This window comes from Arvicola amphibius, chromosome 1, assembly GCF_903992535.2.
Source record: "Arvicola amphibius chromosome 1, mArvAmp1.2, whole genome shotgun sequence".
Lineage (NCBI taxonomy): Eukaryota > Metazoa > Chordata > Mammalia > Rodentia > Cricetidae > Arvicola > Arvicola amphibius.
This window is the reverse complement of record NC_052047.1, coordinates 24,193,682-24,265,770: the sequence shown is the minus strand read 5'-3', so window position 1 is coordinate 24,265,770 and position 72,089 is coordinate 24,193,682.

The window sequence follows — 72,089 nt, the reverse complement described above, 5'->3', positions numbered from 1 at the left end:
AAGATGGTGTCTCAATCATTTTGATTTGCAATTCCCTGATGGCTAAGAGTGTTGAAAAATTCTATAATTGCCTTTTGGTCATTTGAAATTTCTCTGTTCAGATCTCTATCCCATTTTTATTGAATTATTTGGTAGTTTGAAGTCTAGTTTCTTGAGTTCTTTGTATATTTTGAAGAATAGACCTCTGTCTGATGTGGGGTTGGTGAAGATATTTTCCCATTCTGTAGGCCACTGTTTTGTCTTGTTGAATATGTCCTTTGCCTTATAGAAGCTTCTCAGTTTCTGGAGGTCCCATTTGTTGCTCAGTCTCTGTTTTACTATGTTATTGTTAGTAAGAAGTCTCTTGTACTAATGCATTCAAGGCTACTTCTAATTTTTTCTTCAGAATCTCTGCAAGTACTGTTCCTCACCATTGATAGGCTCAATTACCTACAGCACTGAATATATTCAATCAAAACTGATTTATTTCAGTTAGAGCTTCTTCACCTATAGTATCAAAAATTCCATATTTACTCTTAGATATTTTGTGTTCTGTGTTCTGTAACATATCTCATATTTATGTCTTTACCACTGCATGATCAAGTTTTATTTACTATTTAACAATTTATTCCATCCTTAGAAAATAAAAATTATTGGGTTAATATTTTTGTTTAATTCATATGTAGTCTGTTGCTTGTCTATCATATTAATAGTATCTAGTACATGGTTAGATTCCAGTATGTGTTTTATATAAATCAATATATTTTATTTTCTGGTCCTAGTGGCATTTTAAATTTATCACAAATAAAGTCATGTTTCTCTTGAAACCATAACAAATGTCCTTCCCTAATAGCTGGTCACAGTGGAAACTTTTATTCAACATCTTTTTGACAGATGTACAAAAAATATAGGATTTTTCATTGGGCATAAAATCTAAAAATCCTGTCTTGACCCAGGCAGTGGTAGCACATGCCTTTAATTCCAGTACTTGGAGGCAGGGACAGGTGGACTTCTATGAGTTCAAGACGAGCCTGATCTACAAAGTGAGTTTCAGGACAGTCAAGGCTACTCAGAGAAACTCCATTTTGAAAAATTAAAAAAAAATCTAGTCTTGAATTTATCATTTCAATTAGAGTTGAATTATTTGATTGTATGTCTGGATAAAAGGTAAAATCAAACAAACAAATAACCCTCTAAATCCTCATCTACCCATTCCAAAACTGGTACTTGAATCAATACTTTGTAGAAATCTCTTTTTACTTCTGCATTTGTTTGAATTTAAAAGTGAAAGGTAAATTCTCAATGGAAATATACTGAGAAACAACCATCGATGTGTTTTCTTTAGCAATACTGTTTTGGGCATAATTAGCTTACACCTGTGAATTTTACTGATTTTGCAAATATTGCTTATATTATTACATCAATGATTTATAGCAATTTATATTGAGATTAGATTTTTCAATGCTATATATCAAATCTGTGGGCCTATGAACAATAGTATAGGTAAGCCCTCCTGCCTTAAATTGAATTTACCTATACATATAAAACTTTCACATAAGCAATTGTGGTTGAGGCAAAGATGAATTGCCATAGGTAGGTAGTATTTTTTTTTTTTTTTTGGTTTTTCGAGACAGGGTTTCTCTGCAGCTTTTTTTAGAGCCTGTCCTGGAACTAGCTCTTGTAGACCAGGCTGGCCTCGAACTCACAGAGATCCGCCTGCCTCTGCCTCCCGAGTGCTGGGATTAAAGGCGTGCGCCACCACCGCCCGGCGGTAGGTAATATTTTATTGCACTTTAAAATTGAAATCAATTCAAAGTATTAATGTATGTATATTGTGTACTTTTAAAGAAGTAATAGATTATTTTATATATTTATTTTAATTTATTTAATAGATTATTCCCTACAGACTAATCTTCAGATTTATATACAGTGTGAAATTTTAATAAATAAAGTTAGATACATTTCATGATGCTTAAGGACCATTCAGTTGCATATTTTATGACAGTCAATGAAGGAAGAGTACTTCAAAAGTAATTGTCAACTACGCATACTTTGGATGAAGTTATGTTGGTTGAAGAATTGCCTCCATCAAATTGTTTTGTGGGCCTACCTGTTGAACATTTTTTTATTTTGCAATTGATATATAATGGACTACTATGTATAGTTAGATACCTAGCTAGGTAAGACTGCAATGTATAAGAAGGGGAGTTGAATGTGACCTGGCAGAAGGTCAATAAACAGTGTTCCTTTATGCTCTCTGCTTCAGTGACTGCCTCCAGGTTCCAATGTGACTTTCTGCCTAGATTCCTTCAGTGATAGCCTATGACCTGAAAGCAGAAACTAGATAAAGCAACTCTTTACCAAATTACTTTTGTCTCTGGTATTTATTACAGAATAAAAGATGTTGATATTCCATCTTAGAATAAGTGAATGTTGTTGTTGTTGTTGTTGTTATTTTTATTTGTTCATTTAATTTCACAGGAATTATAATTTTGGGATCTAGAGATTTAAAAGAGGCCTTGGATATTTAATAGATTAGGGGAGTTTTAAAGCTCAATTATTTTAAATTGTGATATCCACATAAAATCTTGGAGACTAGAAATTTGTAGTTATGGTTTAGAAAAGTTGTAGCTTTGGTAAAGTATACAAGTAGTGTACCTGAGATGATCAATCTTGCTTGTCATCTGGGAAGAAGAAACTCAGCTGAAAAATGTCTTTATCAGATTATCCTGTCACATTTTCAAGATTTCTAGTTGATGTCATAGTGCCCAAAATACTATGGTACTCCTTTTCTGTGAAAAAGGGTCAGGGATATACAAGAAATGTAATTGAATGTGAGCTGAGCACAAGCTATTAAGTTATGATCTCTGGTCTCTTTTGTACCTACCTTCAGACTGCTGCTTGAGTCCATGCCCTGACTTTCCGCAATGATAGACTGTGACACAAGAATTATAAACCAAATAAACTCTTTCCTTACCCAAGTGACTTTAAACATTCAACACACCATAAAGCAAAATAGAACATCATAGAGTCTAATAGTAATGTAGAGTTTTCAGTCCTTTTTTGTTATTTCTACATATCATGACATGTCCTTAAGTTTTTTTTTTTTTCTACAGACTTGTACTATGTTATTCTAGGTATTGTCACCTACTTGATTTAGTATATTTAAATAAAAACCTACAATATACTTGCATTTCTTATTAGGACAGCTTAGGTAGTAGGGGGTGAGGCACCCATTTATATTATAGGACTACCCCGTTTATTGAGAATAAATTATGTGCTGAGGTACAACATTATACTGGGATGTCTGATGGTGGAATTTGCAAAATAATCTCCCACTAGTTCATATCTATGTATAATAAAGGGTTATTTATTTAGGAAAGACTAACAGATACCTGTCATAAATCAAAGACCTCTACATGAATGGGAACAGGAACTGAGTCTAGAAGTGAGAAGTGAGAGCTAGAAGCAAGAGAGAGAGAGAGAGAGAGAGAGAGAGAGAGAGAGAGAGAGAGAGAGAGAGAGAGCGAGCTTTATAGCTGCATTTATAGTATGAGACCACACCTAAGTGGGCTGGAATCTTAAGGCTATTGGCAAAAGGAGCTCCCACAACAGTTCTCTCTTTTGTTTAAATAAGATAGTTCCAAACACTAGTAACAGATATCAAGTATAAAGTTAGAATTACAAACAAATAAACAATATTGAGCAAGGATATAGACAAAATGGGCATGGAGAAATGTAAAATATTTCCTTAAAAATATATCTTCTTTCTATCCCATACCAGATGGCTCTTGACATGAGACAGAAATTCTGAATTTTTCTTTTAACAACATGCTTGGATTTAGAGAGTGATAGCCATTGTCCAACTCCAAAGCAAGCTCTTTTTTAAGTAGAGATATATACATGTCCAGATAATAAAATTTTACCATGCAGATAATACAGCAACATAAGTCATATTTCTCTTTGCTTATTGATTCTTTCTGGATAGCTGTCTTTTTATCTTTAGGAATCTAGATGTCCAAGGTATCTCAATACTTTGAAGATGAATATTTTCCTGCAAAGACAAGATCAGAACACTGCCCTAACCTTTATGAGGCTCTCTTACCACCTGTATAATTGTCACCTCTGTGGATGAGCCATCATTTCTCTTTATCAAGAGGTTTCTCTTTTCCAAAATGAATCTTTATTATTTTCTATCATATCCATATCTTTTCTTCTACTGTGAAAACAAGAGCAAAATCCCTTCCCCAATGTAGCACATATCCTGGTTTCCATTGTGAGGTCAAAACATCCTTGAAATACACAAGTTGATTTAATTCAGAAGTTCTATTATACAGTTTCTCTGTTGCTGTTGTTCCTTTCTCATTAGCATTAAGAAATTTCAAGGTTAATAAAGCATTATGCAATCTATTTCTAGGGGTATTTTTCATCCATTATTTTTGTTTACCATATCCTTTATAGTTTGATTTGAACTTTCTATAATTGCCTGGCCTGTTGGATTGTTTGATATACATATAATATGGTTTATATTTTAGTAAGCAAAAAACTGTTTGATTTTCTTAGATACATAAGATGGACCATTATGTCTTTATTTGTGCATGTGTACCCATGATGGCTATAATTTCTAATAAATGTGTGATTACTGAATCAGCCTTTTTTAGCTCAAAGAAGTTGCACATTGAAAACCTGAGTGTCAATGGCGTGGTGTCCATATTTTAATTTTTCAAATACTGCAAAGTGGAACACATCCATCTGCCAGATCTCATTCCCTTTAGTACCCTTTGTGTTACTCCCTGTAGGTAATGGTGTTTTGTTATATAAACAGCACATAGGACATCTCGTTGTAATATCCTTAGCTTGTTGCCATGTAATAGAAAACTCTTTCTTTAAACCTTTGCTATTGACATAATTTTCTTATGAAATTCTGAAGCCTTCATACATTTCCAATTAATAATCAATTTCTGTATTAGCTTGAGCTAGAGGACCTGACAGACCCATATTTGACTGGATGTGTGTTATGCATATGAGACAGAGCCTATTCCTGATTATATCGTGAACCTGTATAAATAATACAGTTAATTCCATACCATTTGGTATAAATTCATTTGTTTCAATATGCAAGACAACTCTTTCTGCATATTGTAAATCAGTAACTATATTGAGAGGTTTTATAAAATCCCTTAATACTATGAGATTAGCATATAATTCTATCTTTTAGAGAAAACTATAAGGGATTTTTTTTCTACCTTACTTAATTCTTCTGATTTTTAATCTGCCTTGCCTGATTTATTTGAATCAGTATAAAATGTATGGGCTCCAGTCATTGTTGCATAATGTATAATTCAGCAAAGAATCAAAGTAGTTATCTTTATAAGGTTAATTCTTTCAGTTTTGATTTAATTGTTATTATTTTCTCCCATGAAGTTAGCACAAGTTCTTTGTCATGGCTCATTGTCCTACTCTATATTTTAATTCTATCAGCAATTAAAGGAACTATAATCTCTGCTGGGTCTATACCTGCTAGTTGATGAAGTCCCAATTTTTCTTTTATAATTAATTCTCAGACTTTTTCCACATAAGTTTTTAATTTTTTGCTTTGTTTATGTGGTAAAAATATCTATTCTATCACTCGAAAGAGGGAGGGGGAATAGGAGAGAAATGGGAGGGGGGAGGAGATGGAAATTTTTAATAAACAAATAAAAAGATCTATTCTAAGATATTATCATCCCTCTGCATTAAAATTCTTATAAGGGAAATTCTGGAAAGCAATGTGACTAGAAAACAATTAAGATTTAGATTTGCTTTATCTTCATGTGCCTTCTATAATTTCTCTTCAATGACGATCAATTATTTTTCTGCCTCAGCTGTCAATTCCCAGGGACTATTTAAGTCTTTGACACTATCTAAAGTTTTGTTTAAATAAACTATTAGAGCAGGTGCTATCCCAACAGCCATTTGTAGACTGGAAATGTCTCCTAACAATCTTTAAATGTCATTAAGAGTCCACAGCCTTTTGTTTTCTAATTTTCTGCCAACCTATTTTATAACCTTCATAATTGACAAAATCTCCTCTCTGTATTTTTTCAGGAACAATTTGTTAGTGCAGGACAATTGTCTATATTTTGTCAATTATGTTTTAAATAAACACTGATTGGCCAGTAGTTAGGCAGGAAATGTTGGTGGTTCAATGAGAACAGAAGAATTCTGGGAAAAGCGAAGCTTTCTCTGCAGTTCTGCCCACACAGGAGAAGGAAGATGTGACCTACCCTGTCAATAAAAGGTACCGAGCCATGTGGCTAACATAGATAAGAATAATGGGTTAATATAAGTTATAAGAGTTAATAAGCAGCCTGAACTAATTGGCCAATCAGTTTATAACAAATATAGACCTCTGTGTGATTTCTTTGGGACTTAAGGAGTATGGAAATCAGGCAGGACAAAAACCTGGACAACAATTTGTTATCCCCATTTAGGCAAAACTTTCTTTACTTCTTCAAACATTATTTCTTAATTATCTGCATTTGAGTCAGATAGAAAAAATATCATCCAAGTAATGGTAAATTAGAAACTTAGGAAATTGCTTGCATATTATTTCCAATGGCTGATTTACAAAGTATTGGCATAGGGTGGGACTCTTGAGATATTCCATGTGGGAGGATGATCCACTGGTATATTCTTGTAAGCTGAGAAATATTATTAGTCCACACTGTGAAAGCAAATTTTTCTCTATCCTTTGTTGAGAAAGGTATAGTGAAGAAACAATCCTTTAAATCAATAACCATAAGACGTCATCCTTTTGGTAATAGAGAAGGCAGATAAATTCCAGATTGTAAAGGGTTTATAGGTTAAATAATATGTTGACAGCTCTTAGGTCTGTCACCATTCTCCATTGTCCAGATTTCTTTTTAACCATAAATACAGGAGAATTCCAAGGGCTGGTTGATTCTTCAATATATTGAGCATCTATTTACTCTTGTACCCACTGCTATAAAGCCTGTAGTTTATATTTTATTAGAGGCCATTACTTAACCCATATGAGTTTCTAAGTTAATCATTTTAAAGGCAAGGCCATCAGTACCTCTAAAGGTTTTCTAGCTGCTTTGTGTTCTTGTATAGCCTAAGTGGCTGGTGACTTTTGTTTATAACATCTTATAATATCATTCCTAGAAACATGAGCTCTTGGGACTCCAGGAATGTTGACTTGGATATTCCATTGCTGCAATAGGACAAGGCTCCATAAAGTCACTGCAATATTAGCTACATATGGCAACAGCCTTCCTTTCTGTCCTTCTGTCCCTATTCAACCCTCCTCATGATTTGTTTCACTTGAGATAGTGTTCCAATTCCTAGTAACTGAATATCTGCTTTTAGAAGAGGCCAATCTGTAGGTCAAGATTCTGGAGTAATTATAGTCATATCTATACCTAGTAATCTATTGTCTAGTAATCCCTCAATTACAATGTTATACTCTCCTATTTCTTGGGCCAGAAATAACACCATAGCACTTTTGTTATGTCCACATTTGTCTTTCCTGAAACATAATGGAAAAACCTAGCTTCCTTTTGAATTAACAAACCTTTTCTTTAAATTATATGTCTCAGCTAAAGGAAAATTATTGCAAATAGTCAAGAGAGACATGTCACATTACAGGGAGTTGTTAAGCATTAAAATACTTCCTATCTATGTTTAATGGATGTACCTATAGCTCATTTTTAGGATATATTCAAGCAGTATAAATCAGAAAGTAATATAGGAAGGTCTGAAGCCAATCCTTGATTTTGCTGTCTACATTTAATTACAGAAAATCTATGACTGTTTTTTAAATCATTTCTTTCCCTCATTAAAATATTATTATATTGGGGACAGATGATTATTCTATTTTGCTGATCAACTCTTCTTTTCTCAGTTAAGTCATTATTATTTGTCATCAACGCATGCAAAGATACATATTGACTTATATATGTATGATATACATCATGAGAACTAAGTATTGAATGGCCAAGACATGAAAGAAATTACTATAGTATAATTAAATAACTAAGAAAATATCTACCTAAAATTCATATGAGAGAAAATAAACTACTTGAAGTTCCTGGGGAAATAAAAAGAGTAAAATACACTGAATAGGTCTTCAAAATCTTGGACAACTAATCCATTGAGTTTATAATACTGTCAGAATTATTTTTAAATTAAGTAAACATTCAGATTCATATAAGGGGTACAAATTTATTACACAAGTGTCAAGTTATTTTATTTTTAAGGTCTTTAGGTGTAAAAATTTTAGGACCCTTGACACACTTTTCTTATAAATAATTCAGTATCATGTAAATTTAATCATTATTTTCTATTATGCAATCCATTAGAATAATTTATTTTATGTTAAATTTAACTTTTTGCATACTGAGAATTGAACTTAGATCTTTTCAATGTTAGGTGAGCAGTGCCCTGAAGAATCATTTGTGACTTCCTTTAACTTCATTATTTTTAGATAGATTCTTGTTAAAATTCCCAGGATGGCTTTGTCTTAATGTCTTCCTATCACAGCTTTCTTAGTGGCTGGATTAGTGACTCATAACTCCATGACTTAATCTGTTTCCTTTATAATGTCGTCTCTTGGTCTGGGAAGAATGGATTAATTGGTAAAGAAATGGATATGAAAGCATGAGAACCTGAGTTGACCCCAAAACTCTGGAAAAAAGCCAGAAACGATGGCAAGCACTTGTAATCATAGCACAAGAAGGAAGAAACAAGTTGATCCTTGGGTTACTCTGGCCTAACTTAATAGGTCCAAGTCCCATTGAGACACTCTATTTTAAAAACAAAGTACATGGTTCTTAAGGAACTAAACTTGAGGTTGTTTTCTGGCTTCCACACATGTGCACCCACATGTATGCATATTTATGCACACACACACACAAACACACACACAGAGGAGAGAGAAAGTACTTAAATGTTTTCTAAAAGTTTCAGTGTGTGTTTGAATAATCTACCATCCATTAAAATTTGCATATTGTGTGTGGTTCAAATTCACAAAGGGTCTAAAATGGCATAATTGAGTACTTGTCAGTGAAATAAAAGATGATTGACTTACATTTTATAATAATTTGTTTCCATTGAGCAGAATGACAACTAAAAGGGACAATATCAAAAATAAATGAAAAAATATTAGATCTGAATTGATGCCAGTGCCAATTTTTATTTGTTATCTCTTAATTTTATATAAAAGCAAATAATGCAATGTAAATAAATTTGTATCTTCAGTAAGTTTTCTCATTCCAAATGATATATTTCATTTGTAAATGATTGCTGGATGCCTTGCTTGTTAGTTCCTAATTATTTCATAGTTCTTATCATTGGTTTTAACCAAAGCATCAGGATGTACAATTTACATAATATTGTTTAAATAGCACAGATACAGTATTTTGAAATTTTGTATGTAGTATTCTGAAAAATGAAAATTCATCTTGTCTATTCTAGTACAGGAAAGACATTAGAATTTCTATTAAGCAAACTAAATAAATTTTTATAACAAAACAGATTTAAAAGGAACATTTAATAATTAAAGTACAAAGGTGGAATTGTGGCTTATCATAACTGTAGTTCAAATTTTAAATCTGAAGAAAAAAATATTTCTTAAGAAAATTTATTTCCTTCTCTAATAATTATGTGATAATTGTGATACAGATGAATATTATTACAACTTTAAAATAAATGTTATGATACATAAGGAATGAGATTTAACTTATTTTTATTGCTTATTTGTGTATTTATAATGGTAACAGATACACACATATGTGTATGTATGCACACACATATACATATATGCAAGGCATTTACATTTTTATTTGCTTCTGTTAGGGATGCTCATTTAAGGCCCTAAGTTAATTTTGTGCATTCTTCTTCATTTGTTAATTTTTAAAATAGGATATTTCCCTACACATAGAGCTCATTCTATAAGTTTACTAGCCAGAAAGTTTGATGATCATCTGTCTTACCCATCATGTTGGCTTTCATTTGGAGGTAATGTTTGCAAAGCAAGCTCTTAACCCACTGCTCTGTCTATGTAGCTCTGTCTATAATGATCTGCCTTTTCAGATGGTTATTGTACATTCATTTGTATTACTCAATTGAATAGAAGATTAAAGATGTCACATAGGAATAAATGAAATATATGAACATATCTTTGTCATTCAATAAGATTGATTCCTTTATATTTTGTAGCAATTGTACTTCATCAGATGATCATTGAAATTTCTCTAATTGCTTAGAAACATTTGGCACCTTTGGATAGAAATCTGTAGATTTTTAAAAGTTATCAAATCAGTGGCCACACTATTTTTAGAATGATGTTTTTTTAATTCATGTGAATCTCATAATTATATTTTACTTTCAAATGATCCAGTGAATTTTTAAGCTTAATTGGTAACTCATTATGGCAAAGATATTACTTAAAGTTGATTATTTCATTTCAGTAATGATTTAGATGTTTAATTAGTATAAGTATAAAAATAGATGACCGAGTAAATTTTTGAAGCATCTATATTATTTTACAATAGTTTGCAGCACAATAAAAAGTACTTTTTCTGAATAAACTTAATCTAATTTTAATAGAACTGACAAATCAAGAATGACAAAAAATATTTTGATACTTTCACAATAAATTTATTGGGGTAGGTGGTTTTTTCTATACACATGACTTACATTTTCAGTAGAACAATAAAATAAAATCCATGTTGTTGCAAGAAAAACTAAGCTAGTTGATGTTTAAAAAATAGGTAAAGAATATACAGTCCACGAAAGAACAGTCTCTCATAGGTTTTACCATGAGGAAGTTGACAGCAAAAAACAGTGTATTCATATCGTTGTGCCTATACTTTAAAGACATTACTTCAATTTTGTCTATGTTCAATTTATAAAATTACACACACACACACATATGTAATTTTTAAGACTACATTTGATTGTTAATTATAGATTTGTTGGTGTATCTTTGTGGGACTATATGCACATGATTTCTGTTGCCTGTGATGACCAGAAGGGGAGTTCTGATGCCCTAGGTCTGGATTTACAAGGATTATGAACTATCAGACATGGGTGTAGAGAAATAAACTCTTGTCTTTTTGTGTTTTACATGACCTGTTTTGAGACATCACTTCAGCCTGTCTCTAAGCACATTAACTATACTTAACATGTACTTTCCAAGCCACCTAGTGATTGTTTCACACCTGCGCTTTTGAGTCTTTCATTGGCTATAAAATACCAGGAAGGCTGTGATGTTATGGTAGGTTTGCCTGTAAATAGCATGAATGTTAATTCTGACTTTATAATGGAAATGGTTAGGTTAGTTTTAACAAATTATATAATAAAAAAATGAGTCACCGAGCCGGGCGGTGGTGGCGCATGCCTTTAATCCCAGCACTCGGGAGGCAGAGGCAGGCAGATCTCTGAGTTCGAGGCCAGCCTGGTCTGTAAGACCTAGTCCTAGGACAGGCTCTAGAAACTACAGGGAAACCCTGTCTCGAAAAACCAAAAAAAAAAAAAAAAAAGATTCACCTATACTCTAAAATCAGGGCTTAATTTTACTTTAATAATTGCATAGTCACAGCAAGCACTTTTTAATAAAATAATAGAATTTATGATATTGTCTGCATGATATGCAAATGTGCATCTATAAGTAGGTTCATAAGTTCTGGAAAAGTTTGATCAACACAGTCAAACTCTGCCTAATAACAGAAAAATGATTTTGGGTGCTGATAGGCCTAATTTAAAAACCTAGCTTTGCAGTTTAATTATTTAATCAGATCAGGGTCAGCATTTTTATTATGTGATATAAACATTGCAAAATAAAAAAAGCATAGCCAAGTAAGCAAGAGTATTTCATGAAGATATGACTAATGTCAGAGAGGGTTGGATAAAGTGTTGAATAATTTGTTAATTTGTTATGACTGCTTGTGTTTGTGTGTGTGTTGAAAATAAAACCAAAATTTTTAAATGAATTATTTATTTAATTAAAATAAGGCACAGTTACTCTTCCACTTTATCTTCAAGAATTTAGAACACATGTTACTGCATTTTACGAATAATCAACACTAGAAATAGAGAGCATCCTCTGTTGTTTTCTCATCCTAGCAAGTACTTTGATCTGTAGTGTATTCATTGGCCTCATTTAGATACAGGAGAGTTCTTTTCATTCCAAGCTTCTCAGAATATACTGGTAATGAAGACCAAGTTAAACAAAGATCAAAAGAAATCAAAGCCCTTCCAGAAGATTCCTCAACACTCTGTGAAAACATATACATACATGCATACACATAGTCTGATTTCATATACATATATATATATATATCATCAGCATATATACATATAAACATATAAGCACATATATATGCATATACATATGTTGTAAAATTCATGAAAAGTTCATCTTGTACTCAGGTACATATGGTAAATACTTTGTCTTTGGTGGCTATCCATTAAAAAGAAGGCATAAATTTGCAATGGAGTAAGTTTTGTGGATAGCAGGACAGTTGCAGAAAATCAAAATACATTCTATATATGTATAAAAATTTTAGAGATTAAATGAAAGTATTATTTAAAATTTAGTTTTAATGTGTTTTGTGATATGTCTACATATTTCAAGCCTACAGTTTAACAACATAATTTAAATATGCTTTTGTCTTAAATATATATACCTTTAGAGTTTTTCTTAGCATCTTACTGTAAAATGTGACTATTAAAATATAAAAACTCTACTCTCAATTGCAGAGCGGTAATTACCAAGAACAGGAAAAAAAGGAAAGATAAAATGTATAAATTATCTAAGATTATGGGTATTTTCCTAAAGATTGTACTGGATACTTAAAATCTACTTATTGCCACTGCTGTCTGCTTCCAGGCTACAAGGACACTGTGATCATATGCCTGGATATGTTCCTCACAACTGCTACACATTCTACATTTATGGTTATTCTTCTGTCATTAAAAAGATACCAAAAAACAAAAAAAAATTTCCAAAATGCATGCACAACACAAGTTAGTATTCTATTTCATATTCTTCAGTATTGATATTCATGCATATAATATATTCTCGGTTTCTATTTTGCTCATTCTAAAATTTGATTTTAAAACCTGTAATTTTGAACATTTTTTGTATATCAATTCCTTGTTAAGTTTATAAATTTCAGTGTTATGTTCATAATGCTTTTTGGTTAATTTATGTATTTATTTATGTATGTATGTATTTATTTATCTATCTATCTATCTATCTATCTATCTATTTATTTATTTATTTGTTTATTTATTGTTACAGGGTTTCTCTGTAGCTGTGGAGCCTATACTGAAAATTAGCTCTTATACACCAGGCTCACCTCGATCTCACAGAGATCCTCCTGCCTCTGCCGCCCAAGTGCTATGATTAAACACGTGCCCCAGCACTGATTACCACCACCTGGCTGATAATGATTTAATAAGTTCTAATACTGTTATATACAAGAAAGGCTATTAATTCCGAGCCTTTCTCTTACATGCAGTCACATTGCTAGATTAATAATAATTGATGTTATTTTTGGTTTTATAGCTGTGAAAATCAAATTCTCAGAACATTTACATCTTTTATTTTGTGAAGACATTGTTGAAAATTAACAGCAACTGAAATCCATTGAGTTTCCAATTTAAAGTAAATTAATATTTCTTATTTCACTACAAGATTTCTTATTGCTTTTATGAAGACTTCTTATTAGATGAAGGGAAAAATTACTTTTTGTTTGAACTTTTACCTGATTACAATTAGGAGTCTCTGTTCAACTTATCTATCAATTTTTATAATTCTAATATAATTGTCATTTTATTTACTAACTTCTATGTTTTGTTTTTCAGTTTTTGTTTTTGTTTGTGTGTGTGTGTATATATGTGTGTATGAGAGAGAGAGAGAAGTGGGGAAAGAGAGGGAGAGAGAGAGAGGTCTCACTACTGTAGCCCTGACAGTTCTGGTACTTGATGGTTATAATCTCAAGGGTTATAAATGTAGGTGTTCACTACTGACCTATATTATTCATTTTTTAATTTATAAAAGTACACTATCTATATGGTACAAATTGAACTGAATAAAACAATCCACAAATACAGAGAAACTACATCACAAGGAGGACTCTAAGAAGGACAAATGGATCACTCTGGGAAGGGGAAATAGATGCAATTTACTGGTTAAACTGGAGTCCAGGCAGGGGAGGGTAGTAGAGTGGAGGGAATGGGGAATAGGAACCTGAGGGAACTGGATGGCTCAGTCAGGGGAGGGACAAAGTGGTAGAGCAATAAAAAAGATATATTCATAGAGGGGCCATTATGGAGTAAGAGAGAAACCTGGTGCTAGGAAAATTCCCAGGAATCCACAAGGATGATCCCAACAAAGACTCATATTAATAGTGAAGAGAGTGCCTGAACTGGCCGTCCGCTGTTATCAGATTGGTGGATATGCTGTCATCATAGAACCTTTATCCAGTAAATGATGGAAGGAGTTGTAAAGATTTGCAGCTAACCAAGCTCTCTGAGCCCAGGCAAAGAGAGCGAGGAAGGATTACATAAACAAGGCAGATGGAGATCATGACAGGAAAATCCACAAAGCCAGTTGACCCAAGCACTTGGAACCTCAAGGACTCTAGGCCTACAGCTGGGGAGCCTGTATGGAACCGAACTAGGTCCTCTGTATGTGTTCTTTTTCTGCTTGAGGGGGTCCCTGACGGTGGGACCTGGACCTATCCCTGGTGCATGAACTGGCTTTTTGGATCCCACTTCCTATGGTGGGTGACAGGCCTTGTTCAGCTTTGATGCAGGAGGTAAATGCTTGGTTCTGCCTCAACTTAATGTGCCAGACTTTATTGACACCTCAAGGGAGGGCTTACCCTTTCTGAGGAGTAAATGCGGGAAAAGTCCAGGAGAAAGAGGAGGCTGGGGTGGGGGGGAGGGAATGTGGTTCGTATGTAAAATAAATGAAAAATTTTAAAAAATGGAGAATTTTTATGAACTTGATTATATTAACAAGCTTTTTCCTATATTATATGATACACACTCCCTACACACACATATATATGCATATTTGTGTAAAAATTTAGTTCTTTTATTTATTTTTTCTTTTTAAATCAGGGAATTAAAGTAAGGGGTTTCTTTATCAAATAATGTTTCCAAAACACTATTTTATGTTTCTTTTTGAAGAGCTAATTGTATATGCTTTGATTGAAATAATGTTTTATTTATTCTTTAAATCAATTTAAAAAATCAATTTAACACAATTTTAAATGTATTTTTAAGCTGTGAACGGTTTGTATTACAATAGCTTTTGGATTAGTGACTATGGTAAATGATTCAGTTGAATGATCACTGTGGTGGCAGATGAGCATTATGTTTCAAAGCATTCATTAAGTTATAGAAACGTTAATGAATAAGGCTGTAACCATGGACTGAAACTGAATTCAGGTACTTACTGATTTTTTATTTCTAGTAATGAATGGCAATGTAATAAATTGGAATGTAAGTACCTGTGTGGGCATGTGTTTGTTGTGGGTTATATTTTAATCTTTACTCTCTTGGGGCCCTGGCACCCAGTTTCTAAATAAATCACATAAAGTTTTTTTCTTTCTTATAAATGCCCAGCTTTAACTTGGCTTGTTTCTAGCCAAATTTTTTTAAATATTTATTTATTATGTATACAATGTTCCTACTGCCTATACACGTCCATGCCAGAGAGGGCACCAGATCTCATGAGAACCACCATGTGGTTGCTGAGAATTAAACTCAGGACTTCAGGAAGAGCAGTCAGTGCTCTTAACCTCTGAGCCATCTTTCCAGCCCTAGCCAAATTTTCTTAAATTATCCCATCTACCTTTTCTCTATTTTAGTATATCTTTCTTTACTTCTTACTATGTGTCTTGCTGTGTATCTGGGTGGCTGCCTCCTGATGTTCTCCTCTCCTCTTTTACTAACTTCTCTATCTTTCTTCCCAAATTGTTCCTCCTGTTTATTCTCTCTGCCTACCCTTGGAAGATGGACACACACACACACAAAAAAAAAATCCCACACTAGCTCAGCATTGAGTATAATAAAGGGTCATTTATTTAGAGGTAGACTCATAGGAAAGTATCTATGGCTATATAATCTTCAACCCCATGAAAGACCTGAGAAAGGAAATAATATTACTTGAATAAGCAGGAAGAGCAATGAAGGAACTTTCAAAATCTGCAACTAATGACAGAGATAATTGACTACCTGTGCAAACACCCAAAGTCTCATTTGCAATGTTGGAGCAGTCAACTTTGGCTAAGGCCTAGAGTAACTGACAGACCATTTTCAGGGGCAAGAAAATTTTCAAAACTGTCTTACCTTTTTTGGGCAAGATTTGTCAGTCTTTTTCTTTTTTCTTTCTGTATCCTGTTTATTCTGTCCAGACATCATGAATTTTGTCAGTGGTCAATGCAAGGGCAGTTCATTGCCCTAAGGCCAGTTTTGCCAAGACGAAAACAAGTTCCAAGTGGAGTGTCTTTAGTGTTCAACATTCGCTTGGGTATAGATAGGACCTGTCAAGAGCAATCGTGTCTCATGTCAACAGAACCCTAAATTATTTAAATGCCATATTCTACAGCTCTTTGAAATGGCTGAAGATTACCTTTCTATGCAGAATAAAATATCTAAGTATCTAAAGAAACTGATTAGTCTAATTATGACAAACATGGATGTCTATTGACCTATACTTTTTAATATCTATATAGTTTAAAGACTAAGACTTTATATCAGAATATTAAACAATCGCTGAAAAACTTTGACCAGCAAATGACCTCAAAATGTAAACAATGTATAAGTAACTTGATCAGAGGTAGAAATGTATATTGTAATTTTACATGATACATATATACATACATATATATATATATCTTAAGAATGTATCAATATGCAAAATATCTTAAGCAGAGGTAGAAGAATGCATGCATACAATAATTTTGCCTAGGTGTACAGATATTGTAAACAAAAATAAGAAAATATGTAACAATGAGGGGGCCAGGCCTGCTTATTTGGGTTTCTGTCCTACCCAGTACCCCACAGCCGGCAAGCCCCAAAGAAATAACACAGAGATCTCTATAAGTTATAAAGCTGATTGGCCCATTAGCTCTAACCTCTCATTGACAACTTCCACATCTTAATTAACCCATTTTTCTGATTTATGTTAGCCATGTGGCTCAGTACCTTTTTTCAGTGGGGCAGATCACATCCTGCTGCTTCGGTGGTCTGGGCAGGAGTGGGAGGAATCAACTTCCTTCTTCCCAGAGTTCTTCTGTTCTCATTACATCATTTCTATTTCCTGTCTGGTTTTCCCACCTTTACCTCCTGCCTGGCCAATCAGCATTTATTTAAAACATGATTGACAGAATACAGACAATTCTCCCACACCAAACATATTTTCCTTACAGCAATCCTGCCTATTCTTTCTTCTGTTTTGCTATTGACCATTCAGCTCTTTATTAAACCAATCAGTTGTTTTAGACAGGCAAAGTTATACAGCTTCAGAGAATTAAACAAATGCAACATAAAAGAATGTAACAAATATTCCATAGCATAAACACATCTTTAACTAATATTGTACAACATGTGTTCCTGGCAGATATAGTAGTGGGTGGACACTGACTGCTGTGAGAAGGTCAGAAGAAAACTTTCCACTGTCAATTCAGACCTTTTTATCTTCTTAGAGACAGTCCCTTCAGCGGTGGTCAAGGCAAGCAAGTTAACTGATCATGAGCTGTTTAAGATTCTCCTGCTTTTCTGTCCCTCCCATTCCTGGAGTGTGCTGAGATTTCAGGTATTTGGGACAGGCTACCAACTGCCTCTGGCCTTTCCATCATTTCTGAGGATCTGAACAGAGGACATAAAATTTGCATGGCAAACATTTTTACCTACTGAGCATTTATATTGAATGAGTCAAACAGCGTAAATGAATATCAGTTTTGAGAATAATTATTAGGAAACAGTGTGAATCAGGAAATAGTCTAGAAATGTTTGTAGTTTTTCCCAAAACAGATATTTAATTTTCTAAAATGAACTTAGATTGTTACTTCCATAATGGCTACTGTGAGAAATTACAGGTATGTTTTACTCACCAAATGGAAAAGTTTTCAATTATTCACATCCAATTATTTTGAGCCGATAAATATTTCCCACATTACTTTGGAATCTTGTTTTTTTTTAATCTGGCTATCATTTATTTGAAGTTAGTACCACATATCTGACATGCAGATTTATATTAAATTTAAGCAGTCTTATAGCTGTTTCTTTACATATTTCACTTTTAAGCCCTGAACCAATAGAGTTTTTATTTCTGATGTTGCTATGAAACAAAAGAATCATTAAGGAAAAACAATAATAATAATAATTTATAAATTAACTAAAATACATGAAAAATACTACCATGTTGAAAACATGATTAAAGAAAGAAGCAAAAAGACAAAACTGAAAAAGTAGGGTGAAATTTCTATTTTTCATGAGTGAAATGGTAGATTATGATGAATAATATAATGAATAAAATGGTGAACATTTAATGACTGAATGAATTCATTGATAGCATAATAACATGATGCAAAGGCCTGAGGAAAAAAGAAGGCTAATTGGGAATTGTTTAATTGTAAAAACATTACAACAACAAAAAAAAATTATGTAAAATTATGTGATATGGATATCTACTGGGTTGGTTTAGTGTCTGAATATGAAGACATGTAAAGAACATATTGACACTAGCTTACTTAATTATGAAAACTGGTAAATTACTTACCACTCTTCATTCATAATAATGGTGACAGCCACATAGCTCTTGACTCTTCTAGATTCATCCAGTTTAAACACAGCTTAACTCTGACATCCACCTTGTAAAAACCAATGATTATTACTAGCCTTAAAGGAAGAATGGATGCTATCTTTATAATCCTCTTCTTTATGGATGAAAACAGTGAAGTTGAAATTGAGCACTTGAACTCTCTCCAAACAATTTGTGAATTTGTTTTTCCTGAATAATCTCTGAACGACAAGATTCTGATTTTAACAGACTTAATGAAATCATAATTTATTTGTCTGAACCAAAGACAAAAAACAAACAAACAAAAACTACAGTATTATGCTTCATAGATGTCTTTGTGTAATATCTTTAGTTCTTATTGACATATAGGTCAGATAAAGCAATATATTGTACCTTTCCCTATTCAAGCCCAATTACACAGCACTAGTATCACAAAATTTGATGATGCTACCCTTTATGCTGGGTGACTTTCTAAATTATGAAGTTTGAAGGCTAATAAAATAAACAATTATTTAAATGATGAATTTGAGTAACTGTCTCCTATTCATAAAACAAAAATATATATATCAACCGTTTTACAAAACCTTAAGTTTCATTACACAATGTGTTTTATTTAAGAATTAAGGACACATACATGCATGCATATAGCAGCAAATATCCCATTATTATAAGACTGAAATATTTATATTATAGTTAGTTTTAAAACACACTGCTTCAAGTGGATTATACTGAATTGTTTTAACTGGATTGTTTCCTGTTTTGCTGCATAGGTTTGTATGAGATGTAAGTTGGCCCTGTTGTGCTTATCCAGTTTGTAAATTATTTGTCATCCTTTACTACTGTAAACAGTAAATATAGTTTGGTTAAAAAAAGATTATCTTGACAGAGCAAACTAATTAATTCTTTAAAAAAATGAAAACACAAAATTAAGTGGAGGGAAACGGGATAAATCTAGGAGCAACAGAAGAAAATATAAATATGAACAATATGAATTATTGAAAATTCTCAAAGAACTGATACAATAAGAAAATAAAAGATAGAGTAGAAATATATCACAGTGTCATCTTTCACTAGAATTTTATTGGGAAGAATATAGAAAATGCAGCTTGAAAATTGGAGAGCACATAATATAAAAAAAAGTCAAGAGCAGGTTTTTCATTTAGGATCGTAATCATATTTTAGAAAATATTTATTGAAACGAAATGTTAATTCATAAAGAGACTAAAGCTATCTCCACAATATTTGTTGTGATTTTTGTGCATGAAAGTAATCAAATGAAGAAAAAGAGAGCACCAGATGTGACTGACATTCTGTACAAGCATTTCTGATAATCAAGAATTCTGAAGACAAGTCTGAGCTTTATTGCTGGTTTATCTCTATTTCCATAAACAGCTCTAATGTGAAATGAGAATTTCTCGTGGAGGAGGCATAGAAATCTGAAAGCATGAGATTGAATTTCATCAATAAAACTGAGATAAATTGTCCCTACTCTATTTTTATTGCCCATGCTTCTTAATTCTCTATATTACAGGTCTTTGGAGGGCTGAGAGCATATAGGCAAACAACTGGACAATTCATAAAATTGTTTTGATAATTCATGCCAAATTTTTGTTACATGGAAAGAACTTCCCTTAGGTTCAAATATACTAATAGAACATATGCATGTTTGTAGGAGAGAATTTATAAGTAGAACCATGTATTCAGGGACTGCATAAGTTCACATTAGCAGTCTGCAAGGTGGGGAACTTGCAAGAAGAACCAGCAAGTGTTTATTCCAAGAAGATGGGCATCTCAAGAGAAGGGGAGCAGTGGTGCAGTCCCAGTAGACAAAAGAGGACACTCTATCTGCATTGCAGTTACCCACTATAATCTCACTTGTAACTGGAGGCTTCACCACAGTTTACCAGACACTCTGAATGACACAGAAGAAAGCAACTGATGATTTTTTGCCAAAATAGGCAGTACAACCCTTCAGATTTCCTGATTCACTGAGAAATCTGTGAGATATTCAAAGCATATAAGATAAAGATGGATGCTTCAACATTACAGAAGAACTTTGGATGTCTGTCCAGGCAGCCAGATATCTCTGTCATTTCTGGATTTTAGAAGTTGCTTACAAGCACTTCCTGATTATGTAGGTAATTTTATTTCCTTCAGGGGCCTTTGATGGAGTTGAACACTAGATAGTCACATTTACAATTCTCTCATATAGTAGCTAGGGCATTTTAGATACAAGACTTAAACTCTACAGTATAGGACAGCTATTGGAATTATCTGTTATTTGCCAATTAATTATGGCCTGGATATTAAGAATATGCTTCTTGCTTGATGTTGTTCTTGATAGTTGCAGTTTCATCTTTCCTTATGTTAATACCTTCCCTTTCTTTTTCACCATACTTAACAGTTGTTCATATTGTGTATAGTTTTATATCAGGTTTAGAACCCTCTTATTTAGAACATAAGGTGAAGTGTTAGGGAATATCGATCTCTTTAGCCAATGACTTTTGGGAATTATGAATCCTAGGGCATGGTCTTATCTGTGAATGGTAGTGATATTTTGCTTGTGTTTTAACATATCATATAGATCATGCCTGAAGATCAGAGTGCAGAGCTAAACCACTAAAGTCCAGGCAGTGGTGACACACATCTTGAATCTCAGGATTTGGGAGACAGAGGCAAGGGAATCTCTGTTAGTTTAAGGATACCTCGGGCTATATACAAGCTGAATCTGTCTAAAAGAGAAACATAGCTCAAACAAAGTTGATTCCAGCACTTGGGAGCCCACATCTTTAACCCCAGCACTAGGGAGGTGGAGGCATGAGTGATGTGGCTAGAAGATGAAATATAAGGCAGGAGGAGACAGGAGTGCATTGCAGTCTGAGGATGAAATCTGAGGGGCAGTTTGATGCAGTCAGTCTGAGGATGTAGACTAAGAAGGTTGTTTGGGAACAGGATCCCTCTTTTGGTCTGAGTGTTGGTAGAGTTAAGAATTCTTCAGTGGCTGGTCTCTCTGATGCTCTAATCTTCAGCATTCACTGCTGATATCTCCTTAATGTGTTTCACATAATAGAAACAAAAGAGTCAATGCCAAACTCTTTTTGAGAAGCTACAGTCACCTTGATTCCAAAACCACACAAAGACCCAACCAAGAAAGAGAATTACAGACCAATCTCATTCATGAACATCAGTGCAAAAATTCTCCATAAAATTCTGCCAAACACAATCCAAGAATACATTAAAAAATTATCCATTACGATCAAGTATGCTTTATCCCAGAGATGCAGGGCTGGTTCAACCTATGAAAATCCATCAATGTAATCCTTCATATAAATAAACTGAAAGAAAAAACATATGATTATTTCATTAGATGTAGAAAAAGCATTTGACAAAATACAACACCCCTTTATGATAAAGGTTTTGGAGAGTTTAGGGATACAAAGATCATATCTAAATATAATAAAAGCAATATATAGCAAGCCAACAGCTGTTATCAAATTAAATGGAGAGAAACTTATAGCCATTCTACTAAAATCAGGAACAAGACAAAGCTGTCCACTCTCACCATATCTCTTCAACATAGTTCTTGAAGTTCTAGCAATAGCAATAAGACAACACCAGGAGATCAAGGGAATTCGAATCAGAAAGGAAGAAGTCAAACTTTCGTTATTTGCAGATGATATGTTAGTGTACATTAGTGACCCCCAAACCTCTACCAAAAAACTCCTACAGCTGATAAATAACTTCAGTGAAGTGGCAGGTTACAAGATCAACTCAAAAAATCAGTAGCTTAGCTGGGTGATGGTGGCACACGCCTTTAATCCCAGCACTCAGGAGGCAGAGGCAGGTGGATCTCTGTGAGTTCAAGTCCAGTCTGGTCTACAAGAGCTAGTTCCAGGCTCCAAAGCCACAGAGAAACCTGTCTTGAAAAACCCAAAAAACAAAAAATCAGTAGCCCTCCTATACACAAAGGACAGAGAAGCAGAGAGGGAATTCAAAGAAACTTCACCTTTTACCATAGCCACAAATAGCATAAAGTATCTTGGGGTAACTCTAACCAAGGAAGTGAAAAATCTATTTGACAAGAATTTTAAGTCTTTGAAAAAAGAAATTGAAGAGGACACCAGAAAATGGAAAGACCTCCCATGCTCTTGGATGGGTAGGATCAACATAGTAAAAAAATGGCAATTCTGCCAAAGACAATCTATAAATTCATTGCAATCCTCATTAAAATCCCAACAAAATTCTTCACAGACCTTGAGAGAACAATAATCAATTTTATACTGATAACTGATTCCAATCATTAATACTAATAACAATTAGAATTTGTGCTACAGTTGACTTGCAAACTATAAACTTAGGGCAAGGGTCTGGTCCTCGCTTGCTCCTGTGTTCTCTTGAGTGTTTAGAATGGAGCAGTTGGCTTGCTATTCACCCCCGGACAGAAGGACAGAAAGCAAATGGATCAGCAGTAGCATCGAAACTGTTCTCTACCAGTGGACTGTTTACTCCTGTTTTATACCTAAATATATTCTTGAAAACCCATAAAAGACTCTCATGACTTCTTGCTACACTCTTTTGGAAGGACTATTTTGCTGTATTTAATAACATAAATCCATAGTAAGCGATTTTGATGAATGGCTGGAATGAATCCACATTTAAAAACGGAAGAAGATGGAGTCCCATGTCTACAGGAAATCACAACAGAAAAAGCCACCATCAGAAGGCATCAAGCTTGCCCATTCTGTAATCTTGCCCCACCTGTACTTTGCTCAGTCTGGAAGCAGACTTTATTGAATGGGTGAGACTTTTGTATTTGATTCACTGGTCCACATTCCCTTTGCTTCTCACAGAACTTAACATACTTGAAAGAAAATTCCTAGCTGGCTCTCAGTCCTATTTGCTTACTATCAAGTTTATCAATAATAACTGGAAACAAATTTTGTTTCCATCAACCAAACTTAAAAAACAAGTTTATAATTTCCAGGACATGATGAGAAGTTAGTGCGGAATTAGACTTTAATTATTTTTTTTACATACAACCCCAGTTCCCCCTCCCTTACTGTCTCCTCCTTTTCCACCTCCCCATCATGCCACCCTCCCATCCACTCCTCAGAGGGGTAAGGCCTCCCTTCTGGAGTCAACAAACTAATTGAAACAGATACAGCACACCTAAGTTGAGGCAGGGCCAAGACCCTCCTTCATGTACCAAGACTGAGCAGGTTTCCACCATAGGGAATGAGCTCCAAAAATCTAGTTCATGCACCTGGGGTAAGTCCTGGTCCCACAGCCAATCCTGCACCCCAAAAGGACAAGACACAATCACCCATATTCAAGGGGCCTAGTTTGGTTACATGCAGGTTCCCCAGATGTCAGCCCATTGTTCTTGAATGCCCACTAGCTCAGGTCAGTTGACTCTCTGGTTTTTGCAATCATGATCTTGTCCCTCCATCTTGCTCATACGATCCTTCTATTATGGGGTTTGGGTGAAACCTGGTGCTAGGGAAACTCCAGGAATCCACAAGGATGACACCAGCTAAGACTCCTAACAATAGTGGAGAGGGTGCTTGAACTGGATTTCCCCTATAGTCATATTAGTGACTATTCTAATTATCATAATAGAACTTACATCCAGTAATTGAAGGAAGCAGATACAGTGACTCACAGCACAAACCAGCACCGGGCTGAGCTCCTGGAGTTCAGTTAGTGAGGGATTTATCTCAATATAGAAGGGAAAAAACTACCAGTATAATCCATCAGAATAATTATAAATCTGCCACCTGAGGTCATTACCTGAGGGCCACGCTGTAGCTGGGACCATGAAGATCTGAATACCCTGTACTACTCCAAGTTATGGAGAATTCTGGGTGGAGTTGCTGCCTAGGGTCATGTCTGTGCTTGGGGTTCTACTGCAGTTGGGGTCTGTGCTGATCTCAGGCTCCTAAGATACCACAGGGAATCACAGGGACCATGCATGTTAAAATCCAAGGGCCATGGAGAGCCACCTAGGTCCTACCCTAGCCCTGTGAGAGTTGGTCCTGCTCCTCAGTGGATGCTGCAGCTGAAGAGCTGGCCCTGCACTTCACCTCCCAGGAGAGCTGGTCGAAACTGGGGAGAGATGGCTCCACCCCTCATCATTGCTGCTGAGCTGACCTGATGGCATGGGCATTGAAGAGTTGTTTCCGCCCCTCACCTGAGGTGGGCAGTCCAAGTTGCCTGGATGAATCAAATCAGCAACCACCATCCAGGGCTTGGAGTTGTCCCACCCCAGCATCTATCCCATTAATGACATGCCAGAGTGCTTGCATGAAGAGACTTTTCCTGCAGACCCATGGCAATGGGATTTCCATGACTTGGGGCAATAGTAGAATATCCAGAAAGAATTTGAGGGAGAGTCCAGTGTTGCAGGGAGACAGCTTGTTGCTTCCCGGCTGCTCAGCCCCAACATAATTACACAAAAATTATTTTAAACCACTGTTTGGCCCATTAGCTCTAGCTTCTTTTTGGCTAACTCTTACATAATAATTTGACCCATCTCCATTAATCTGTGCATCACCATGAGGTCATGGCCTACCAGCAAAGTTTCAGCATGTCTCTGGTAGCAGCTCCATGAATTTTCTCTGACTCTGCCTCCTTTCTCCCAGCATTCAGTTTGGTTTCCCTGCCTACTTAAGTTCTGCCCTATCGACAGGTCAAGGCAGCTCCTTTATTCATCAATGGTATTCACAGCACACAGAGGGGAATCCCATATCAGTCCAGTGTTGATGATTTGCTAAAAGTCAGGGGCCTTAGACCATAACAACAACTCATTACAAGGAAAATCAATACAATGAATTATGTTGAAAAAGCAAAAGACCTAGAAATTTTATTCAGCCTTGCACTCCTATCTGTAGCTTAAAGAGGAATTCAAAAACATTTTAACTAACAGAATGACAAACTTTTTGAGCCATGCTATATATCACATTAAATGAATAGGGATATAAATTTATAGATTGATCAACTAGGTATATTAAATATTCATACATGTACCATAAAAATCAGGAATAAATAATATGTTCATATATGTAAACATAACTATTTATTCCAGAAAGTTCTTAGTCTCAAAGAAGTTGGTGTAAATAAATTAATCCCACTTGCAGATAATTTCTGAAAACCATTGCATGCAAATTATGCATTCATATTACCAAGGAGCAGAACTCTATAGATTGCATTTTAACTATAATATTTAATTTTTAAGATTCAATTCATAATTATTTCTCTGCTGATTTCACCCAACTATTATCGAAGTGCAGTCTTATTTCATCACTTACAACAATACCCTTGAACATACTCAATATTTGAAGTAAAAACTTGACCCTTAGAATTCCCTTGACATAATAGATGATTTCTTGTTTATTGCCAAACAGCCCATAAACACACCTTTATCAAATTATCCTGTTATTCTATAAATGTTTTGGGAAGCTGGCCATGGACAATATATTTTATGCACATGTTGAAAATATAATATTTCCATCCCAATATCCTGTAGTTTGTAGAAGTAATGGTCTACAGAACTGTAAAGTTTCATATAATATTACTTATAGCATGGCCTTGATGTTTTGAAAATTTATATTTTTGTCAAATTGAACTGAGAGTAACATTTGTATTTTACTAATTTTAATGTCCAGTATTAATAACAAATACTATTCATTGCTGCCAGGCACTGGGATAGGGGCTTTTAGTTTTCTTCATTTTGTTAACTAAATATATACACAAAGCACATGCACTATGTGTTTCTGTCTATCACAGGTCTGAACGTTGGTTAACTTTAATAATACTGGATTCATTAATTTTTTCATTCATTTTCTTATCTCCTTTGAAAAATGATAGGTACCCCGCCCCACAAAAATAAAGGAAATCTAAGCTTAAAGAACAACCGCAAACTACATAAAAAGTAAAGAACAAAGATAATTTAAATCTAATACTCTATCATCTAAGCTGGGTGTGTTGGTGCGTGACTATAATCCCAACACTTGGGGAACAGAGGCACCCAGACCTATGAATTCAATGCTACACTGATCTACAGAGGGAGTTCCAGGACAGCCAGGGCTACACATAGAAACTCCTTCTTTCCTTCTTATGAACCTAAGACTAAAATCATCAAAGAAACATTATAATCATTGATGACTTGAATATAGGAATATTATAAATTACAACTTTATATACTATTCTAAAGCATTTATAATATAACATAAAATGATCTACTATATGAACTTACTTTTTTCTTTTGCTAAACTAATCTTGAAATACATATGATATATACTTAGAATGCATATGTATACACATATACATATACATAACCATACACATGTGCACAATATTTAATGCATATGTATATAATAATTTCTTTAAAATCAAATGTCAGGCCTGAATCACACTACTTCTGCAGCTTAGTCAATTGCATCCTTTTTTTGGCTCCATCTCTCTCTGTCTTTTCATATCTGCCTGTTGTTCACCCTTCTCTATGCTTTTCTGTTTCTGTCTCTCTCTGTCTTTCTCTATCTCTATCTCTCTCTGTCTCTTTCTCTTTCTCTCTCTCTCTCTCTCTCTCTCTCTCTCTCTCTCTCTCTCTCTCTCTCTCTCTCTCTCTCTCTCTCTGTGTGTGTGTGTTTACACAGAAAATGCACGAAGGTATAAATTTATATTTGCTATTGTCATTATGTGACTTGGGATTTTATACTTTACTTATTTTGTCTTCCAGGTGTGAATATTTTTAAAATTACTTATCAACAATCCTGCTAAACAACAAATACATGAGTCAATCATTTTCTTTCCAATGCTAATACATAAAACATAACTTCCTAGACAAATCCTTCAGGTCCATAATACTATTATAACAATACTAGAATGTACATTTGGAAAAGGTTACAAATCAGAGACTGGGAATGGTAAGCATTATGAAAGTAATACAATATTGTTAAAATATCATTAAAATAAAAGTATAGTTCCACGACTTATTTTGGAGTAACTTGTCTATAATTTGATTATATTCTTTTCCTTCCACAACTCTACCAGATCTTCTTCCATTTTCTCATACATACAACTTTATGTTCTTTCTCTCAAAACAAAACAAAGTCAAGACACACACACACACACATACACACACACACACACACACAAACTATCAAACAAACAGATAAAGAAAAACTGAAAGCTGATTTTTTTATTGCCCTGTTTCTCCAGCATTCGTGACCTGTGCTTGTTTGTGTTTCATATACTCAGTATCGTGCCCCTGAAGAAAATCATTCCCCCTCCCCCGACAGCTATCAATTACATAGTGCTTCTTGGTTGACATGGGACTTTGTGCCTACTCAGCCTTCTCAGTACTGATGTTCTGTCTGGCTTGAATTTCTGCACATCTTGTGCAAGACGCTATAGTCTCTGAGAGTTCATATGTTCTTCAGACCTGTTGTATCTGGAAAGTGCTATTCTACTGAACTCATTCATCACCACTAATCCTTAAAATCTGTTTATCTTCCCTTTTTCATTGAGCCTGAGCATGAGTCTGGTAAAGATATATCATATCGGGCTGAATTTATGACCTCTGCACTGAACTATGGGTATGACAACATATTCATAGGAGTCGTCTACTGCTTATGGAGCAGAAGAGTAGTGGTATTCTTTCCTCTAGGGCCAGTTCCCTACCTAGTCTCACGTTCATGTTCTTATTAGCAGTATCCAATATGGTGTCCATTTTGTGGACAGTCTAAAATCCAATCAAGATGTGATAGGTTTTTAGTATTCTTGAAAATTAATTTATATGTCAATTAATATGGTATATTCTTCTGCCTCTTTATCACCCCTGTGTATATTACTCTCTATAGGCAAAGAACTGAAGACATATAAAGATTCTTTCGTAATTTACAAGAGAAAGTTTTAGTAATCTTTATAAATATGCACTCATAAACTTAAAATATAAATGTTTGTAAAAAAACAGCAACTCCAATAAGGGAATCAATTATTCCATTAGTTTATTTTCATAAAAATATTTAACCAGTTTCTATATTATACTAAAAAATAGAAATTATCTGTTAGACAATTCAGTGTGTTGATCAAACACACTAACTGTTCATTCACTGTCAATTTATGTAAGGTAACACAAGATAAAATGTGCTTATATAAGACTTTTCCTAACTAGACACAATTAATACACACACACACACACAAACACACAGACACACACAACTTGCTCACCATAGATATGGAGTCCATGACAGACCATAGTTTAGATACCGCAAAAGCTCAACTTAGTGAACCAATATGCTTTGTTTAGGTTATTTACTGATATGTGAATGATGGGTTACTTACAGGAACAGAAATAATTCAACGACAGCTGTATCACCATGGCCAGTATGGGTGACAGACAGTTCACCAAATCTGAAAAACTGAAGCACACTGAACAACCTGCAGGCCCCACAACAAATTGGAGATTATCCTTCCCACGGACTCACTTGATCGATACCTTATCCAGGACACTCTTGTGTTTTCTACTTCTTTCGGTCTGCTTGCCTGTCTGGACTCAGTTTCTTTTTTTTTGTCAGATTCTTTTTTTCATCATTATTATTATTGTTATTATTATTATTATTATTATTATACATTTCCGCCTTCTCCCCACCTCCCATTTCCCTCTCCTTCCCTTAACTCCCCTCCTTCTCCCTTTCCAGTCCAAGGAGCAGTCAGGGTTCCCTGCCCTGCGGGAAGTCCAAGGTCCAACCCCCTTCACCCAGGTCTAGGAAGGTGTGGATCTAAACAGACTAGGCTCCCCCAAAGCCAGTACATGCGGTAGGATCAAAATCCAGTGTCATTATTCCTGGCTTCTCAGTCAGCCCTCAATGTCCGCCACGTTCAGAGAATCCATTTTGATCCCATGCTTTTTCAGTCCCAGTCGACCTGGCCTCAGTGAGCTCCCATTAGACCAGCCCCACCGTCTCAGTGGGTGGGTGCACTCCTCGTGGTCCTAACTTCCTTAATCATGTTCTCCCTCCTTCAGCTCCTCATTTGGACCTTGGGAGCTCAGTCCTGCACTCCAATGTGGGTCTCTGTCTCTATCTCCATCCATCGCCAGATGAAGGTTCTATGGTGATATGCAAGATATTCATCAGTATGGCTATAGGAAAGGGCCATTTCAGGCTCCCTCTCCTCAGCTGCCCAAGGAACTAGAGGGGACATCTCCATGGATACCTGAGAACCCCTCTAGAGTGAAGTCTCTTGCTAACCCTAAAATGGCTCCCATAATTAAAATATCTTCAGCTCATATTTTATGAGAGTGACTCTCAGCAATCTTTATTATTATGCTTGGGAGAGACGGGATTAGTGAATCTTATCAGTTTTAGGTACTTACTGAGCTATTTTGAATTATTTACTTTTTGTCTTTCTGCAGGAGCTTTCCTGTAAGCTGGAATGTTTCAGTCATAAAGAGAATTGCTGCACAACCCTAGCAACACCTTAAGAGTAAAAGAAAATTTAGTTACATTCAAAAATAAGAAAGATTTTAGATAGAAATTTTGACATGATGTACACTGAATTATTGAAAATGAATACAGTATCTCTGGTACTTATCAGTTTTTTGCCCAGGACATGTTACTCCACAAATATTTACTTCCCATTGAAGTGCTTAATTCATATTTATGTTAGGAGATTGATTGTTAAATGGAGCCATCACTCCCTTTTGAATCACTCCATTGGCAAAAGTTCACCAATAGCTTCTGCAGTAATTAATGTCTTCATTTTGTTTCAATGTATCCTTCAAAGTCACTCACTTCCTTAGACCAGAGTTGAAAATAATTAATTTTTCACATTAATTCAAACTGAGGACAACTAAGAGCTTGAAACAGAATAATGATTAATAGGTTATGTTATATTAAATAATTTATTCATTTATTTTGGATCCCAAATGCAGTTTCCCTTTCATCTTCCCATTCCCTCACCCAACTTCCCACCTGTCCTCGCCCTACCCTGATTCTACTCGGCCTCTCTTTCTGTTTAGAAAACAGAAGACCCCCCAAGGGTATCACCTAACCTGGCATTTCAAGTTTAGGTAGGACTAAGTTTCTTCTCTCATGTTAAGGCTTGGTAAGCCTACCCAGGATAGGTCACATTTTTTGTTTGTAATTTTACTTAAGGCAAATATGTATTAAATATTAAATATATAAAATATATTAAATATATAAAAAATAAATTAATTAAATAATAAATATTTTTCTAAAAGACAAAACCAAAAAATTTATATCATTATTTTTTTCCCACTTATATCATCCATATCTCCTCATTGGTGTCTAATATCACTCTTGCTTTATAACATAGTTTTTCACATTTAATGATAGTTTAATGATATCACATTCATGTTTAAACTGACTCAATAACTTTCTGTTGGTCTTGGAACAAAGTAAAAAAATCTTATTACAGTACTAAATTTCCGTTGAGTTGGTCCTTGTTATATCTTTACTATTCTTCATATAAATGCTGTTCTTACTACTTGCCATAGTCCTTTGCTACCATATTTTACATATATGTAGAAAATTTTGTTTCTTCCCTTCCAGCCTAAATCTTATACCAGATTCTCAGGCTTTACTCTAATCCATGATATTTACTTTTAAGTTATGGTGTGGTTTTCCAAAATATAAATGTCCTATAACCAGTTCAATATCCTTGGAGTACATATTAATAGTTAAAATAATACATACAATGAAAATACTGCCATGAAAATGTGTGTCGAAGTGGTCAAAGACACTAATTAAATACTGCATGGTACTCATATAACCCAAGTTTTATTCTGTTATGTTCATTCTTTGATGAAGGAGATTTTTCTTTGCAAAATGCTAGTAAAAGTAGTCATTTGAAGAAAATATCAACTGATAAAGTACTATATAAACTTACACACACACACACACACACACACACACACACACGGATGAAATAAAGGTAAGTTAAAATGAGTGAATTGTGGTGGTCCAAGCCTTTCATCCCAGCACTTCAGAGACAGAGGCAGGTGGATTTCTGTGAGTTTGAGGCCAGCCTGCTCTACAAAGAAAGTCCCAGGACAGCCAGGATTGTGACACAGAAAAAGCCTGTCTCAGAAAACCTAAACAAACTACAAACAAATAAATATAGAAATAAATAATTTGTAATCAAAGCTAAAGTTTTTGGAAAAACAATTTTTCATTAATCTGATGAAAAATATCCAACTATAGGGTATAAAACATTAAATATTTGAGTTAACAAATCTTCTAAAATTATTTATTAACATGATGATAAGAGATTTAAAGCTGAATATGAGGAATAAGAAAAATTGAAATGACTGTAAAATTCTGGATACCAGTAATACAGCCTACTTAACAGTCATTGCAGGTAGCTTATTTATCAAATGTCACCAGTTTCAATGAATTCACACAATGAAAGTTGATAGCCCAGTCCAATGTACCTTTACCTGATAGACAAACTGATTAACAATATGATTCCTGGGATACTCATCTTCTTGCTCTTCCTAATTCAGTTATATCCAGACTCTTTCTAGGGAAAAAACAGAGCATAAAACAGCATTAGTTTGATTTGCAGGTGATATACTCAACACATTTTGTAGCATTCTGTTGGTCAGACATTAATCAATTAGCTTATATAACACCAACAAATGTAGAAAAGTAAACAAGTGATTCACCTAGATTACATGAAATGGATCCATTGAGGCATAAGGTATGACATACCTTAAGAAGTATTTCAACAGCAAATTAAGAGTTAAGGATAACTATATAAGAACAATATTTATTAGGAACTAGATGTAAAGTTTGGAAAGCAGATATTTTAAAATAACTTTGCAGTTACATATTCAAATTTTTCATTGACATATTCATTGTAAAATTTTACTAAAATTCTTGCTTTCATTGATTTTTAATACTTAGTTGAGTTTGACTTCAATGGGTAAGGAAAATTATACTAATTTCATTTGATCTTAGCCACCCATTCATTATTTTAATGTCTCAGACTTGGTGTTTGCATTTGATGAGTTTCAGCTTATCTGTTAGCTACAGTCTAGACGAGTGTATAGACACACCCAGTTTGGTACTAGTTAGGCCTGGAAACCACACTTTAAATTTAGTCAAGTAAAGAAACATCATTCTTGAAATTGTAGTTAATTATAGATAAGTATCCTTATTGCTCTTCCAGAAAACCTAAGTTAGGTTTCCAGCCACAACACCGGATGGCAAATAACTACCTGCAACTACAGCTTCATGAGGCCTATTGCTTCATTCTGATGTCCACAGGCAGCAACATTTATATGCACACACACACACACACACACACACACAAATAAATCTTTACTAATGTCATTTTTATATTGTTCAGACTTGAAAAAATTTCCTCAGTATTAGAAACAAATTTCAGTGTAGGGAGATATAAGCTACATGTTCACTGATTATAAAACTGCAGGCCAAAAAATTGTGTGGGAATCTTCTTTCCTTACTCAAAATTGTGCAAACTTATTGTCAAAAGATAGTAAAAGAACACAGGAAAATATGATCACAGAACTTAAAGGTCACTGAATAAATAATTCAAAAATATGACATAAGAATGTATTTGAATTAAAAATAAGAGAATGTAAATGCATAAAAACAAACAATGCAATGGATCACTAAAGGAAAAGTGAATATTTTTCTGTTGTCAGTGCTCCAAAGGGTCATCTCTTCCTTTACTGCGACAAGCAAAACTGTCCCTGCTATTGAAAGACTATAATTTTTAATATTTTATTCATTTGTTTGTTTATTTTAGAATTTCATACAACTGTATTTCCATTTTCTACTTCACATTCCCTTAACAGCTCATTCCACATCCTCCTCCACTTTTTCTCAAGTTGATAAATTCTTCTTTATATAAACATATGTATATATTTCTGTTTATGTGTTTGTGTATGTACATATTAATTCAGCCTGATAAGTCTATATCATATTGTTCATATGTATATGAGCTTGAGCATGACCATTTGTACTAGATATGGGATTACCCCTTGTATGTTCTGATTACCATTGATTAATAAAATAGCTTCTTTGGAGAAAAGCCATGTATCCTCTGCTGAGGACAGACATGTACCAGGCCCTTGCTAGTAAGCCACAGCTTTATGACAATACACAGATTAACAGATATGTGTTAACCAATGATATAAGAGCTAGCTAGCAATATGCTTAGGTGATTGGCCAAGCAGTGATTTAAGTGTTATAAATTCTGTGTGATTATTTCAGTCTGAGCATCCAGGAACAAACTAACAGCCTTCCCCCTACAGATTGCCATGCAAATGTGGAGCTGACTAAATCCACAAAAATCTGAGAAATCTTGCAAAGAAATCTGAGACACAAAAGAACAGAGTTAAGCATGGATTTTTGGTAGCAGCATTTTCTTGGGTGGGCTCTATTTGCTAGAAGCGAGCAGAAGAATGATTCCTTTATGAGAGGTCTTCTTGACTATGAAACAAAAAACAAACAATACAAAACAAAACAAAACAAAACAAACCCACACAGTTTAAAAACGGTGGCTTCCTGGGCCATGCTGCCAGTGTAAACTCTGGCTCAAGAAGAGGCCGATCATTTAAATGGGGTTTGTGAGCATTGTATGTGTTATAAACTACTTAATGGCATACATAGACCCTCTGCATTTTGGGAACTGGACAGTGTGAAGGGTATGCAAAGACAGTGCTTGGCTCTACCATGTTGGGCTGGGCAGAGCAAGCAGGCAGGGCTGTGTTGGCAATAACCATGACTGCTTAATTTAGAAAAAAAATAAGTGCTTCTGGTCAGAAAATAATTATAGATACAACATAAAAACAGATTAAGATTTTTTAAAAGACCTCTAAATGGGTCACAGTATAAATTTAGAAAATGTACATTGGCTTTGGAGAGAGAAGAAAAAGAATATAGTTTAAAAAAGTAAATAGATTTAAAAAATAAAACAGTCTTTAAAGACACAGAGTACAAACAGTCATGGATTAAAAGGAGAAAAGAAAAGTAAGCCACATTAAAATGAAATTAACACAGAGAGTCTGTATTATTATACTATTGTGTTTTCTTTGATTTCTTTGGCTACAGAGAGATATTTGATTCTGAGGGCTGATAAGATAAACAAACATAAAAGTGTCTTGACTTAAAATTTTGAATTTAAGGATTTGTTGCTTTAGAAAAGAACGTGTAGAATCCTTCCAGACTAATGTGGTTTTATGGACCAAGACTCCCTGAAAGTTTGCAGTGAACACCCTTCAAAAAAATACATCACCCACCAAAAAAAAAAAAAGAAGCAGTATAGAGAGATCTATGCCCAAATTCTCTAAATGATTGTTTATAAATGTTTGTTTATATTTAAAGGGAAATATGATACAGATATGAATAATTTGCATTTGTTTGCATATTGGTCTATTGATACAAATTTAAGTCAATCTTGTTATATGTATATTTCTGCTCTTGATTAAGGTATTGTGTTTGTGCAGCTCATTTAATAATGTAATGTATAATTAAGAATTATAGGTTAATAGATAATCATCTATAATAGTTATACTTGTTGTCATGTTAGGTTTTCTAGATATATAGAGAAATATTTCAGTTATATAAGAATTATTAAATCGTTGAAGACCTTCAGAATATGGCATTTAAAATGTTTATGAACTTAGGACTTTTCAAGACCATGAGACACATCTGCTCCTAGCAGCACCAATGACTTCAAGAGGAATATGGGCATTGAAGCAACTTCTTATGGAGCTGGTTAGCCATTTGGACAAAAAAGTACTCTTGCCTGGACTGCTATTGTTATCCTGTATGAACTGGACATACAGGACCTACAGCAAAACAACTGCTGAACTTGCCTAAAGGTGAGATGGTCCCTTGGGGTTTCTGCTTCATGTAAGTGTCTGCTAGACATTCTGCAGGACACAGAAGAAAGTGACTGACAAACTGCCAATATAGGTGGAACTGTCTTTGACATTTCCTGCTTGGTGAAAGAGTCTGTTGGATATTATGGGCCTGTGGGCTGAAGATGGATGGTCCAACAGTACAGAAGAACTTTGGGTGACTGTCTAGGCAGCGAGATGTCTCTGTCAATCCTAGAGTTTTGGAAGTTGGTTTACAATGCACTCACTTCCTGTTTAACTTAGATAATATTTCTTTCTGGAGTAGTTGGTGGAATTGAAGAATAGAGAGTTATAATTATAGTTTACCTTAGTTATGACAAAAGGTAAAGTATATATAAATATTGAGGCAATAATTCTTGCTTTATATCTGTTTTGTTATATGTAACTTTACTATGTTAAAGTTAAAACTTTTTTTTTTATTTAAACAGAAAAGGGAAAGTGGTGTGGGAAGTCCTTCTGTCTAAGTGTTGCTTTTATTTGTTAATGAATAAAGAAGCCTGTGTGGCTTGTGGTAGGGCAGAATGGAAATAGGAGGGAAAACTAAATTGAATGCTAGGTGAAAGAAGTAGGATTCATTGAGAAGCCATGTAGCCCCACCAGAGACAGATACCTAATGGAATTTTACCTGGTATGCCTTAGCCATGTGGCAATACAAAGATTAATGGAGATTGGTTAAGGTATTGGCCAAAAGTATTTGTGGGACAATGGTCTTTTTATCCTGTCACTTGTTTTATTTTTAATAAGATGGTGATTTTCCAGTATCCCAGTAGGAAATATAGGTAGGGTGACTAGGCATAAAATAGGGGTGGGGCAACAAGAATGCTTGGAAGAGGGAAGTGAAATCTGCAGTCAGGTCCCAGCTGCAGAGGAAACAAGATTTGACTACCTTACTATAAAAGGTACCAAGCCATGTGGCTAACTCAGATAAGAATTATGGGTTAACGTAAGTAATAAGAATTAGTAAATAAGAAGCCTGAGCTAATGGGACAATCAGTTTATAACTAATGTATACCTCTATGTGATTCTGTGGGACTTAATGGCTGCAGAACTGGGTGGAACAGAACACCTCTGTCAACAAGTATTGAAAATAATTTCTTTCTGTGTGTATGTTTTCCACTTCCTCTCTATTTGATAAATTCTTTAAATAAATATGTATATACATTTCCATTTATGTGTAAACTTGTATACACACACACACACACACACACACACACACACACACACACATATATATATATATATATATATATATATATTCATTCTGATAAGTCTGTATCCTATTGTTCATGTGTGTATGAGCTTGGGCATGAGCATTTGTACAAGAATAATCTCTCAGTAGTCTTGTTCCTGAAGAAGATTAATTTTATTCTAATTACATATAGATATTTATCTATGAATGAGGCATTGTGAGTTTTTATCCATACTTTGTGGTAGGTCAACTCATCAGTTGGTATGGTAATTTTCCAAGTCTTGTCTAAGAAACCATACTACTGAGGTTTCATATATGGACTTTCTCTATCATATGTAGAGGACAGTATCATATAGAAGTCTAATGACTCTGGTTCCTTCAATTATTTCTGCCCCCTTCTCTTGTAACATTCCTGGCTTAGATTATCTTAAAATGTATTCTTTTACCATAATCTTTTCTTAGCACCAAATACCTAGGTAGTATAGTTTTTTAATTAACACAGTTATAGTTTAATGAATTCTATCACATAATTAACACTTATACTAAGCCATTGTTCTATGAAATAATGAAATCATTTCACATCATTCATTTAAAATGAATTCAATTTTGTTTCTATTATGCTTGATATGAATCTTAACTTTCAGAACCTGATGAATTTGACCTTATAATAAGATGTGCATCCAAATATCATCACCACATTTACCATCATAACCTAAAACTATTTTTCTCCCTCTCAGCCAAAGAATAATCATTCTGAAGAAAATTCCTTCAGCCTGTTTTCCATATTTCTTCTGATTTGATGCAAACACATATAATGGGCATTTGATTTGTTTTTAAATTTCTTTCTCATAGGACCATGTTACCAAGTATGGGAAAATTAAGAAAATTCAAGAACATGAAAAAGATTTTAGAAAGCAAGTAGAAAACTTTATTTTTGTGTCTTGCGATAGTGATACTTGTTCAGTTAGATTCTTGTCTCAGAAACTTTAGATGCATTATTCTCTGTGTGAAATAGTGCAGCTCTCTATCCATTTCTAGAAGATAACATTTAATGACATATTTTATATTTTATTTATAATAATATTTTATAAAATTTTCTTACGATACTTCCCCTTTTCTGAATCTAAGTATAAACTATATGTAAAGGATAATTCCTTATGGCATGACATCATAGTTCAGTTTCTAGCAGGGTAGGTAAAAGTGAAATGGCTATAGATCAGAGTTTAACAAGCACATAAATATCACTCCTCATATATCTTGATATATTTAAGCACACACACACACACACATACACACACACACACACACACATACACACACACACAAAGGTATATTTAGTATTAACACATTCTTGCCTTACAGTTCTGTGCCCTGATTTCAAAGCTTCCCAGGAGACAAAGGATGCTGAGGTAATTATGGCTTGTCTAATTTTTAGAGCTTGACATGCTATTTTAAGTCTTGTAGACCTTAGTTGAAAACTTACAAACTTAGAAATAAATTAACCTTACAAACTGAGTAAAAATTAGACAAATAAAAATTTCTAAATAATTTTGGGTTAGTAACATGAAATCTAAGTCCCGTTTTGAACTGAGCAGTTCATATTATTTTATTATCTCTTATTGATCACTTATGCATCTTTGTATTAAAAAATCTATTGTAAAAAGGTTTTCTATGAGGGTTGAAAGATGCACAAATCTATGAGCATAAAAATAATAGTCTGGGAGCAATTTAATACTGTGTTAACCTAGTAAAATAATTTAATTAGATTCTCTCTTAGGGTCTGAACCTAGTCAGCCATAAGATATTGATTCAGTCATATATTTCATCTTATGATATGAACTTTCAATTTGGTTACTATATGAACATACATGCCACTGTTGCAGCAGTGGAAGATTCTTGTCAGGACAGTCAATTTTGAAAATTTTATGATTCACACCAGGGTTACAGAGTTGAACACTTTTTCTCTTCTGGTAATATATTCAGATCCTGTTATCCCTATAAAAGTAAGAAGGGGCGAAGCTTTCAGGTCACCACCATCTTGATTTCTCCAAATTCTTGATTCAAGTAAGTGCTTTATTTCCCCCCTCTTAGCATATATTCATTTGTACATACCACCACACAATCACACTTATGAAGGTAATTTAAAAATAATGAAAATAAAACTTTAAAACTCTTGTTAACAAATAATGTGGGCTAAATTATGTCATTTTCTTGTTCTGTGGCATTTTCTTATATGTTCTTAAAATCTATGTTTTAGAATTGTTTATTTCCTGTTATCTGTAGATTGTGATTGTCCTTTTTGGAGTAAAGTATTACTTCCAGTGTCCTATGTTGAACTGTCATAATGGTAATGGATTATTTTATATGGCTTTTAATCATAAAATGCTTCTTTTAATTTCCTTTTTATCTAGAAAAATAGCTATTTTGGACATCATTACCTTGGTGCAAAATTTTACTCCTTTCAAACTTTGAAAACATATTTCTAGTCTCATTTAGCTTTCAATGTGTTACTCTGATGGCCTTGCCTTTGTAAGTGGATTAACACTTTTGTCTTTCAGTGTTTGATATCCTTCCTTTATTTTGTGTTCTTAAATATTTAACTAAAATATATAGTGTCCCTAATTGGTAGTTAGTTGTTGGAGAAGGGAGGCTGCTTTCTGGTTCCTGGCTAGCTTTGACATGAAATAATGACATAGAAATTGTATTAATTAAATCACTGCTTGGTCCATTAGATCTAGCTTCTTATTGGCTGACTCTTACATATTAATCTCACCAATTTGTATTAATCTGTATATCACCACAAGTTTGTGGCCTATCAACAAATTTTCAACATGTCTTCCTCTTGTGGCAGTTCCATGGAATCTTTCTGACTCCACCATTCTTTCTCCCAGCATTCAGTCTAGCTTTCCCTGCCTACCTCAGTTCTGCCTTGCTATAAGTCCAAAGCAGTTTCTTTATTCCTTAATGATAATCACAGCACACAGAGGGGATTCCCACATCTTTAACATAGTAAAATTACATATAAAAACAGGTATCAAACAAGAATTACAGTTATAATATATATATCTACTTTATCTCTTTTAATAACTAAGGAAAACTATAACTATAAATTCTTCAACTCCATCAAAGACTCCAGGAGGATATAATATTACCTAAGTAAACAGGAAGTACATTGTAAACAACTTATAAAACTCTACGATGATTGAGACATCTTGCTACCTGAACATTTATTTATTCTACATGTTTTAAATTTCTTTTACTTTTAAAATTTTTTCTTTTTATTGAAAATAGATTATTTTCTCAAACATTATGTCCTGGTTATGATTTTCCTTCTTTCATCTCTTCCCAACTCTCCCAACTCCTGCTCTCCTCAGGATCCATTCCATTTCTTTTTCTCTATGGAAAAGTTCAGGCTTATAGAAGATAACAAGCAAATATGACAAAATAAAATATAATGAGTTAAAGGCAAAAGTCGTCATGTGAAAGTTGAATAAATCAACCCAATGAGTGGAAAAAGAGTTGTAAGTACAGGCACAAGAGATTACACAAAAATTTACCCAGTTTCAGTTTTATTGTGTCTGTTGTTTGTATTGTATCTCTGTATCCATTCCAGCTATTAGGAATTAAAATATTAGTCATCATAAAAAAAAAGAATCAGAGACACTTATTCTCACACTTAGGAGGTCCATTAAAAATACCAAGTTGAGTTATACTATATGTGAAAAGGACCCAGTACAGACCCATGCAAGCCCTGTTCTTGCTGTTTTAGTCTTTATAAGTTTAGATGTGTCTTGCTTAGCTGTTTCAGAAGACCTTGTTTTACTGGTGTCCTCCAACCTCTCTAACATTAATTTCTCTCTGTCTCCTCATTTGAAAGACTCCCTGAGCTCTGAGGGAAGTGATTTGATAAAGACACCTCATTCAGACTCTCTCTCTCTCTGCTAATGTCTGGTTATGGGTTTCTGTGTCTGTTCTCATGTGCTATTGAGAGAAATATCTCTGAAAATGACTGGATAAGACACTTGTCTATAAGAATTATCAAACATCATTAGAAGTCCTTCAAATGATTTATCGTTTTAGACCATTAGTTTTTAATTTTACCCTAAGATTTTGGGCTATCTAGTCTCTGGTTCTAGGTCACTCAAGCAGCAACAATTACATGTTCTTTCTTTTGAAGAGTGCCTTAAGTCAAATCAGACATTGACTGGTTACTCTTAGAATTTCTGTGCCTCCATTGCCCTAGCATATCTTGCAGTCAGGACAAATTGTAAGTCAAAAATTGTGTGTCAGCATTAAAATATACATTTTTCTGGCAGAGTACCTTTCCCCAGCAACTAATGTTGCAATACCAGGAGAGACAAGATAGGAGTATGTCTCCCTTTACACTCACTGTTGATAGTGCATAATCTTCCTATATAGCTTGAACTGGAATAGTTTCACAAATTAAAGTTGATTCAGTTTAGAATGAGTCAATCTACTCCTCTTTGGAAATTCTTTCCTGCTGACCTACCTAAAAATAGTTCCAGAGACATCTAGAATTTACCCAGATTTATGATAACACAAATTCTAGTACAAATTATTTGCAGAAGCAGTTACTATGGGTGTGTCTTCAGGATATCATGCTTTGGAATAATACTTCTGTATACTGTGAATATGTATAATTGTGATTGGTTAATAAAGAAGTGGATTGGCCTATAGCAAGGTTGGATAGTGTTAGGTGGGACAATCAAGCAGGATACTGGGATGAAGAAGGGTAGGGTCAGTGGAGATGCCAGCTAAATTTTGAGGGAGCAGGATGTTTACAAAAACCATGAGTCACATGGCAAAACACAGAAAAGAAATATGGATTAATTTATGCATATGTGTAGGGTAGTAATAAGTCTAGGCTATTGGCTGAGCATTTATTGATAATATTAAGCCTTTGTGGCAGTGATTTGGGAACAGACAGTTGGGATGGAAAAATGACATCTACAATCTAGGATGGTCCATTGCAATCCTCATGTAGTTCTTAACAAGATCTCTGAAGATTGTTTGAAATACCAATATTGGCAAAGCTATAACTCAATTAGCTACTTGACTCAGAATCACTTTTCTCAAGAAACTGCAGCAAATGAGAGTTCATTAGCTGCCAATTGCCACTTTTCCAACATCTTTGTTTGTTTTTAAAAATATGGACATCAAAATGATTACTGCAGCACAAAAAATTATTATTAAAACTAATAGTGATTTTTAAGATTCCTTAACAGTGCTTAATAGCTTTCCAGTGCCTGGGGGGGAAATCTGATCATCCATGTGTTTCTCATTTTTATATGGGAAAGGACCACAGGGAGTTTGTGCTCCCTCTGGTTCAGGACTATGTTTATACCATCATGATTATAGATTGAAGTTATAACTGTTTCATTTTTGGCTAGTTACTGTAATTAGCGACACTGACACCTGGCAGCTCAACTCAGTCTTTACAGCTTAGATGAGCTTTTGGCACAGGTAGCTAACAGTGCTACCTCAAAGTATTCATTTGAGGCCTAAGATTGGAACAAATTAAACAACATGAATATTTCTTAGAGGCAAATAATTTGCTGATTTTATTCAACACACTAAATTGGTATTAATAAAGTAGCACAGTCATAGGACTCTCAGTAGAGCACAGGAAATAGGAATTCTGAATTTGAGTTTGTGATACTTTCATGGCAATCACAATAGAACAAACAAAATCCACTGGAAAGTTCCTCCGCACAATAGCCCTTTCCCATTACACCTCTAACTATATATCCCTCATCGCTCAGATTAGGCAGAAAGTAAACTAAACAGCTTAATGACAATGTTATTACTTTTAATACTAAGTTGAAAAAAGTTTTCTCTAGCTAATCATCCCTTTTAGTCCTTTTGAAAAAAATCAAATCTCTTTTTAATTAACATTGTGAAAGTAGATAATTTGCTGAAGAAAGCCAATTTGCGATTGTCATTTACAAAACATGGCAAACATAGCAACCCCCCTTATATTACATTTTCCATATTACACTTTTATAAACAAACACCTCTGTTGATCTCTGCTCTCCTCTCGATATTCAACAGTATTTACATTGAAATAAAATATAGATTGCTTTATAGATGAACACAGGCTTTTAAGCCATAAAGGTTCAGGTTAGTATTTAAGAATATACCTTCTCATGGGAGAAGGAAAGCAAGCATTTCACGTGGTTGGTCATTCACTTAACCATTCTTTGCAAGCATTCATGTGATTATATAGTGTTTCTAGTATAGTAACAGCTGGAGCTTTGTTGTGTTGGAAAACTGATTAATCATTAGTTAAGATATTGTATTTGTAGTTATCATTTATAAACCAAATCTGACTATTCAAGCTGAGATACAATGCAATTATTATAAAATATATGATTTTTATGCAGAATCTAAGCATTTTAATTCTAGAAGAAGACAAATATTTAAAAATACCCAATGGTGTAGGAAGAGGCTACTTGTTCATCCCAGCCTCTCAGACCAAAATAACCACAGAGAAACTGTACTAATTAAATCATTGCTTGGCACATTAGCTTTAACTTCTAATTGGCAAACTCTTATATCTTAATTTAATACATTTCTATTAATCTGTATATCACCACATTGGCTACCAGCAAATTTTCAGCATGTCTACTTCCAGCCGAGGATCCAAGGCCGAGGATCCCTCTGACCCCACCCTTCTTTCTTCTCACATTCAGTACAGTCCTTCCTGCCTACATAAGTTCTGCCCTATCAACAGGCCAAGGTAGTTTCTTTATTCATTAATAATAATCACAGCACACATTTCCACATCATAATGGTAACCTTGTAAATCATGTCGTTTTTACTGTAGATGATGAGGATACAAAATATCCTCTGTTCTATGTTAGCTTTCAGTATTTTAATTAAAATAATTATATGCCCTTCTTATTGCCTTTGCTAGTTTTTTATAGCTCTAATGTACAAATAAAATGAGACTTGCTAAGGTTTGAAAAAAAAGAATATGTTCTGATAAAAATTGTTCCTCAATTTATACTTGTTATAGAATAGTATCATTTACCAAGGAAAAATGAGTGGAAGTTCAACTAGGACATACTATATGATTTTATAGTATTATGTATAATGCCATGGTATCTTTTAATAGCTGTTTCCAAAGGCTGATATTGAAAACTCACGTTGAGCACAAATGAAAATTGTACAATTCCTATTAGAACACAATAAATAATTAGAATTCATGGCTGTATATGACATATTGAAAGATTGCTTACAAGATTGTACTTGGGTAAATTCATGTTTTATTTATATACTACTAATAGTGGGCCACATGTCTAGAAAGGAATGTTTATTTTATATAAGGATGGATTAAATACTATATTTTGTTGCTTCATTTACTACTTTTGTTTTTCTATAGTAGGCATATATATAAGCATCATTTTCCTTTGTGCTTCTTCCATTAACTAATTCTGTTTTAAATGATGTTAAAATATATGAGCTGAAACTCTAACTTTAGCACTGGACCTTAACTGATTAATATTCCTCTTTCTCTTCAATCAGAGCCAGGATGTTTTAAGTCTCTATCTAATTAAACAAATTTTTCTTCAGTAGAATCTTAAAATGGTTTTATATATTGTAAAGTTCTTCTGGGTTTTCCACATTTTTTGGAGGTTTCTTATGTAAACTATGATGTACAATCAGGTATTATCAGAACTGTTTTTTTTTTTTTTTTTGGTTTTTCGAGACAGGGTTTCTCTGTAGCTTTGGAGCCTGTCCTGGAACTAGCTCTTGTAGACCAGGCTGGTCTCGAACTCACAGAGATCCGCCTGCCTCTGCCTCCCGAGTGCTGGGATTAAAGGCGTGCGCCACCGCCGCCCGGCCAATCAGAACTGTTTTTTAAAGGAAGAATGCTTCCTATGTTTTCTGGCTGCAACCATTTGTATTTTGTAAGTCACCAATTCCATATGCTCTAATTATTAAATGTTATCATTTCATTTGCAGTTCTAAAATACTACCTGATCATTGCAATCTGCATTTTGATTCTTCTGATAACATACTAGCTTCTTGATTAAAGAGTAAAATTTCAATGAGTAGCTTGATGCTCAAGGCTCACTTCTTCGCAGTGTAGTTGAAATTTTCTCCCATCTTTTCTCCCATCTTTCACTTTTTTCTTTTTCTTTTTTTGTTTTTAGCACAGTTTTAATTTTAATTTTCCATTTTATTTAAAATATTATTTTTTCATATAATATATTTTGATTACAGTTTCCCCTTCCTTTACTCCTTCCATTTACTCCTCACCTCCACTCACATTTGGATCCACCCACTTTCTTTCTTCAATTAGAAAACAACAGGATTATCACAAATAACAGCAAAACATAACAAAATAAAATATTCTAGATAAAGCAAAGACCTTCATACAGAAGCTGGACAATGCAAATCAACAAGAGGAAAAGAGCCTAAGAGAAAGCACAGGAATAAAATATCCATTTGTTCACATACTCTGGGATCTCACAAAAATACTGAATGAGGATGACATTTGTATGGCTGGAGCAGACTGTGGGGCCACTAGAGGTGGAACCAGAATTTATCCCTACTGCTTGTACTCGCTTTTTTGAAACCTATTCTCTTTGGATGGATACCTTGCTCACCTTGATATAGTAGGGAAGGCCCAAATCAATATGCTTTACCCTTCCTGAATGAATGGGGGTTAAGTGGAGGGAAGAGGAGGAGTGGAGGGAGTTGAAACTGGGATTGGTATGTAAAATTAAAATAGATTGCTTCTTTTCTTTTTAAAGTAAATAATTAAATAAATTTTAATACATAATAAACTGATAGCTATATTATATATGCAGAAGACATTGTATGACCCTTGTAGGCCCTGTGCTTGCTATGTCGGTCTCTATAAACTTATATATGCTTTGCATTCACGGGGCCTTTTTCTCTGGTGTCCTCCATCCCTCTGACTTTTACACCTTTTCTGCCTCTTCATCCACAGGTTTTCCTGAGCTTTGAGGGGAGCGATTTGAAAGAGATTTTGCATTTAGAGCTAAGCATTCCCTTGCCCATTCCACCACTCTTTGTGATTAATATCAGCTGTGGTTCTCTGTATTTTTCCCCATATGCTGCAGAAGGAAGCTTCTCTGAAGACAACAGAGTAAGTCACTGATCTATGGGTGCAATAGACTGCCATGAAGAGTCAGAGTCATGGGGTAATTTTATCAATAGTTTTTAAGACCAGCCAAGGACTATCTCTACTGAGCTGCTCAGCTCTGCTGTTTGCCTCAGTATTGTTTTTGGTCATAAGAATATTTTACTAAGTATTGTGGTTTTTTTTTTTCACTCACTTGATTTGCATGAAAATCAAAAGTCTTTTCGTGCCCAATATTTCTATTGTGCAATGAAGTGTAGTTAATTTATTGTATAATTAATGGTGTAATTATTCACCCTTCTTATTCTTTTTCCATTACATGATCTCTTTCAAGACAGGTCTTTGTTTATGTATTTTCCTTTTTATACAATGCCTTACATGGAGATAGTAATAAACACATACTATTTTCTTTCTACATTTTGAAATGCTCTTATTCAAATATGTTTGTCAGACTCACAGTTATAAATTTTGTATCATTTATGTCTACTATCCTCATGGATTAATAGTAGCTTCTCTTAAGAACAAATTGAAAGATGTCTGCTAAAAATAATAAAATTTATTTTGGAATCCAGTATAGTATATTTTATGAAATGATGAGTTTATTTTGGCTTATAGGTTCAAAAGTAGGGTCCATATTTCAGGGGAGTATTTTCTGAAACTATGAAAATATATAAACTTTGTATGTAGTACTGTTTTCTATATTGCTAATCTCTTGCTTTCAATGCTTCAAATTATGACCTTTTAATTTCATAATTATCAGTGCATTCAGTCTGTTTTTAGCATGTTTTCTTATAAATGTAATCTTATCATTATCTGTCTGCATATGTATATCTACAATGTCCAACATAAAAATTAATTATAAGGTACAAGGCTTATTTAAATTTCAAAACAAATTAAATATAGAAATTTCTCTCTAAGATTTTGGAATGTATTTGATATTCAATAAGTGAACTTTAAATAAACCAGTAATAGTAAATAAAATGATAAAATACAAACTATGTTATAATTTCAGTGATCACTTGTCACTCCTGACAGGATAGACTATATTATAATCAGTATACTTGAGTTATTTAAATCGCTTTCACTGTTTCAATTTTAGCAATAATGTATCAAGAGTTATAATCATACATAGATCTTTATCACAGTACTAGCAACACCATAAATGATTTCTTGTTAATTTTAGAGGTCTACAAAATGAAGGGAGACATGGTGTTATGATTATCATGCTAACATAAAAATGAAGTTTTGGATACTTTACTAATATCTTCTTTATGGTAAAGCACTTCTTCACAATTTTGATGTTTTCTAATCCACTCCAAGTAAATATTACTGCAAATTGAATAAGCAAACCAATGATACCTCTCTAGTTCTCTATAGTTACAGTTAAATCTTACACCTATCATTTGACCCTCCCATATTCAAACCTATATTATTAGTAAATATCATAGTATCAACTAGCAAATGTATATCTTTAGTACACACACACACACACACACACACACACACATATATATACAACATATACGATATATAATAAATATGATGTGCTGCTTTGATTATTACTACATACTTGCACATTTTAAAACTTGTAAATTTGAGTCCTTCCCTTTGCAGGTTGACTTTACCTTTGCAGGTTCCTTCAGCATGGAAGTTGTAGTATGGCCCAGGGAGTCCCATAGTAGAACCTTTAGCCCATAATTCTTTACTTTCAAGTGTTCATTGTAAAGAGTCGTTGGTCTGGTTCAAGGCCTCTGGTTCCTGCTACCCTAAACCTTTTGGACCTTCACTGGAACTACTTTTAGTTATCCTGTTGTTCTATGTCCTAGAGAGCCTGTTACTTTGGATCTATTACTCCAGTCCTTTCCCATACTTCACAGTTCACAGATGAGAAGAATGTTGGGGTGGACTAACACACAGCCCTGGTTCTGGCCCTGGATGCTAAATTCTAATCAAAGTTGCTCTAAACTTTTGTCACATTTATGAGCATTATAACTTTGAAATTTTCAAAATAGCAGTATATAATTGTATGCAGCAACATACTTTACTAAGGAGTATCTTTATTTATTTTTAGAAGAAAACAAACTATCTTTTTTTTCATTTTACATACCAATCCCAGTTCCATACTCCCTCCCCTCCTCCCATTCCCTCCACATACCACCCTCACTCCCCCGCCAAAACTCCTCAGAGAGGGTAAGGCATATTGCTTTGGAGAAGGTCCAAGGCCTTCCCTACCATGTCTAGGCTGAGCAAGGTATCTATCCGAAGAGGTTCCACAAAAGCCACTACAAGTAGTAGAGATGAATCCTGGTGCCACTGCCAGTATCCCAGCCATACAACTGTCATACACATTCAGAGGGACTAGTTTAGACCCATACTGTTCCTTCCCTGTCTGGCTGGAGTTGGTGAGTTCCATTAGCCCACCTAAACTGTTTCATAGGGTGTCCCCACCATGGTCTTGACCTCTTTGCTCATAATCTCACTCCTCCCACTCTTCAACTGACCTTTAGATGCTCAGTCCAGTGTTATAAAGAGTCCCTTATATCACATTTCACTGGAACTTGGGCCATGGAATTCCATTGGAAACTGTATTAGCCTGTAAAATCATTCCTTTTCTATTTTTTCCTGATTATCTGGGGGAAGAGGTTGATGTGTTTTAATTTATGTGTACTTTACTCCATAATGCAAAGTACATGCTTTCAGTGGTTTATTAAAAAAAGATTTCCTTTTCCTTTGATCTTCATTACCTTATTTACAGTCAAATTTTTAAGGTATTATTTCCTTTCTGATGATGAATTTTCCCGAAGTGACTTAGAATAAAGGTATCCTGGTGATTAAGTCTTGCAACTTTTGTACATATCACAAAGTCCCAACTTTATATGAGTTAATTAGTTTCTTTTAGTTTTTTTTAGTGTTTCATTTGGAAGATTCTATGTCTACATAAAGCTCACTAATCCTTGCATTTAGACTATCTAACCTATTAAATGAAGCTAGCACGATTTTACTGTTACACATGTAGGTTAGATATTGTGACATTTCTCTATGTTTGATATGACTCTCTTAAATGTATTTTTTCTCTTTATCTAGCCTAATCAATCTTATTCATCATTTTAACATGGAGAGTATAATTTTTATAATCATGATAATATAATATCTTTTCCAATATTTTGAAGGGATGAAATTTCTATTTCAGTCTTAATGGACATTTCCTAAATCTTGAGATATATATTCCTACATCTTTGTGTGCTTGGAAAATTTTACTGGACTACAATAAGTATACACCTTGTACAACTGCTTTATGCAAGATTCATATGGGATACTTTTATACTGTGTGAAAATGCATTGCTGTGATTGGTATAATACAAAGTTGAAGGTCAATAGCTAAGAAGGAGGTATAGGTGGGAATTCCATGCAAAGGGAACACTCTGGGAAGAAGGAATGTTGAGTCACCAGTCAGATGCAGAGGAAGCAGGATGTGCAGGAAGAGAAGTAACAGTCATGAGCAATGTGGCAGGACATAGATTAATAGAAATGTGTTAATTTAAGTTATAAAAAGTAGTTAAAAAATCCTAAGCTATAGGCCAAATTTTATAATTAATAAGAAGTCCCTGTGTCATCATTTGGGAGCTGACTGGCAAGAAAGAAGAAAGACATGTCATAAAAGATAGTTTATATTTCATTCCTATACATATTTTTGAGCTTTTTCCTAAATGCAGTTAAACTATCTGAAACTCTTTTGATTCTTTCATATTGTTGCCATTAAAATTTACTATGCAGTAAGCAAGTGGCCAACATTTGCCTGCAAAATCTACTCCTCTTCATTCAAGCATGCTTTCAACTGGTGATGACAAAGGACTTCCGCTCCAGGCAGTGCTTTCAATCATGTTTGAAATTTTGGGACAGTGATCAATAAGGAGAATATTTTCAGGCCTAGTCATAGCATCAACAAACCTAATGCTGTTGAATAGTGAATTTCTGGACCTCATATATGTTGTTAACATTGAGTCAGCATTGTTTTTACTAGTACTTGATAAAAACCTAAGGATAGATTCATTGAAGAATTTTCATTGAATTCCTACTAATAAATTGAAGATTTTAGCTCTGTGAGTTCAAGGCCAGCTTGGTCTACAAGAGCAAGTTCCAGGACAAGTCTCAAAGCTACAGAGAAACACTGTCTTGAAAAACCAAAACAGACAAAACAAACAAAAAAACCTGAATATTTAAATTATTTAAAGTGTATTTTAAATAAGATTTAGCTTTATTGTTTGAATCATGTTTGCATCTCTGTGTGAGTATACTCACATGAGTGCTGATTCCCACAGAACCCACAAGTGTCAGATTCTCCAGGGGCTGGAAACCCAGGCAGTTATGAGATACCTGATTCAGGTCCTAAGAACGTGATTCATGTCCTAGGAAGCTAATTTAAGACTCAAAAGAACTAAGTGACTTTTTTACTACTGAGCCCAAGTGAAACTTAATATGAATTACTTAAAAATACTTTATTTTTGCAGTGTTATGGTAAAATATGTATTAAATATAGGTACTGATAAAATAACTATCCTGAGGTTTTTTTTTGCTTTTTTTTTTATTTGTGCTTGTTTGTTTTGTTTTGTTTTCTTTGCACATGATGATGGATATGGTACTATCAATGTCTGTAAAGAACAGTTTTGGAATTTTGGTGGGGACTGTTTTGAATCTGTAGTTTGCTTTCAACAAGATGCCCAATTTTATTATGTTAATCTTACCAATCCATGTGCATGGAAGTTCTTTCCATCTTCTGATATATTCCTCAATTTCTTTTGTCAAAAACTAGAAGTTTTTGTCATACAAGTCTTTCACTTGCTTGGCTAGAGTTATCTCAAGATATTTCACATTACCTGTGGCTATGATGAAGGGTGCTGTGTCCATGATTTCTCATAAGCCCATTTATTGTTTGTATATAATAGGACTATTGATTTTTTGGTTAATCTTGTATTCCTCTACTTCATTGAAGCATTTTCCAATTACAGCAGTTCCCTTATAGATTTTTTATGGACACACACACCTATACAATATCATATGCAAATAGCAATACATTGTTTTCCTCCTTCCAAATTTGTATTCCATTGATATCCTTTAGTTGTCTTATTGCTCCAAATAGAACTTCAATTATTATATTAAATGGAGACAGAGAGAATGGACAACCTTGTCTTATTCCTGATTTTAGTGATATTGCCTTGCATTTCTTTCCATGTTCCTATTGTCTTCCTGTACCTGTCTTAACTCTCTTTATACATGTTCATTGTATTGCTAATTTTTCTGAGACTTTCATCATGAAGGGCTATTATTGTATCAAAGTAATTGTCAGCATTTAATGAGATGATCATGTGTTTTTTTTCTTTCAATTTGTTTATGTGGTAGACTAGATTATCCAACCGAAATATAAAAAAGAATACCTTAAGATTATTTTTACAACTTTCCATAATAATAGTTTATAAAAGTTGTTTATTTATCTGTAGGATAATTTCTTCTAATATATATATATATATTGTATATTATATATATTATATATATGAGTTTTAGTAAATTTACATGGAAAAGCTTATATAAATATGTGAATATACCCAATGCCTTGATATTTGATTGATTGGCATTAAATGGTTTGTTTACATAAATATGTTACATATATACTGTTTAGTATATATGTATATATGTATAGTATATATGTAACATATTTATGTAAACAAACCATTTAATTATACTAATTACTATAACAAGTAGGATGAGTAACATTAGTGAGTGCCAAAAGTACCTACAACATTACTAAGAATAAAGGAATGGGTATGTTCTAAATGACCATAAACTAATGAAAAGTTAAGTTAAATGTAGATTCATACAATGAAATACAATCCAGATAATACAGTCAGTGAATTATATTTAAAACTAAAAAATGCATGAAGCTATGAAAACACTTCATTTGGAGGGAAGCTAGGTGCAAAGTTCATATGAAACCAGAGTGTAATTCCATTTACACAAAGAATGCTGGCTTTGCAATCCCACAGAGATTAAAACAGAGTTAGAGGCTACTAGAAAATCAGGAAAGGGGGAAAAGTAGTGCACACTATTATTTCCAGATTTCTTTTAGGAGTCATAGATATATTTTTAAATTAGGTAGAGGTTATTTTTTTCAACCTTATGGTTAATTTTAAAATCATTAATATTAAATCTAAAATTGTAAATTTTCTGGTAAGTTTATTTCAATTATAAGTTATTGAAAAGCAAAAGTTCTGTTTCTTATAGTCATGGATTTGTTTTATAGATTTTATTTTTGCAACTGTGTGCTACTATATGGCTTTTCTGTAATTACTTCAAGATAGCAAGTATTAGTAAAAGGAATTAATTTTATAAATGGTATAGAAAGATGATAAAGTTGTTAAAAGAACTTACTGAAGTTACATAGTGAGATTCACCTAACATTGCCAGGAGACTTACAACTGTTTTAAATGCTACTTCAAGAAATCTCAGTCAATTATCTAGTCTAAGTGGTTACTGTAAACACACACACACAGACACACACACACACACACACACATTCAAAAAATTGAGGATGTAGCACTAGTATTGTAATTTTTTTTAAAGTGATGTGAGACAGAAAGGTGCCATGTGATAGAACTCACTTGGAGTTTATTTTTTTTTTTAATTGGAGGAAAGGGAATGGAAAAAGGGAGGATGAAAGAGAGGAGATTGAACTCTTGGAACAGGAGCAACAGTAAAGAAGAGAGAGAGAGAAAAGAGAGATGGGGATGGGCAGGGCCCTTTTAAAAGGGGAAGTAGTGAATATGCACAGCAGGTGATTTTAGTGGCTGCAGCTGAGAACAGGTCCATATCCTGTCAAAAGCCCAAGGTCAGGCCAATACTGATAACTGAGTACTAACAAATGTCTCTACTGTTAAGAATTCTTAGTACTCTTGAAAAATACCCAGATTCTATTTCCAGTTGACATAATTCAGTGAGCAACCTCTCTATACCTTAATGTTCTAGAGGTTACATCATCCTCTTCTGGTCTCCATGGGCACTGTCTTTTTTAGGGTTCCTAATGCTTGAAGAGACATAATGAACATGGCAAAGGAGACTTGCTTAGTTTCAGAGGTTCAGTCCATTATCATCATGGTGGTGAGCATGACTGCATGCAGGCAGACATTGTGCTAGAGAAGTAGTTGAGAGTCCTACATCTTCCAGGCAGCAGACAATGATCTGAGTGTCACTGAGGGAATCTTGAACAAATAAAACTTCAAAACCTGTCCTGACTCTATCTCCTTCCATTGCCAGATGAAGGTTCTACGGTGATATGCAAGATATTCACCGTAGAACCTTCATCTGGCAGTGGATGGAGATAGAGACAGAGCCACACATTGGAGCACCGGACTGAGCTCCTAAGGTCCAAATGAGGAGCAGAAAGAGAGACAACATGAGCAAGGAAGTCAGGACCGCAAGGGGTGCGCCCACCCACTGAGATGGTGGGGCTGACATAATGGGAGCTCACCAAGACCAGCTGGACTGGGACTGAAAGAGCATGGGATCAAACCGGACTCTCTGAACATGGCAGACAATGAAGGCTGCTGAGAAGCCAAGGACAATGGCACTGGGTTTTGATCCTACTGAATGTACTGGCTTTGTGCAGCCTAGCCTGTTTGGATGCTCACCTTCCTAGACGTGGATGGAGGGGGAGGACCGTGGACTTTGCACAGGGCAGGGAACCCTGACTGCTCTTCGGACTGGAGAGGGAGAAGGAGGGGAGTAGGGGGAGCGGGAGGGAAATGGAAGGCGGGGAGGAGGTGGAAATTTTTTAATAATAAAAAATAAATTAATTAAAAAGAACCAGTCCTGAAAGTAACACTATTCTTCGATCAAAGGGCACACCTCCTAATAGTGCCATTCTCTATGAGCATGTGGTAGCCAATTACATTGAAACTACTACACACAAAGTTTACTTATATTCATGTATGTATAATATTCATTGACATACATTAAAATACATTTTAAAGTATTTAAATGCTGAATTATCGGGCTGGAGAGATGATTCAGCAGTTAAGAGCATTGCCTGCTCTTCCAAAGGTACTGAGTTCAATTCCCAGCAACCACATAGTGGCTCACAACCATCTGTAATGAGGTCTGGTACCTTCTTCTGGCCAGCAGGTGTACACGCAGACAGAATATTGTATACATAATAAATAAATGAAAAAAGCTGACTTATCTTTTTAAATCTGAAATGTTTAATTATACTATAATATAAAAATAAAAGATTAAAATAGAATATCTGTTTAATATATTGTCTATCTATCATCTATTTCCAGAAGCATCATTACATACATTGTATATCCAAAATGAATAAATTAAAAGGTATAAATAATTGTTAATTCAGGAATGCTGAGAATTCATTGTATCACTGATTTTCCTTCAGCATTCCACATGGTAACTTTACTTGTATGTGTGCTTTTACTTTCTCTTCTGTTCATCTTTAGTTTCTTTTTTCCTTGTTCCAAAACTGTAAAACTGTGCATTCTGCAAAGATATGATGCCCTATTATATTGTCAGTTGAAAAAGAAGATTTGTATGAATGAAAGTTCATGTGATTTTTCCTTTAGGGATCCGTTCCTGTCAATTATATAAAATACAGACTTCTAGAAATGTGACATTGAGGAATACTTATATAGATATCTATTTCAACTAATAAGCTGAGTTTTACTTATGTAATGTATTCCAATCACATGAAAGTCATAAACGTAAGTACACTCTCAGAAGTGAATGCTATTACAATAAAGTATTCTGCAATAAAACAATATGCGGCAAAAACACACAATCGTAAAAAGTATTGTGCTCTTGGTGCCTAATTTGCCAAAAATCAGGTCAGCAAAATTTTTGAAGATTCATTCCTTTCCAAAGTTTTCTTTTAGCAAGTTCTCCTAAGAATAAAATCATCGTAAATGATATTCTCTGAATCATCATAGAAATCGTAAAATATACAGAATATGTTGAGTAATTAATAAATAACCTTCAATGAAGTTTAACAAAAATATTGTGTGTGCATACATGCAAATATGCCTTTGTGTGTCTGTGTGTGTATGCATGCAGATGTGAAGATTTTGTGAAATAAATAATCTTAAGGAATGCCTTTTGACACTCTTTTATAAATGTATCATTTTGAAATGTAAAAGGAGAAAACTGCTAAAAGAAACAGTTGGAGTCCATATACTCCTTTCATGAGTGTTGCCCTTGGCAAAAAGAAATAAAATCAGCTATTCTTTCATTGATCCTCAGGGGAATGGATGTTCTCACTGAGTAGACTATTTGTTCTAGAAAGAGAGGACCCATGCATATTCTTCAAGAGATTAAATTTTAAAAATTGCAAACAGAAATTAAACACAGAATTAAGGATTTATGGCGCAGAGTCCTGAAGAGTGTCATTCAAATTGAGTTAGAGGCAGATTGCCCCATGGTTTCTTGGATGATACTTTAGAGAGGTCAATTATGTTTACAGCTTATAAAAAGATGAGGGAGGTCTACTACTAACATTGAGGCATCCTGTTGTGGTGTCTGTTCCTTATCATCACATGTACACTTAAAATTGCAAATAAATTTCAATAAGAAATGAGATTTCTGAATTGTGTACAAGCCTTATTTGATTAACTAACCCTAGTGTAAACTAAATATGAAACATGCATGATTTCTTATCAGTAAGTATCCATATTGACTTTGCTACTTCATAATGACAGATTTGTAATCAAACTTGGCCAAATACTATTATACATTATGAAAAGTAAATACTAAAGACTTAAAAACATTTACGCTTATGAGGACAAAAGGTTTACCAAAATCATTTTGGAGTAGCAATGTGTGAAATATCATTCCTTATTTTGTAAGTGTGTCACATATAATAAGTTAGACAATAATTATTCCAGTACTTTGTAATTTTTTGCTTTTGTAATCTTTTAGAGTTTATATATAAGAAACAAAGAGATTCTCAATGAATATTTTCTCAAGTTGGGCATGGTTAGATGTAACTTTTTGTTTGTCAAAAAATTTAATTACAGAGACATGATTCAAAAACTACCAGAGAAAAGACAACACAGGAAAATCTGGGAGGAATGTTAGCTGAAAACTATAAAATAAACAAAATTACTTGGTACTATAAATTTATATTCTTATGAAATATTTCTCCTCTAGATGTTCCTTATTATAAATTTTTGGGGAACATGTTTTATATGATATGCTATATAAAATTTAAATGTATATCAAGAGATAAATAAGATGGGGTTGGTCAATCAATATACAAAAACAAAATATTGTGATAATTAACATTCCTTTTTATAATAAATCTGCAAAAAGTCACATGAAGAATGAATTGTATATTTTACCTCATAGATTTGGAATGCTGACATAATGAGGAAGAAGGTATGATGTTAGTAGCAGTGCCTGACTGGTGTCATTAAAAATAAAGATGCTAGCTCATATCTGAGTGGATTGGGAAGCAAAATGAACAGAAGATTGAGCCAAGCTAAGAAAATTCAAGGATGTTCCTCCTGAGACATACTTTTTGCAGCTAGGTCCTTATTTCCAAAACTTTACAATCTACAGAAACAGTGATGCCAGCTAAGGACCCAGTGTTCAAACATAGGGTCCAGCTAGGGACATTTCATATTCAAACAATAACAATCCACCTATGTTCCTCACAGACTCATGGGAATGTTATAACACAAAATGACTTTAGTTAAACATCAAATGACTGTCTAATGTTGACAGTTTAACACTGTTCAGAGTCTCTTCTGAGACAACTCTCTACTAATTGCTAACACCTATAAATTCAAATAACAAACTACAGGTCTATAGTATATGATGGCACATAATAAACATCCACATTATGAAACTGAACAGTGGAAGAGTAGCAAAGAAAGATGAGTTCAAGCAAGACTCCAATACCATAGAACGAATAAAATGGCAGCTCCATTTCTCTACTCTGGGCTCGGAATGACCTTGATGGTCTTCTACTAGTCAAAGTAAGGCTCATTCTTCCAGATCTGTTGCCTGTGGCACATGTGACATCAGACTTACACTATCTATCTCCATTTAGTGACTTCAACTGGCATAGAGAATGCCTCCCGTTTTAGCCCAGGATGTCTATTCTAGCTTAGGCTTCACATTCAAAAGTTCATATTGACATCCACTTTGGGTGCTCCACAAAAAGAATCTGAACTTGCTAGATATTGCCATGACTCAGAATGATTTCCTGGTACTTTTGTCCAAATCCCCACGATTCCCTAATCATTGTACCGGTTTCTGTGAGCAAACCAGAACCATATAAATGAGACAAACTTTGTTGTCATCTCAAAAAGCATCCTGGTTCCCAGTGGTCCATACCTATAATGGACTTTGTGAGTCTTGGTTCACCTTTGAGAACACATTACTAAGCAATCATTTGTCATCAGAATACTCAAAGTCCTTACATTTTGAGGTAATCTCATATAAAATAAGTTTGCATTATTCCACCATGGATCTTTTATTAGCAGGTGTGTTTTCCCCTCAATATATGTTTCCTATTGCCAAAATGCAAAGCCCAAGTTTTAACCTTAAGGTCACTAAACATTTTATACAATTGTAGACAAATTTCCCTTGCCAGTTCAGGCTTCTTTTTTCACTAAATTGTGCTTGTTTCCTATTGTTCTGTTCCATTGGGAATTCTCCCTATAAATCGGTGTAAAAATCATAAGTACTATATATGTCTACATGTTTTGAAAAAAGACTCTTTTTCTGTGGTAAACTGGAATGCCTTAATATGTAACAAATTACTAGGTTTTTTGTTAACATTGTGATACTTCCAGTCATTTCCAAAGCACTATTAATAAACATCTTAATAAGTTTTACCTGTCAGTTTCACTAAATTGCATTTATTGATTCTTATATTCACATATAAATAGTCATGTTCTTAAAAGGTTAAAAACAAAGTCATATAATAATAAAGAAATTGGAAAAATATGTGAGCTCAACATATAAATTATTATTCACCCTTTTCACATTATCCAAGTAATTATAATTTTGAATGCAGAACTAAATATAGTATAAATTACAATGGTCTTTAGCTTTCAAGAAAAGTAAACTAAATAGGAAAGTGAAATTGTATTTACTGCTTATCCATATACAGTAAGCTTCTGACTCAGACATTTAAATCTTTCATTTAAACTGGATATGGACAGTAATACTCACATAATAGAGCTTGTCTCAAACAACTGTAAATTTTTAAAATAAAATTTACAAAATTGTATTTATTTTAAGAGCCTTATACAATATCTGCATACATTTTGGTACAAAGTGTTAGTTAATATTAATCAATAAATTAATATTCTTGATCATTTTTATCAATATGGCAATATTGAAAAACTCCTAATAAATATGTCTTAGTTATTCATATTAGTCATATATATACATAAATTAAGAGTGTACAATGGAGTTTACAGACAAATTTCAACAACTTGTAATTATTGTGATAAAATTCTAGACCTGATTACTTCACACATTAATATTTTAACATACATGCACACATATGGAGTAGTCATTTCTAAGTTATATGAATCTATTTCACACTATAAATAAACCACTGTTATTCTTGTAACTGTAAAGAATTTTATATGTGAACTCAAGAGTATTCACAATGAAAATAATCATGCAGCTGCTATATGTGTCATAGAGCACTGGGTGCATGAACCTAGATCAATCTGACTTGTGGGATTCTTTTCCTAATTCAGTACTGCGACTTATTTATATCAAACAGATTAATGAGAGTCATTCCCTCAAGGCTTTTCTTTATATAATGTGAGATATTAAAAGGGATGGCCTCCAATCCAGTCAGTTTAGCCACTGGAAAATTAAAGTCACACCTCTTCTTTAAAATCACTATAGAATATGTTCCAAACTTGGATAAGCTGCCCAAAAGCTTTGAGTTGAGTTGGTATTGTATAGTTCTCATTTTTCAGATTAAAGAAGTACCAGCTTCACTAGCAGGATATAGTCAAGAGAAAATAGGAACCAGAAGAAACTGATATTCTTATTGTTAAAGGGTAGAAATTGTAAAACTAGAAGATATTTCTAACTCTTGAAAATCATGAGAGTAATGGAACCAGAGAAGCCACATATAAGGAGTTGTTCTACAGGAGGAAAGCTTCATGAGCAAACTAGACTCAACCATAGTTGCATTTTCTTTTGGACCATGTCCCCTACCACATTTGGTAGCTACCATTTAATCTGCTTCTCACAGAGGTCTTTCAAATTCCTACCTATTCCTAATCAATGCTACTTTAAATATGTCTAGATCAAGTCACAAGTCTGCATCCCAGAAAGAGCCCCCAAACTACACTCTGTTTTGATTATTCAAATATATATGCTCTTAACATATTATCCAAGATGAAGATCTTCTATCTATATCTTTTGATAATACTTTGATCAGACTCAGAATAATTTTTTTCAGAATATTCTAGTTCTATCTTTGGAATTCTTGCTGTCTTATATAAATCAAGGGGATGTACTTAAGTGGGAAAGCAATTCTATCCATACAGTATGAATATTTATAAATTTAGTTATTAACAAAGAACAATTTAGTGTGGAACACTAATATGGTCAACTTTAACTGTCAGCTCAACATAACTTATAATGACCTGGGTAGAGTCTAAATTGAGGATGGTCTTTACTTTCAGTGGAATGGTTTGTGGCCATGTCTTTGTAGGATTATATTATGAATTTACATTAAGAAATTGTTGTGGCAGATGAGACAACTGTGAGCAACAATATTCCTTAAACGGAGAATCCTGAACTATGTAAGAATGGAAAGGTCAAGCTGAGCATAGGAAAATGAGCAAGTCAGTGTGAATTTATTTCTCTTTGATTTGACTTTGGATTAAATGGGACTCCAAGTTTGAAGATCCTGGCTTCATTTTCCATGTGTTGACTACAAATGGAGACTGCTCATTTGTTTCCTGGCTGCCCAGACCCCAATAATCATGCAGAAATTGTATTAATTACAATACTGTTTGGCCAATAGTTTAGGGTGTATTCCTAGCTAGCTCTTATATCTTAAATTAACCCATTTGTATTAATCTGCATATTACCACAAGGCTGTGACCTACCAGTAAAGTTTTGGCTTTTTTCTCCTTTGGCAGCTACATGGCATCTCCATGACTCTGCCTTCTTCATTCCTCTATCTCTGCTTGGATTTTCTGCTTTGATATATTCTACACTGATAGGTTAAAGCAGCTTCTTTATTAACCAATGGTAATTAAAAATATTTGCAGCATACAGGGGGCAATCCCATATCAGATGACCAACTGTAGTCTTATTTTCTAATCTAAAATATTTTTTTTTATTTCCTAAAATTCTTTTTTGGAAATATTTTATTAAAACAACAAAAAAGAAACTGAAAGACAAATATTTAAAAAAACAGCTTAAAGGTGGTCAATTTAATAGTCAAGAATATTTATGAAAATATTTTAAATGAGTAAATTAAAATATATTTTTGGACTATAACTTGAGGCTACTCACTGAATTTGCCCTAGTCATTACTCCAAACACATGGATAACTGCTGACACCTCAGTATTGCATGTGTGCACTTAATAGTAAAGTCACCCCTGACAACAACATTGTCTCTCCAACTAATTAACACACCTTTCAAGACAGAATTGAAACATGTGTTCCAGCACAGGATCAGCCTATTGGAGATTAACCATTCCTTATTGGATATGCCTTCTTGAAAGAATTTGCAACCAAGTACACTGAAGAAGTTCATAGTGTCAAATAACTGTAAGTTTTCCTCTAGAACAGATAGTGAGAGGCTGGAAAAGATTCCATTTTTGTGCTGGGACCTTGTGGGACTTCAAACTTCATTCCCACCCCTGAGGAAAGTCGGGAGTTGCTAGCCCTTTTTAGTGGAAGTTTTAGCTAATGGGAAAAACCCAAACTACATAAAACTGCTAACAAGATGCTGATCTCCTAAATTCTCCTATTGTTGAATAACAATAGCCCAATCAGATAAGGTTCCAAACAGCCCCTGTGGTTAGTAAAGGGTCAGCAGATGTCCAGAGGATATGACCAGGAAACTGTTGCTATCCCCCTAGGCAATGACAGCCTATCAGAAAATAACAGATAAGCTTTTCCTAACCTTTAGCCAATTGTGATATAAGTAATTCTGTACTTTGAGACTGTAATCTTGTGACTGTCTTGTGGTTTTTGTCTTTATAAACCCCTTACAAAATAGATGAGTCCTTCTCCCTCCTTCTGCTGTGTTAGACTGTGAGGCAGAGGACATGTGATAGTCCATACTTAATATATGAAACCTTACCTTTGCATTCGGGAATTGTGTGGTTATGTGGTAGTTTTCTTGATGGGGGCTCTCAGAATTTAGGCACAACAATCATACAAAATAGTACACACTGTTTAAATCCCTAGCACATGGAGATAGTAACCAGGATATTTACATTCCATGCATGACCAAATCAAGAGTAAGGATGACAATGATGGAATTAAATATTTTTAAATATAAGTTAATATATTTGATTTTATTGAATATGCATTTATCTTCAACATGAAATTATTTTATCTAAAATAATATTTTGCAATATACCTTAAAGTATAAACATATTTTTCAGTTGATTATCATCACCTTGAAAATAAGATCATTTTATTTTAATAAATTTCTATGTAATATATTTACTAACCTATTACTAATGTTTCCAAAGAAATGTACTGTTACATATTTTATCAGTATATTATTATTTCTGCTTTACCAATAATATTATACTGATAATTTATGACATGTATGGGATTAAAAATATGTAGTATCTTTAAAATATATTCTCATCTGTACATTATTTGTTTGAATAGAAAACAACATTGACTTGATGTACCTTGATGACATGATGACACATGATCATTCTTTTTTATTAAAAATTTCCACCTCCTCCCCTTCTCCCATTTCCTTCCTCCTCCCCCACCCCTCCCCATCCTCCTCCCTCTTCAGTCCAAAGAGCAGTCAGGGTTTCCTGCCCTGTGGGAAGTCCAAGGTCCTCTCCCCTCAGTCCAGGTGTAGGAAGGTGAGCATCCGAACAGACTAAGCTCCCACAAAGCCAGTACATGCAGTAGGATCAAAACCCAGTGCCACTGTCCTTGGCTTCTCAGTCAGCCCTCCTGTTCCTTGGGCAGCTGAGGGGAGGGCGCCTGAACTGGCCTTATCCTATAGCCAAACTGATGAATATGTTGCATATCACCATAGAACCTTCATCTGGTGATGGATGGAGATAGAGACAGAGACCCACATTGGAGCATTGGACTGAGCTCCCAAGGTCCAAATGAGGAGCAGAAGGAGGGAGAACATGAGCAAGGAAGTCAAGACCACGAGGGGTGCATCCACCCACTGAGATGGTGGGGCTGATCTAATGGGAGCTCACCAAGACCAGCTCGACTGGGACTGATGGAGCATGTGATCAAACCGGACTCTCCAAACGTGGCTCATATGATCATTCTTATCTGCAACATTTTTACACATGAAGGTCTCAGAACAAAATATTGTTCTAGATATCACTGTTTTTGTCTTCAGTAAGACTTCCTTTTAGGAAGAATTAATGTATTCAAAATATGCTTTATAGGGACTGTTATTTTAAATGTTTTAACTATTTTACCAAATTAAAAAGTTACTAAAATGTCGCAATACCAAAGACTATTTCATTATTTTGGATTCATACCACAAGAGTAATGGTTGTGCTGTTTTCTCAGAAGAATGAGTTTAATCAAAATGAGAGTATTATCCCTCTGGATGTTTCAAATCTAGTATCCAGTCTCCAAAGGCTCTTTTGCTACATAATATTATGCTTTCAGGGATTCTAAGAATATGGGTGCTGTCATTTGATGAATTATTATTTCATGAAATATATGATATGGTGTTTTATGAATATATTTTAAGTTTTAGCAATTAAACATTCTCTTTTTATCTGATACATGGTATATCTAACTCATAAGGCTATTATTTAAAGGGAACAGTAAATTAATATATTCAAGCAGTCACAGCTTTGTTAAAATTCAATACTATCTAAATTCATGTTAAGGGTATAAAATATAGTTGTTAAATTTAAAATAGATAGATTTTTAATATCTTTTAAATAACGTATCAGCTCTGTAATATCATGGCTCTATGATAAATACAAGCTTTTTCTATGACTCAAGATTTTCTTTTTAGGCTACAATATTGTGAGTCCCCTCTTAATTGATTGGTTTCACAACAATGTAGTCTTCCAAAACTAATGCAAGTTTCAGCAGTTTGCATTTGAACAGCTCCTCACATAAATCCAAAATTTTCTTCTTTGCTGCTTGTTAAGTTTCTTTCCATACATTTCTTCTATGCTTGCCAATGACTTTATTCAAATAGTTATTCAGTGAATATTTTGCTGAGCACTAAATGTTATTTCAGTGCAGGTAAGTTATGGAAGAAAAGAGAAGTAAAGGAGACAAGGTATGAGTTTAATTCTCAACAATACGTGAAGGAACTCATAAATTATCTTCTGTGCAAAACAACTGCATGAATTACAGTGACAACAGAGCTCTGAAGAAATCTCTTATAACAACACTTCATATCTTAATGCAAATCTAATCAGGTGTGTGACCTGAAACAGGGACACTACACAGCCCATTCTATGATAATACATCTAGTTTGCACATACATAGGATCTTTAAATTATTAGTAAGAACTTCAAATTGAAGAAGATTTGCTTCCCAGGACATACATCATTTATCAAAAGAAGTGCTCTCATCCCTCATGTTGTTCAGAGAGCCATGAAAACTGCGAACTTTCAATACAATCACCTGTAGCATGTTAAATCTATTATTTTTAGTTTATTATTTATTTTATTTCTTTTAAAAATTATTTTTCTCTTCCAATAACAAATGGAAAGAAAATATTAGCAACAGATACACAAAACATATTAAAGCAATTTAGGAGGATTTTTTTTAATTCTTAATTTTTAAAAATAATTATTTATAATTATTATGTTGTATATTTCTAAACCAGATACATGAGTTTGTTGTGCTGACTGTGCTAGTTTTACATAACAGTAAGACAATATCTGAAATAATAAACTTGCAAATTGTTTTACTATTTATGGGATCCTTTGTTTGCTATTAATGTTGCTTGCATGTGTGTGTGTTGTGTGCTACTGTGTGCACAGGTGTAGATAGGTACCAAATGTGGCATATGTACAGAGTCCAGAATAGAATGTCATGCCTGCTTCTGTATATCTCTCTATCCACTAGAGTATCTTGAGATAGAATCTCACTGAACTTGGGTCTAGGCTGTCAGCCATCAAGCCCCAGTGATTCAACTACCTTTGTCACATACAGTGCTGTGTTTACAGATATAAAGATTACATGCAGGCATACTAAGCATTATATTTTGATTTTTGGAATTCCCATTCAAATCCTACTGTGCTCACAGAAGCCCTCTACCCCCTTAGCCATTTCCCATTCCTCAGGTTAAGTAATCATTATAATCTATTTATAACTACTATATGTTTCATTGCTATTTTTATTAAAATGTTTCATATATCATCCATATTTTATCTCTTATATAATGCTGAATTATGTGATAAGTGTATATGTTGCTTATGATTTCAATGTTGATGAATTTAATGTTATTTATGCCAACTTTATAATGTAAGCCCATAAATAATATTTAAAGCAATGAAGGTCAATTATTTAAATAAGACTCTGTGCTCCTCAGTTTTCCAGGTGTCCTGAATTGTAAGTTTCTGATCATTCTCTGTGTCATTTGGTGGACATAAAGGGTGGTAGACATTTAGAAAAACTAGTAATGTTCAGACAGGGTTTAATTTCTCTTTCCTTTCAAACTACAGAGATGAGATGGCTTTGACAAGACTGAGGTAAAACCCCCTGCTTTGCAGTGACTGCTTACCGTGAAGTACACCATTGTGCTCTCTGAGCCATCCTACTCAGTCATGACTGCCATGGGTCTCATTCAAAAGATAAGGCCTTGGTGGCTTTTTATTTACCTCTAGAAATTCCTTTGACTATCCTTTGGGAAGTAATAATGGCTGCCAGCTGCAGGGAACAAAACCCACTTCTCTGCTAGGGGAGGCAGGTGTGCTGACACAGACTACAGTCAGCATCAGATCTGGAGGGAGACAGAAGCAAATTGCCTCTCAAACAGTGCTCACAACTAATGTTCCCTTTCTGCCTTCCCTTTCTATTCAAACAATTGCTTTCCACGCCAGTCTGAGAGATGAGAGTCATGGCTTTTTTGAAGATGTTTAGTATTATTTGGTGAAACCTGTAGATCTATACTCACTCTGCTCATTAATAATGTAAAAGTTGTCTCAAGGATATTTATTACTTTACCTTGCCAGATATCAAATTTTTTGTGAGGTTTTCTGCTTTGTTTTAAAATATTTCTACTATAATCTTTGTTTGATAGAGAGTTAAACTCCTAATGAAAGGTAAACTGATACAAACATTCTCAAAATTTTGACAAAAAGAATGGAAACTTATCTTTACTACTTGTTGAAAACTCCCAGTAACATTTTTATTGTTATCAAAATGACAGAAAATGGCTTTGGGGAATTGTTTAATGTGTAAAGTACTGTTGACAAAGCAGGTTGTCCTAATATCAGTAATTTTATTAATTCCTGAGCTTATAGAGGGCAGAAAATTGAGTTCTTAGAACTCATTGTTCAGCCAGTATAGGCGAATCAAAGAATTCCATGGTCAGTGAGGGACCTTGTCTCAAAAAACAGTAAGAAAAATAAGTGAAGAAGATATTTATCTTTTCTCTGTAGCTTATACATACATATTTATACACATGCATGCATACCCAGAAATGGATATACCTATAGATGAAAGATCGATGATACATAGACAATAGATAGATAGGTAGATAGATAGATATAGATGATAGATAGATAGATGATAGATAGATAGATAGATGATAGATAGATAGATAGATAGATGATAGATGATAGATAGATAGATAGATAGATAGATAGATAGATAGATAGATAGATAGATAGATAGATAGATAGATAGATAGATAGATAGATGATAGATGATAAATAGAGATAAAGCACATGTGGTGAGGAAGTCCTTTTGGTCCTTTTGTATAACTGTTGCTTTTATTGATTAATGAATAAAGAAGCTTGATTGGGTTTATAGCAGGGCAGAACAGAGCCTGCCATGGAAAACTAAACAATGATGGGAGAAAGAAGGCACAGTCAGAAAATGCCATGGATCCCTGCCAGAGACAGACACTGGAATGAAACTTGCCAGTAAGCCACAGCCATGTGGCAATACAAAGAAATGGGTTAAATTAAGATGCAAGAGCTAGCCAATAAGAATCTAGAGCTAATAGGCAAAGCAATGATTCAATTAATACAGCTACCATAACCCCCAAAATAACCACACAGAAATTGGATTCATTTAAACAGTGCATGGTCCATTAGCTCTAACTTCTTATTAGCTAACTCTTACATATTAGTTTAGCCAGTCTCCATTAATGTGTATCACCACTTGACTGTGGCTTGCCAGCATAAGTCTAACCAGCATCGATCTCAGGCAGGAAAACCCTGGCATCTGCCACTCTGCCTTTCTTCCCAGCAATCTGCTCTGTCTACTCTACCTACCTAAGTGTTGCCCTATCAAAAGGCCAAGGCAGTTTCTTTATTCAACCAATGAAAGCAACAAATAGACAGAAGAACCTCCTACATTATGTTTTTTATAATAACTATTAAAATACTCACACTGAATTTTAGACAAAGCATTTCTACATATGCAGACAAGGATATTAAACTAGTTTCACTTGAGCAAAGTAAAATCATATTGAATGTCATAAGACAATGTAGAAGCAGTTGACTTCAGGGAGCCTATTATTGTTACTTCCTGTTTTGCTTTCTTAAAATTTAGCATATTTATAAGTACATGTGAAATGTGAACCATTTTTAGAGAGAGATAAGTGTTGGTGGCAAGATGACTTGCACAGATGCGTCCTGATTGAGAACAAAGCTGAAAATATGAAGAGCAACTTCCTGTACATGAACTTTACAGTTATAACTGTGTATTCATATAGCTGATTCATGCAATTTATCTAACCTGCTTTCAATTTTTAGCTGAGGTATTTGGTGATATAAAGCCCATAAAAATGTAAAAAATCACCCTTACTTTTCTTAAAGCTATCGGTAAATCATGAGCTTCTATATCTTTTTCTGTTTTCATTATATCCAGGACCACGATGATTCTAGAATTTTTTTAATGTAATGATTATTTTTATACAATTTTTCATAGATTGTCAATGCCTGCTATTTATTGTTCTAAGACAATAAAAGTTTAGTTAATGAATAGTAACAGTTGTCTAATGTCAGAGACATTACATATGACCATAAACTTATATAAACCTAAATTAAACTGACATAAAAATAAGCTTTATAATAAATAAGAAATTTGTCGAAGTTTTTTATTAAAAGCCAAATCAGTAGTTAGTTATTTAGTCAAGTCTTCATATCTGACTATTTTACATTTTCACTAAAGTTGAACCTAGGCATTGTCATCACATATTGTAGGAGGGCTGCTTGTTCATTTCCTGGCTGTCCAGACTCCTGAAATAATCACACAGAAACTATATTATTTCTATCACTGATTGGCCAATCACTTAATTGTACTGCTAGCTAGCTCTTTTATCTAGAATTAACCAATTTCCCTTAATTTATATTTTATTATGAGGCTCTTGACCTGCCAGCCATGTTCCAGCTGGCAGTTTGAGTCTTTCTCCTCTGGTGACTCCATGGCATCTCCTTGACTCCATCTTCTTTCTTCCAGCATTCAGCTTAGTTTTCTCCACCTACTTCTTTTCTGCTCTGTGCATACCCAAAACAATTTCTTTATTAACCAATGGTATTCACAGCATAGAGAAGCGAATCCCATATCAATCATACACATCAAATATCAGCCATATGCTTCAACCTGAAAAATATTAATTTAATATTCTGATATATATATAATGATATTAATATGACTATCATTGATATAATACCCTAGATATTATATTTTATTGTTTATTTTTATTTCATTTGTATTCCTGTTCCTCCTGTATGCATGTCCCTATGAGGGCATCATATACCTTGGAACTAGAGTTATAGACACTTGTGAGCTGCCATTTGGATGATGTGAATTAAACATGGGTCTTCTGGCAGAGCAGTCAGTGTTCTTAACCACTGAGACATCTCTCTAGTACCTTGATATTACATTTATTTCGACTGAATTTATTTTATTTAGATTCCCAAATTAGAAGGGGATGGAAAAATTAAATTAAAAATTTGTAAGAAGATATATACTTGAATCCAAATGTCTTTGATGAATTTTGAACTAAAGTATCCCAATATATAACAACTGTAAAATTGTCACCATATGTAGAAAAATACTATTAAGTCTTATTAAAAAGTCACAGATGTTAATTGTTTCAGAACAGTTGAGTTATATAATACATACTTTCCTTGTTTCCTTTCTAAAGAATTTTTTTGGCTTTTTGTGTTTTATTTTACTTAATAATATTGTTTTCTAGTTCCACTCATTTTCTTGAATAAATCATAATTTTATCTTCACCGATGAATAAAGTTCCAGTACACATACACATTTCCTTGTGTTCATCAGCATCTAGCCTGGCTGCTTACAGTTGGCTATGGTGCATAGTGCTCTCATGAACATGTACACAGAAGTGTCTCTGTACAAGTGTGTATTGTTAGAATCCTTTGGGTGTATACCCAGGGGTGGTATATCTCTGTATGGTGGCATTAGATATTTGTTTATTTATGTTGTGACAGACCTCCTTATTGATTTTTCATAATGTTTGTATCAGTTTAAATTTTTACCAGTAGTGTATAATGTTTTCTCTTTGCTCATGACTTAGTTAGGGTCTCTATTGCTGTAAAAAGATACCATGACCACAACAACTCTTATAAAGGAAAACATATAATTGGGGCTTACAATTTCAGAGATTTAGTCCATTATCATCAGTGTTGGACATGGTGGTATATAAGCAGACATAATATTGGAGGAACTGAGATTTCTATATCTTGATCTGCAGGCAACTGAAGAAGTCTGTGTCCACACTGGACACAGCTTGAGCATAGCCGACTTCAAAGTCTCTCTCTCTCTAAAGAATTTTTTTAATATAATCTTTTCTCATTTTATGTAGCTATTCCTGTTTCCACTCCCTCCCCTCCTCCCACTTCCTCCACCTTCCTTCCACCCAAGCTCTCCATCCACTCCTCAAAAAGGGTAAGGTTTCCCATGGAGAGTCAACAAAGTCTGACACTTCACTTCAAGGCAAGACTCTCTCCCTTATATCTAGACTGAGCAAGGTATCTCTCCAAAAAGAATGTGCTCCTAGATACCAGTTTAAGCACTCTGGAAAAAATCCTGGTCTCAATACCTGTGGCCCCAGAGACTGTCTAAGCCTCATAACTCTCTCTCACATTCAGTGGGCCTATTTTTGTCCTATGCAGTTTTGCCCACTGTCAGTCCAGAGTCAGTGAGCTCTCACTAGCTCAGGTGAGCTGTTTCTGTGGGTATCGCCATTATGGTCTTGACCCATTTGCTCATATTATTAGCTCGACCCAGTGCTTTGCAATAGATCTCTCACAGGCTGGTAGGATTTGCTGAAGGAGGCAGACAGGAAGATCATGAGTTTGAGGTCAGTCTGAGAATACACACTTTCTTTAGTAAGAGTATTCAGTTGGCCACTGATTTCACACTGTTAGATATTCTCTGTTTTCTAATAACAGACTTTTAAATTACTTTATTTGTGTTCTCTCTCATGATTTACCTTGTATTTAATTTAGTGACTGTCATGTTGCTTATACAAACAGATAAGACCTCAGCTAGTCAACATTCTTCACTCAAAAATTTCTTAAGCAGATAGTACATACCAGATTATATTCTCCAGATATTATATTACACATTTTATGCCCATATAATGGTTTCTTATTATTGCAATCTAATAGAAACATAGAATTTTAATTCAGTAGTAACTAGTTTGGTTATTCAGTAGAATGTGTTTTGTTTATATACCTTAGAATAAAGCCATTTTACCCTATATTTAGTGACTTTTAAATTAATAAGCAGTCTGTCAGAAGTTTCATTTGTTATCATTACATGTTTTATTTTTTTGAATTTTGAGACAGTATCTTCCTCTTAGCTTAGGTAAGCCTCACCTTTCTCCTCCTTTTGCCTCAAGTTCAGTGTTAAATTTGCACAATACTCAATGACTTAAATAGTTAGAAGTAAGCACAACAAAAGTAAGGATATATACACATGTACATAAAAATATTTTCACAATCTTACATCAAAACCATATAACGTTGATATAACTGATAAGCATTAGTTTGAAAATTTCAAGTATGATATTATACTGTTACTGCCTAATAAATAATACAAGAGAAATACTACTTTAGCTTTCAATTACTTTCTGTACATATTTAAAAATACTACAGAAACTTAGTCAATTTAAATAATGTTATAATTTTTAGAAATGTGTTAACGTATCTGAAGAAGTGTTTCATAAAGTTTATATTTGGAATATTTCCAGTTGAATTAAAAATTGGAAGTGGTTGGATAATAAAGGTAATACATTTATGAAGACTTAATTATGGCCATATTTTGTTTGGTTAGACAGGACCAAGATTTCCTAGTTCCTTCTCCCCTGTGGTCTTGCCAACTCCAGAGAGCTTACTTTAGTTCAGAGGAAATGTCAAAACAATGGTGAACAATAATAGCAATGAAAATGAAGACTGTGGAGACACTGTCTTTAGTTGATGAGCTTCACTTCACAAATATAAACATGCTGTATAAAGACATAAAAGCCCAAACAGATAATTAAATTTGTTTTATAATCTATCAGTAAAACAATCCAGGAATTTGATAATGATTATAGTTTCTAAAATTATTAGCAAACTTGAAACTAGGAACTATAGAAAAATAGGTGCTAGTGCATTTATTTACCTTTTAATTTATGTGTAGAGTTTAAAACCTAAGCAATTTGACTACAAGAATCTTTCTGTTGTATGGTGTTCTGCTATTTATTCATAAAGAAGCTTGGTATAAATTATATCACAAAATAACTTTGTGTTTCATTACAGAAATTTTCTAAATATCTCCTAAAATTAAAGTTTAGTTCACTCTGAAGAGTAACCAACCTGGAAATAACTTTAGGAACAAGATCACGAGTGGTTGGTATTCTTTCTCCCAGATATTTTTTTCTTACTACTTGAGGTACTTTTTAATCTCTCTTTAATTTCAAAGTAATTCCATCATTTTGAATCATATAACAGTGATTGCTAGTCTCATTTAAACTCATTCAGAAATTATAATATCTTGCATAAAATGGGAGAGTAACCAGGGATAGACAATAATTCGATGGTGTATCAATACTTTACTGGAAATGGTTTCCAGACATCGTATTTTCAGGAAAAATACACAGAAACACTCTGAAAGGAAACCTGTGTGATTCATGTGAAGAACTGTGAAAACATTCTCTGATTTTTGGGGCTGATCTTTTGGTGTTTGATGACAATTGTAACATCAGCTTAAACATAATAGTATTCAAAGTTTATACAGGACCTGGAAGATGGGTCTGTAGGGACTATCACTACCTTGTAAGATTCCCATGTGCTTATTCAGCAGTCAGACATATCAGTAGACGCATCCATAACTTCACCAGACTAGAGAAAATGGGAGACAGACAGGGGAATGTCCAAAGCCCAGTAGAAAACCAGCCTGATGTACATAGCTGCAAAGAATTTCTGTCACCAACAAGGTTCAAAGGTTAGAATGAACACCAAATTGTCATTTAAGCTTCATAGCTATCCCGTGACACACAGAGCCTATGCACACAGAAAAATTAGCAATGCATCTCTCACACACACATTCTTTGTTTCTTTTTCTTTTTAAAATATTTCAAATTTAAGTAGAATTATAGAA